The sequence below is a fragment of the Chiloscyllium punctatum genome, chromosome 42, assembly GCF_047496795.1.
Source record: "Chiloscyllium punctatum isolate Juve2018m chromosome 42, sChiPun1.3, whole genome shotgun sequence".
Taxonomy (NCBI): Eukaryota; Metazoa; Chordata; class Chondrichthyes; order Orectolobiformes; family Hemiscylliidae; genus Chiloscyllium; species Chiloscyllium punctatum.
The window spans coordinates 24,968,749-25,040,837 of NC_092780.1; the positions used below are offsets into that span (position 1 = coordinate 24,968,749).

The 72,089-nt window shown below is 45.7% G+C and overlaps 1 long non-coding RNA gene across 2 annotated transcripts; it reads right to left on the reverse strand.

Moving 5' to 3' along the window:
- Positions 1–5,141: 5,141 nt before the first annotated feature.
- On the reverse strand, positions 5,142–39,100 carry LOC140465581 (uncharacterized). Of its 2 annotated transcripts, none has more exons than XR_011955124.1 (3): positions 38,957–39,100; positions 7,314–7,398; positions 5,142–5,540 (listed from the first exon to the last, which is right to left on the reverse strand). It is a non-coding gene; the product is annotated as an uncharacterized lncRNA (long non-coding RNA). The 2 variants fall into 2 exon arrangements; XR_011955123.1 differs by lacking the exon at positions 38,957–39,100 and adding an exon at positions 38,613–38,923.
- Between the last annotated feature and the right edge of the window lie 32,989 nt (positions 39,101–72,089).

Genomic DNA, 72,089 nt, shown 5'->3' on the forward strand with positions numbered 1-72,089 from the left:
CACTGCCTGGGGGCAGTGCAGTGTCCATGGTCTCATGAAATGCTCACTAATGCAGGGAGACATCAATGATCTCCACCCTGCCAGGCGTGTGCCATCATCTTCTGTGACCTCACATTCACTTTATCTCTGCTCATGCACCCACCTCCCACCAGAGCCCAAGCTCCACTACCCACTATTGCATGCAATGTCTTCTCACAATGCCTTCCTCAACACGCACTCTCTCACATGTATATACACACACTCATACGCACAGTCACACACACACATTCACATCTACACTCACACAGTCACACGTACACTCACTCACAAAGAGATGTGCTATATGAGTCACTAGTATGTTTCAGCATCCATGTGTGGATATCTGTGTAATGTACTGCCCTTTGAAGGACCTTACTTTGTTCAAAATTATAGCCCCTCCCAGAATGAGGTGCTTACTTGACCCACTCCATTTGTTTACAGCCATTTTCATCTCCACTGTTCACTTATTCTTTACAGCACGTTGGAAGGCAACATCTTTCTGACATCCTTTTTCTGGTCTCATTCCCCTCAACCTCTTACATTTTGCACCTTTCTCCAGTCCCAACCCAACCTGTCTCAATCTTAATCTGCCCACTTAACCCATCATCTCAGTGCTCCCCCCCTTTCCAGGTTTATCAAGTAAATATGCCAGGTAGTGCACTATTTCCCCAACCCATGAAAGCCAGTATGTTGCTGACAGTCAAAGACCCATTTCCCTCTACACTCTTTCCCCTTAATATATTGAATGCTCTCCTCCTACATGGAAGACCGCATACCAAGGAAGTCAATCCGGGTGTTCCCCAACAGCAAACCCTTGATGAATCAGGACATACAGAACCTGCTAAAAATCAGGTGTGAGGCCTTCAGATCAGGAGACCCACTCAAATATAAGGAATCCAAGTTATACCTTCACAGAGCCATTAAGACAGCCAAGGGCCAATCCAAACTAAAGATCCAAACAGATACCCGGTGACTATGGCAAGGACAGACAGTTGAATCTCAGATGGTGATGAAACAGACTACAGACGGGAGGTGAAAGACCTGGAAAATGGTGCACTGAGAACAACCTAGCTCTCAATGCCGGCAAAATCAAAGAACCCATTATTGACTTTCAGTGGGATGTTACTCATGCCCTCCCTATACATTAACAGTGCAGAGGTGATAGAGTGGAGAGTGGCAAGCTCCTGGGAGTGGTCATCCAAAACAAGCTTTCTTGGACTCTTCATGTGGATGCACTGGTTACAAAAACCCAACAATGTCTCTTCTTCTTCAGGCAGCTGAGGAAATTTGGCATGACGGTGAATACCCTTGTCAACTTTTATAGGTGCACCATCAAGAGCATTCAGTCTGGATGTATCACTACCTGGTATGGCAACTGTACCATTCAAGATTGGAGATAGCTACAGAGAATGGCGAACTCAGCCCATGCAATCACAAAGGCCAATCTCCCATGTATAGAATCCTTCTACCAGGCTCACTGTCAAGGAAAGGCCGCCAGCATTCTCAAAGATCCATCCCACCCTGGCAATGTTTTTCTACAACCTCTACCATCGAGGAGAAGGTACAGAAGCCTGAACACACGCACCAGCCGGTTTCAAAACAGTATCTACCCTACTGTTGTTAGAATACTGAATGAACTCACAGACTCTTAACATTCGCCTGTACTTGTGTTTGTTTTTGTCACTGTTTACCTGTTATTTACTTACCTTTGCTACTTAACTATGTGATCTGTCTGTATTGCTCGCATGACAAAGTTTTTCACTGTGCCTCGGTACATGTGACAATAAATTCAATTCCTCATTCAGCTTTGCAATTCCTGTCCAATGTGTCTTCAAATCTGACAATTGATTTCCAGCCTTCCCGCAGTGGCCCATGACTTTTATTAGATGGAATTCTGGACTGACCATGCCCTGTAACTATGTAATCAATAGTCTAACCTTTCCAGGTGTAGAGGAATTGTCCAGCAGAATCTTCAATTTCCAGGGCAATTCCTTTGGAGTCTGCTGTGGTAGGGATTCTGCAGTGTCCCTATGCTCAGCTCTAATCTACACTGGAATGATGACAGTTTGGCCATTGAAAAATCCAGCATTTAACTATTTTAAACAAGCTAACCACTGGAGTTCCTGATTCTTCGTATTACTCACAAGACAAAGCTCTTCACTTTGCCTCAGTACGTGTGACTAAATTTAGTTGAATTCAATTCAATCTCTGATGAGCACAAGTTATTAAACCATTTTCACTGATATGACACCAAGCTGCTGGACCTTAGTAAATTGTAAAGCCCAGCATCAAGATGAAAGTAGCAAAGCTTTCTATCTGGGGATGAAACATATTAATTGATAACAATGAAATTCTAATTCATCTTCCAGGTCATTTACTCGCACAGTCAAATGAGGAAACATGATTGCTTTGAAATTAATGGATATCATTTTTCTATTGAACCTTGTATTCAAACAAATTCAGATATTTGGATTTCTTGCCTAGTATAGGAATAGATCTATTTGCCAAAAGGGCTACAACAATTCTCCTAAGTCCAAAATTATCTCAATGTTAACCTCTGGAAAAAATATTTTCTCTTTTTCCCAAAACCTAATTTAGTCAATCAGAAAAAAGCTTGTTATTTAACACTAATTTAATATAGTTCAAAGGTCATCATGAATCCTAGTGGACTTGCAACATTTTGATGAAATAATGAGATGCAAGAAGCTCACCTGAATATACATTACCAACTTGAATTGTAACTTGCTTAACAAGTGCACCCTCTGCCAGTTTAACTTGGAGTAGCATTGATACCTGAAATCTTGAAATAATTTGCCACCCACTGCAGAATATACAGAATCTGAATCAACCTTGCCTTACAATGTGGAGAAACACCTTTCACTCTAGCTCTGATATGGATGAGGAGGCATTATGATGAGCCCAGCATTTTTGGTGAGTACTAGACTCTGGGGACATGGACGCCAGGATTCCTAATCGAAACCTTTCATCAGAGCCTTACACCTACCTGACTGGGTTCAGTATATGAGTAGACAGCAGAACAGGACTGGAAGATTGCTCGCAGGTTTTTTGCTAAGCTGGAGAGCACTGAGAAATGGGGGATAGGGGAAGAGAGTTACAGTCAGCACCCATGTGACAGAGACCATACTGAAGTTTGGTGTATAAAGTGGAAATGCTATATTGATACAGCATAGGCATGCGCTGAGATGCAATATAGGTCATATTTTGGGAACTTGTCATAGTGCTTTACACTTTGGCTCTCTGTACTGAGGCTCTGAGACAGTCTTCCATTAATAAATTTGGAATTAAAACAGAATATTGCATGCAGTTCTGGCCGCCACACTACCAGAAGGATTTGGAGAGGATGCAGAGAAGATTTTGCCTGGTCTGGAGGATTTTAGTGATGAGGAGAGGTTGGATAAAATCAGATTGTTTTCACTGAAAAGACAGTGTCTGACCCGATACTGTGCATAATCCGAGACCTTTTCTCAGAGTGGAAACGTCAACTACAAGAGGGCACAGGTTCAAGGTGAGAGGGGACAAGTTTAGAGGAGAATTGCAGGGAAAATGTTTCACACAGAGAGTGGTGGGTGCCTGGAACACACTGCCAGTGAAGGTAGTGGACATAGACACGTTAGCAATGCATAAGGTGTATCTTGCTAGACATGTGAAGGGGAGTCAAACAGAAGGATAGAAAGCAAGAATGGGCAATAAGCAACGTGTCTATATAGGGATTAGGAATCAGCACAGGATTGTTGGGCCAAAGGGCCTGTTCCTGTGCTGTATTGTCCTTGTTTTATGTTCTAATTTAGATCCAATATGCTTTTCTAACACTCTGCGGATCTACAAAAAGAGCAAATTCATTCAATTTTCATTGATATGCAACTTTTATTACTGGGGTTTTGGGAGTTTTTGTCTTGCATTTGCTGGATATAGAAACAGAGGAAATAGGAGCAGGAGTGGGCCTTTCAACCCTTCGAGCCTGCACCACCATTCAATATGATCATGGCTAATTATGCAATCTCAGTATCCCACTCCTGCTTTCTCTCTTGATCCCTTTAGTTGCAATGGCCACATCTAGCTCTGTCTTGAATATATTTAATACACTGGCCCTATCAGTTGCCTGTAGGAGGGAATACCACGTGTTCTCAACTCTCTGAGTGAAGAAATTCTTCTTCATCACAGTCCTGAATGGCCTACCCCTTATTCATAAGACTATAACCCCTAGTTCTAGACTTCCACAACAGTGAGAACATTCTTCCCACATCTAGACTGTCCAGTCCCCTCAGGATTTTATACGTTTCTATGAGAACCCGCCCCGCCCCTATTCTTCTACATTCCAGTGAGACAAGAAAGAACATTGTTTCCTAACACCATGATATCACAAAGTTCACATGTACCATGGAAGAAAGTGAGTGAAGTTCTGCATACAATCTTCTGAATTTCATTGTTTCCCAGAAGCAATACTAAAGTTACAGTGGATTAATTTTGGCTTCAAGAAAAAAGCTGAGCCCAGCAGATGTGGCATGAGATCTGGTTAGGTTTGACACTGTTTCAATGCCAATTCCAAATTAACATTAAAATAAATTCATAGAATACTAAGACAGACTCAGAATCATGGTACTCTCATCCCTGCATTAGAATAAAACAGATTCAAGCTCAACTCCAGGATGCTGCCTGAACTGCTGTGCTCTTCCAGCACCACTAATCCAGAATCCAGATATATGTGCAGAGCACATACATTAACACTTCAGACAAACAAAAAAGGAATGCTGTACTTTGTGGAGGAACTGACTTTCAAATGAAGTCTTAACCTGTGACTCCATCTGCTCAGGTCAGTGTAAAGGATCTCAAGCAGAATTGTACTCATGGTACAACTAAACATTATCCTGCAAACCACACCATTAAGTAAGGATAAGCTGACTATTTGTGTCATTTGTGCCTGAGCACATGCAGTGTGCACATTGGCTGGGAATAACAGTGGCTGCACTTGAAATAAAGTTCATTCGTAAATGGCTTGAGGACACAATGGGAAATTTCTATCTATTGAAGCATGAACTGAGTTCACAACATGTATACAAATGCAAACACACTGTGTTCTCTCTTTGGGTCAGACTCTCAGGTGAAGAAACGTAGTGCCAACTGTGAATATATACTGTAATTATGTGGCTGAGACTAGTTGTTACTGAAATCAAAAAGTCAAACCATGACCAAAAATATTCATTTTGACTTCAGCCTTTGCAGGGGTGTGTCGATCTATCTTGGTGACAGTGGGACCAGGCCTAGAATCACACAAGAATAGCCTTGCCAGATATAGAAATCCATTTAAACAAACGTTTCAATGTTTCTATGAGAATTGACCCTTCTCTAGGGTGATTTATTGGTCAATTTTTCAGCACATTGTGTAGCTCTTCTATCTTTGAATGGTCCCATGCTCTTATCATTCTTCCAGCAGCCCTTCCAGGGTAGGTCAACTGCCTCTGTACAGGTTTCTTACAGGTGGATGGATGAGTGAGAGAGCCATCCTGAAGGAACATAAGAACATGAATTGATCATTCAGCTGTCCAGCCTTCTCTACCATTTAATATGGTCACAGCTCATCAAACACTTCATTGGCTTTACTCACATCAACTCCATAACTTGTACATCATTGACAGATGTTTGATTACCAATCCTCTTATTTTTATCTGCTCTGGGACACTCAAACCAGGGGAAATATCTTACCCGCATCTACCTTGGTCTATCCCTTTAAGTATTTGTAGGTTTCAGCAAGATCACCTCTTGTTCTTTGAAGTTCTAGAGAATAGAGGTCCAGTTTTCACAAATTTTCTGGAAATATTTCTGGTGAATGTTTGTGCACTCTCTCTGTAGCAATAATATGCTTGCTGAGGTAAACAGAGTGACCCTGTACACAGTACTCCAGGTGCAGTTTAACCAAGTTCCAATATAATTGAAGCGAAACCTCACTACTCTTGTACTCTAGTTCTCTTACATAAAGGACAACATTCCATTAGCCTTCCTAATAGCTTACTACACTTGTATGTCAGCCTTCAGTGACATTTGATTTTGATTTTATTGTAATGTGTACTTAAGTACAAAAGTACAGGAGTATAGTGAAAAATGTATAATGTTGCCACACAAGGTGCCATCTTAGGTACAAGTACAAGTACAAGTTCGAAATCCTTGAGGCCAGTTGTTTTTCAGAATTTGGAATTTTTCGGATTTCGGAGTAAATGACATTTTCACAGTGAAATAAAAAAAAGTTACTTAACAGCAGACACACGTGTGAATATTACGAGCAGTGAGACACAATTGACACCTGCCAGTGCTGGGCCTCGCCATCACGTCACATCTGAATGACGAGGGTCAAGTGGGTGTGGAGTTGGGTCACCTGCTCGCACGCTAAAATGACACTCCACACTCAAGAAAACATTTCAGTTTTTGGAATTTCGGATAAAGGATTGTGTACCCATAATTCGTGTGAGATATTGTGTGTTGAAAATGTGTTGCTGGAAAAGCGCAGCAGGTCAGGCAGCATCCAAGGAACAGGAGAATCGATGTTTCGGGCATAAGCCCTTCTTCAGGAAACTGCAGCCAGATATTGTGTGACAGGTTATCTTTATTAACTCACTCACCAGCTTGCTATGTTTTATTGCATTTTCACACCTTATCAGCCTTGCTACAAGCAGTGTTTACCTCTGAATAAGTGTAGCATACAGAACAATACCATCCCCATCGAGTCTCCACGAAACATTATAATATTAATCAGTCCTGACCAACCATCTCCTGGATCTGAATAGATTCCCCAGTTAGAAAGCACCTGTTAAGTACCTTTTAACTGGGACATTATCCCTTTAAGTGACTAACTGACAAAACAGCGCTTCCATAAAATTGCATGAATGAATGATTTAGTAAATTAGTAATTAATTATTAAATAAATCTCACAACCCAGCTGCAGTAATCAGTTTAATATCATTTATTCTTTTATTAAGTACAGATATGATTTCTAACTTATTTAGAGCACATAGGCCTAGTATTTTTACTAACATTTACTAATTTAAAAGACAAAAGAACTACATCTTGATTATGCAAGCAAAGCAGACAGACACCCTTAATTCCATCAGAAGCACTTAGCACATGTTTTAACCCACCTCCTGTGTCCCAAGACAGAAGCCCTTTAAATCTTTGTGTACGATAGATAAAAGAATGTAACACCATAGTAATGGAATTTTAACATATGTAAGAACTGTGTGTAAAGGGGCTCTTGTAAGAACTGTATTTCAGGATTCTATTGTTACCTCGAACATGTGCTGTGATTGCTGAAGAAAAGAGGCCACTTTCGTCATTCACCGACTTCAATCGTTATTTGAACATGATCCCAGACTAGGTACAGAATCATAAGAACAAGGAAGAAAGAAAAAACAAAGTTAAAAATTAAACATTGCAGTAATTATAGTATAGCATAAAACGTACATCATACAGTTAAAAGTTACATATTGCAGACCTTCTTAGGTTTATGCAGAAAATTTTAAAAAGATGAAAATTCAAACTTTACAGTTTTTCTTAAGTGTTTAACTGGTGTGGGATCGCACTCCAAGAAATGACCTCAAGATCACACTGAAGCCGCACCTGATTGAGAGACCACCATGCTGGGCTGAAGGTCCACCAGGCTGGACCGAGAGACCACCAGGCAGGGCCGGGAGTCTTCCAGGCTGGGCTGGGAGACTACCACGCTGGGCTGAGAGATTGCCAGGTCGTGCTGAGAGACTGGATTAGTGGTGCTGGAAGAGCACAGCAGTTCAGGCAGCATCCAACGAGCAGCGAAATCGACGTTTCGGGCAAAAGCCCTTCATCAGGAATAAAGGCAGTGAGCCTGAAGCGTGGAGAGATAAGCTAGAGGAGGGTGGGGGTGGGGAGAGAGTAGCATAGAGTACAATGGGTGAGTGGGGGAGGAGATGAAGGTGATAGGTCAAGGAGGAGAGGGTGGAGTGGATAGGTGGAAAAGAAGATAGGCAGGTCGGACAAGTCAAGGAGACAGTAACTGAGCTGGAAGTTTGAAACTAGGATGAGGTGGGGGAAGGGGAAATGAGGAAGCTGTTGAAGTCCACATTGATGCCCTGGGGTTGAAGTGTTCCGAGGCGGAAGATAAGGCGTTCTTCCGCCAGGCGTCTGGTGGTGAGGGAGCGGCGGTGAAGGAGGCCCAGGACCTCCATGTCCTCGGCAGAGTGGGAGGGGGAGTTGAAATGTTGGGCCACGGAACGGTTTAGTTGATTGGTGCGGGTGTCTTGGAGATGTTCCCTAAAGCGCTCTGCTAGGAGGCGTCCAGTCTCCCCAATGTAGAGGAGACCACATCGGGAGCAACGGATACAATAAATGATATTGGTGGATGTGCAGGTGAAACTTTGATGGATGTGGAAGGCTCCTTTAGGGCCTTGGATAGAGGTGAGGGAGGAGGTGTGGGCACAGGTTTTACAGTTCCTGCGGTGGCAGGGGAAAGTGCCAGAATGGGAGGGTGGGTCATAGGGGGGTGTGGACCTGACCAGGTAGTCATGGAGGGAACGGTCTTTGCGGAAGGCGGAAAGGGGTGGGGAGGGAAATATATCCCTGGTGGTGGGGTCTTTTTGGAGGTGGCGGAAATGTTGGTGGATGATTTGGTTGATGCGAAGGTTTGTAGGGTGGAAGGCGAGTACCAGGGGCGTTCTGTCCTTGTTGCGGTTGGAGGGGTGGGGTCTGAGGGCGGAGGTGCGGGATGTGGACGAGATGCGTTGGAGGGCATCTTTAACCACGTGGGAAGGGAAATTGCGGTCTCTAAAGAAGGAGGCCATCTGGTGTGTCCTATGGTGGAACTGGTCCTCCTGGGAGCAGATACGGCAGAGGCGGAGAAATTGGGAATACCGGATGGCATTTTTGCAAGAGATAGGGTGGGAAGAGGTGTAATCCAGGTAGCTATGGGAGTCAGTGGGTTTGTAAAAAATGTCAGTGTCAAGTCGGTCGTCACTAATGGAGATGGAGAGGTCCAGGAAGGGGAGCGAGGTGTCAGAGATAGTCCAGGTAAATTTAAGGTCAGGGTGGAATGTGTTGGTGAAGTTGATGAATTGCTCAACCTCCTCGCGGGAGCACGAGGTGGCGCCAATGCAGTCATCAATGTAGCGGAGGAAGAGGTGGGGAGTGGTGCCGGTGTAATTACAGAAGATCAACTGTTCTACGTAGCCAACAAAGAGACAGGCATAGCTGGGGCCCATACGTGTGCCCATGGCTATGCCTTTGGTCTGGAGGAAGTGGGAGGATTCAAAGGAGAAATTGTTAAGGGTGAGGACCAGTTCGGCCAAACGAATGAGAGTGTCAGTGGAAGGGTACTGTTGGGGACGTCTGGAGAGGAAAAAACGGAGGGCTTGGAGGCCCTGGTCATGGCGAATGGAGGTGTAGAGGGATTGGATATCCATGGTGAAGATAAGGCGATGGGGGGTGGGCTCATGGTCGAGGGAGCAGTAGGAAGAGGTGTCCTCGAGAGGGCATCAATGTGGACTTCAACAGTTTCCTCATTTCCCCTTCCCCCACCTCATCCTAGTTTCAAACTTCCAGCTCAGTTACTGTCTCCTTGACTTGTCCGACCTGCCTATCTTCTTTTCCACCTATCCACTCCACCCTCTCCTCCTTGACCTATCACCTTCATCTCCTCCCCCACTCACCCATTGTACTCTATGCTACTCTCTCCCCACCCCCACCCTCCTCTAGCTTATCTCTCCACGCTTCAGGCTCATTGCCTTTATTCCTGATGAAGGGCTTTTGCCCGAAACGTCGATTTCGCTGCTCATTGGATGCTGCCTGAACTGCTATGCTCTTCCAGCACCAATAATCCAGTATTTGGTTTTCAGCATCTGCAGTCATTGTTTTTACCTTGTTGATTTTAACCCTACTGCGAATCCTGTTGCAAGGATGCCTGCCTTGAAGAAGTTTTCCTCCTCTCTCTACAAGAATCTCAGGGAGTCCCTCTCCCACTGCAACTCCCAGGTCATTTCCTCTGCTCTTAAGCTCTTCAACCATGTTGTGAAACAAACTCGGTACCACAGCCACATTTGCTTCCTCAGTGCATGCCTCCGTACCAACTCATCCCACACGGACTCCAGACCACCTTTAAACCAGCAGAGTTCGGACCCGAACAGGACAAACAGTACAGACTACAGATTCAAAAACACCAGCAACAGTTCTCCTTCAAGATCCTCCGCTCCACGCTTGCAGCAATGTGCCGTCACCTAACCTCTCTCCAGTCATCCCTGCCTCAGCTGAGGGCCATACTCTCTCAGAATTGCAAAGGACCCACTCTGTACTACATCCTCAGGAGAATTCATCCTCTCAACAAACAGTATTTCAATTCCATCTCAAACATCAAAAACTGTAAGTACAACAAACTTTTATCCACCCACCTCCATAACCAGCGCTCCTCAAACATTCCAGAAGATTCCCCTGGCCTCGGAAACGCCATTAGCCATGCGGCTGACGCAGCTACCACCCCCACGCTGAGTGATGATGTCACTTCCGCCCACATCATGGCCACTCCCACAGCCACTTCCAGCCCTCAAATCATCGCTGATGCCACACGCTCAGTGACTTCCCTTACTGCCATGATCACCACCACTTCCGCCTCCACCAGCGCCACTCACCTGCATTCCGCTGACACGCCCCCCACAGACCCCAGTGTCACTATCCCCACACCCCAGAACCCCGAGGGCAACATTACCCCAGCTCATGCCTCCACCCCCATTCCCCCCACCATCACACCCACTCCAGGTACTGGCTCCGACCCCACTCCCAGCTCCACACCCGCACCAGATCCTAGCTACCGGCCCTGCCGAGTTTTCACCATCCCTCCAGACCTCCCCCTCACTGAGGACGAATGATCAGTCCTCAGCAAAGGACTCACCTTCATCCCCCTCTGTCCACGCATCAATGAATTTAATACACGACGTGACATCGAACAATTCTTCCGTCGCCTCCGCCTCTGAGCTTACTTTCACAATCAGGACTCCCTTTCTACTGCTCCCTCGACCATGACCCCACCCCCCATCACCAAACCATCATCTCCCAGACCATACAGAACCTCATCACCTCAGGAGATCTCCCACCCACAGCTTCCAACCTCATAGTCCGGGAACCCCGCACTGCCCGGTTCTACCTCCTTCCCAAGATCCACAAGCCTGACCACCCTGGCCGACCCACTGTCTCAGCATGCTCCTGCCCCACTGAACTCATCTCTACCTACCTTGACACTGTCGTATCCCCCCCCTAATCCAGGAACTCCCCACATACGTTCGAGACACCACCCACGCCCTCCACCTCCTCCAAGACTTCCGTTTCCCCGGCCCCCAACGCCTTATCTTCACCATGGATCTTCCGTAATTACACCGGCACCAATCCCCACCTCTTCCTCCGCTACATTGATGACTGCATTGGCGCCACCTCGTGCTCCCGCGAGGAGGTTGAGCAATTCATCAACTTCACCAACACATTCCACCCTGACCTTAAATTTACCTGGACTATCTCTGACACCTCGCTCCCCTTCCTGGACCTCTCCATCTCCATTAGTGACGACCGACTTGACACTGACATTTTTTACAAACCCACTGACTCCCATAGCTACCTGGATTACACCTCTTCCCACCCTATCTCTTGCAAAAATGCCATCCGGTATTCCCAATTTCTCCGCCTCTGCCGTATCTGCTCCCAGGAGGACCAGTTCCACCATAGGACACACCAGATGACCTCCTTCTTTAAAGACCGCAATTTCCCTTCCCACGTGGTTAAAGATGCCCTCCAACGCATCTCGTCCACATCCTGCACCTCCGCCCTCAGACCCCACCCCTCCAACCGTAACAAGGACAGAACGCCCCTGGTGCTCACCTTCCACCCTACAAACCTTCGCATCAACCAAATCATCCACCAACATTTCCGCCACCTCCAAAAAGACCCCACCACCAGGGATATATTTCCCTCCCCACCCCTTTCCGCCTTCCGCAAAGACCGTTCCCTCCGTGACTACCTGGTCAGGTCCACACCCCCCTACGACCCACCCTCCCATTCTGGCACTTTCCCCTGCCACCGCAGGAACTGTAAAACCTGTGCCCACACCTCCTCCCTCACCTCTATCCAAGGCCCTAAAGGAGCCTTCCACATCCATCAAAGTTTCACCTGCACATCCACCAATATCATTTATTGTATCCGTTGCTCCCGATGTGGTCTCCTCTACATTGGGGAGACTGGACGCCTCCTAGCAGAGCGCTTTAGGGAACATCTCCGAGACACCCGCACCAATCAACCAAACCGCCCCGTGGCCCAACATTTCAACTCCCCCTCCCACTTTGCCGAGGACGTGGAGGTCCTGGGCCTCCTTCACCGCCGCTCCCTCACCACCAGACGCCTGGAGGAAGAATGCCTCATCTTCCGCCTCGGAATACTTCAACCCCAGGGCATCAATGTGGACTTCAACAGCTTCCTCATTTCCCCTTCCCCCACCTCATCCTAGTTTCAAACTTCCAGCTCAGTTACTGTCTCCTTGACTTGTCCGACCTGCCTATCTTCTTTTCCACCTATCCACTCCACCCTCTCCTCCTTGACCTATCACCTTCATCTCCTCCCCCACTCACCCATTGTACTCTATGCTACTCTCTCCCCACCCCCACCCTCCTCTAGCTTATCTCTCCATGCTTCAGGCTCACTGCCTTTATTCCTGATGAAGGGCTTTTGCCCGAAACGTCGATTTCGCTGCTCGTTGGATGCTGCCTGAACTGTTGTGCTCTTCCAGCACCACTAATCCAGTATTTGGTTTTCAGCATCTGCAGTCATTGTTTTTACCGTGCTGAGAGACTACCAGGCCAGGCCAAGAGTCCACAGCTGGAAGGCTGCCTTCATGAAATATGTCTCTGAATGAAATGACACCTGTGGAAATTTCTAATATGGATGATTACATTTCTGGTATAGGTTTGTTTCAATCTGCAGGTGCATGTAAGAATTTCCTGATGTCTTAATGGGCTCCATCCGGTTCTTAAATTCACATTTGAAATGTAATAGTCAAATGAGCTCCCTTCCTTAGATTTCTTAGTTCAGATTTCGTCCAGGTGTTCACTACTTCTGCCTTCCACAAACCTAACTTCACTGCTCAGCAAAGATGTTGGGTTTCTTATGTTTGAAACACTATAAAATTGACTTCATTGGCAACCTCATGAATAGGGCCTGAGCCAGTTAATCACTGTGCACACCTGTTCATTCAATGGGATACACTACGCATGGTAATGGTTATCTTGATCAGATCATTTCTCACTATTTAGTGTGGGGTGGCGGTGTAGTGGTTACATCACTTGTCTAGTATTCCTGATGAAGGGCTTTTGCCCGAAACGTTGATTTCGCTGCTCGTTGGATGCTGCCTGAACTGCTGTGCTCTTCCAGCACCACTAATCCAGTATTTGATTTTCAGCATCTGCAGTCATTGTTTTTACCTTAGTAATGCAGAACCCCAGGTTAATGTTCTGGGAACATGGGATTGTATCCCACTATGGTAGTTGGTGAAATCTGAATTCAATTTTTAAAAATCTGGAATAAAATGTTAGACCAATGGCGCCCATGTAACTATTCCTGATTGTCGTAAAAAACCATCAGGTTCACTAATGCCCTTTAGGGAAGGAAAACTGCCATCTTTACCAACTGGGTAAAAGCAAATTACTGTGGATGCTGGAATCTGAAACTGAAAGAAAAAATGTTGGAAAATCTCAGCAGGTCTGGCAGCATCTGTAAGGAGAGAAAGGAGCTGAAGTTTTGAGTCTAACTGACCCTTTGTCAAAGCTCCCTTTGACAAAAGGTCAGTTAGACCCGAAACGTCAGCTTTTTTCTCTCCTTACAGACGCTGCCAGACCTGCTGAGATTTTCCAGCATTTTCTCTCTTTGGATGCCACCTTTAGCAAGTCTGGCCTAAATGCAACTCCAGACCTACAGCAACAATGGTTGAATCTTTTTAACTGCTGTTTATGCAACAAGGCCTTGGCAGTAAATGTTGGTTTAGCTTGCCCACAATCAACTTTACGATAGTAAGTTTTCACATTTATATCTGGAATTGTGCCTTCCTAACAGCTACTGAGTTGGCATAGCAGTGGAGTGAGAATTTTAACCAATTTTATTTCTTCCCTTCACAAATGGCTAAGTGGTGTCTAAATATAACTTATACCAAAATGTAAGCTGTAAAAATAAGAATAAAATATGTTCAAGATATCAATATACTCTCATCTAATAATGACACACACCAGGTTATAATCCAACAGTCCACCCCAGTCCAACACCGGTACTTCCATATCATCCAATAATGTCCACCAATCTTCATCGAAAGGCTACACTTCTTTGTTAATTCCTGTGTGCAGTGCTACAGAGAAATAATCAGTAATTTATCAAACACATACATCTGTGTGTAGCACCTGTTGTCTCACCAACTTCCTGTGCCAAAGTTTAATGTTCATGTGTCTTTCAAAGCAAAGATAACAGTCTGTCACATGCATCATTTATTCCAACATGAGTGTGCTGCAGCCGATTTTACATCCATCACAGCATGTACATAACATATGGATTAATTTGTGTTGCAGTAATTACAGGGACCTATCTGGAGATTCACAGTGAGCAGTTGTGTACTTTAGTGGGTCTTGGCTATTAGTGTGAGTCTGGTATAGATATGCGGAGCAAAACGTTAGTCTGTAATCTTTTCTTGTGGAGATGAGTTGGTTGCACTTTCAGTATGTGTTACTTTGTGTGGGTTGAGTTTCCTGCTAGTGTTCTATGGTGCAAACGATAAGCATATTTTCAGTCACAAAGCTTTGCTCTTGATTTTAGTTTTTGTTGTCTCCTGGTGAAAAAGCCTGGGCCACTTGGCCAATTAACTCTATGTGTACTCTCTGAGGGTAATTAGGCTCACTCCACTCCCTGGCTTTCCCCGCCCCCCCCCCCCCCCCCCCCCCACCCTACCACAAAGGCCTGTAATAATTTTCTCTACAGGTATTTAGACAATTCTCTTTGGAAAGCCATTATCTATCTCTGGCACCTTTACAGACATTGAATTCCAGATTATAAGCACTCCCTGGTGTAAAATGGTTTTGCCTCTCATTCTTTTGTCAATTGTTTAAATCTCTCCTTTTGGAACACAGGCCATCAGTCCCCAACTAAAACTTTGGAGGAAGTTGAGTCAACTTCTGATGAAAAATTAAATTTAAAGGAAGTTCAAACTACAATTTCTCTTTGTTGGTGGTTGTAGGGAACATGTGCCAAGCTGACTTAATGCGTACTCTGTTTATTGAGAAAAACTTTTATACAGTGGTCCTCAATAAAAGTGTTATTTTAAAAATGCCCTAAAACATGATTCCTATTAATTTAGTACTGCAACTCATGCCACTAAACACCAGACACTGGTATCCCATTAAATCGATATGTATAATATTAGCTCATAATATTTTCTTTCTTCATATCCTTGAATGCTAACACACACTCAGCTCATAGTATAGGGCAATCAATTAAATTAGAAAAAAGTACAAATCTTCCCATTATGGTCAATTGCAAAGTTGCCATTTACCTTATTAAGTGCTCTGATAATTTTGGCGAAGAGCATTTGATCACTCTGTAGTTTGTATCTCATTAACTAGATTGACACTAGTCATTCCAGCATTGATCAAATACCATATGGTTGCCTGCCCAACCTAAGAGCAGGAATGGCCATCTGCAGCCTTGGCGAGCTCTTCACTTAGCCAAGGGGCAAACATTAACCAAGCTTTCAGAGACCACTTTGCATTGCCAGAAATGAAAACGTGATCATCAAGTGCCTGTAGGTGCATTGAACGAATTGGAACAATCAAAAGAAATCGCTAACCATTTCAGCTACTCCACAAATCACAAAGACTTCAGGAAGTTAAAAGTGAACATTAAATGTGATTGGACTAGAGAGGTTACAGAAAACTGTTATTAGGATGATGTCCAGACTGAAATCTTTTTGTGATGAGGTAAAGTTGGAAATGCTGGGGTTGTTTCCTTTGGAATAGGCGAGATTGAGAGGAAACCTGATTGAGCTGTGTATTATGAAGGGTCTAGATAGACTCAAGAGACAGTCCCTACTCTCCCTGTTTGACTGGCCCATCTTCTTTATCTATGCTATCTATTTATAGGGCAGGAGATTCAGAGGGAATTCAAAAGAAAATGTTTTCATCCAGAGGTAGTGTGGATCTGGGATCCACTGTCTAAGTGAGTGGAGGCAGAAAACCAACATTTAAAAAGTCCTACCAAATGCCTTTGTAGTGTCAGGACCAACAAAGTTATCGACCAAGAGTTGGAAAGTAAGATCAATCTGGATGGCTGCTTGTTGGCTGGCACAAGGGGACTAATGGACTCTTTCCATGCTGTAATGTTCCAAGATTCCAAATGCTGTTTGGATGTCTCTGAGCAGACATTAAGACCTTCACTTCCATCTTCACTAAAGGAGGAAAATAAATGTATACAGCCCTGAAGGAAAACATCTGTAGCCTGCCTCTTCCACTGAGGATTCCCTTTCTACTCAGTGAGCACATATGGCCATCTCTTGTCCATTCCTGAGTGAATAAAACTGATATCGTCCCATTGTGGAGGCTTGCATCCTCCCTGTGAATCATCTCCATCACTCCTTACCCTCTCGACCTGCTGTGCCACCAAACAGAAACTCATCCAATCATGGAGGAGCTGTAATTTAACCCTCCTATCCACTAAAAAAATAACTCATACCTCTTCCAGCCTGACACTAACCCAGAAGCAGGTCAATGTCAGCTCAGCCAAAAGCCTACTCCCTCTACCATTTCCCTCAAATGAGGAAAGAAATGTCTCTCTCCCTACTAATATACCTTTCAACACTGCTGACCAGAACATTGGATCTCACCTAAAGCCACCTAACCATTCAGTTGTTAACCACTTGGATCTCACCTAAAGCCACCTAACCATTCAGTTGTTAACCACACTTAACCCTGCTTTTCTCTTTCTCTCACAATTGATCTTTAACATTACACCCCTCCCCATCCATCCAGCTATCTCACCCTTTTCTAATCTGAATCTGAAACTCAGCTTTAACTTCTCACAAGTAGCACCATTGGGTATTGACCGTTCATTCATGTTTAAAAATTGATCGCCTTGCAAAACTGTGGACTTGCATATGAGAATAGTTTCCATTGGATCATGTGGAATGCTCAATAAATTATGCTTCTAGACCATCAAGAAACAAATTCCATGTACAGGTTATCTTAAAATGCACTAAAAATAGCAAAGGGGAGAAATTTGACCTGCCACTTTGTTTAATGAACCCTACAGACACCACTAGTGAACTGTCAGTGACGCAGATTATAGACCATCAGGGAATTAGATGGAGAACATCAGGAAATCTAAAACAGACTATTGTTGAATACCATGAATGAGAGACAGATGGATGTGAGACCACCAGGAAAAATCGTTTTGTCAAAAATGTGTTAACTTAAAGGGTAAAAGTCCTGTTTTCAAAAAAAATTCTACATGTGCATCTTCTGGAATCTTTGAATAAAACTCAAAAGGAGAACAAATCGTAATTTAAAGGGGCACATGTCTTAGGAGTAACTACTGTTATGGTTAACAGAATCTGCTAAACTGGCAAATTTGCCATATTTCACAAAGTGGTATAATACATATATGTGACACAAAAGAACATGCAGAATAATAAGTGTTTTAAAATATTGAATCGGGTAAAATTTGTACTTGATAAATGCTACCTTTCTTGATGTTTACAGAAGAATGACAGAAAAACAAAGGGCCTGATTAACCATGCTGTTTACTATCTACACAAACGGTTGACTATCCCTTATTTCTGTCTTTGTCTGGGTCTTGTTATCTTACCTTCCTTTGACAACATCTAACTATTGTGTCACATTTTCTCTTCTAGTCAAATATCCACTATAATAAAGTAGATATTTAAAAGAGAGAGCTTACATCAATACCAATATAATGCAGTCATGAAGTAGAATGAGATTTCATTCACTTGTAAATAAAAACAAAAGAAACAATTAATCAAGCAGTTTATGAACATGGTTCTTTAAAGTTCAATTCGTAGTCATATGGTGAAACATAATAGCTCAGTCTATATCTTCTACTTGGGATCTTTATGCCAATGGAAGTGCCACACTGGCAAAGCTGTGCCCTGACTCTGGTTGATAGTCTGGTGTCAGGTTATTTGTATTTTCCAGGTGGAGGTTCCCAGCTAGTGCCTGGAAACAATGTCAAGACTGGCTGGAAAGGGCCTGAGCACCCTGAAAGTAACAAAGCCTGTGGCCTCTATTCTGTCTCCTTAAACTTTCATAAAGATTTAAAAAGGAGCTTAAACTGTTGGACCTGATCGGTTGGAGAACATGGCTGATATCTCCCTATTTAGAAAACATTCTCAAGACATACCTGCATAAGTCAAGGGCTATCATTTATAGCAATGGGAGGTACTCCATAGTTTTTATACAACAGAGACAGAGGGCAGTGTTTTCATATTTGAAGGGAGTACACTGCCATTTAAGGCTGGGAGATGTACAATTAGCAGCTCAAATGTCCACTCTTCTTCAGTGCATTGGTCTGCTGAGAGAAGCTACACAGAGCATTATCTCTCTTTTGCAGATTCAATGATGTCCTACAGGATATTCAAAGATTTCAGGGGAACTTCTTAAGCTATTTGCACTCTAAAAAATTAAGGAATACCAACAATGGAAGGGCAAAAACGTTTGTCAGGATTTCTCTTAACCTTCTGATTATCATGACATACTTCACTGCAAAGCACTCAGACAGGTAAATTAGATTAGATTACTTACAGTGTGGAAACAGGCCCTTCGGCCCAACAAGTCCACACCGCCCTGCCGAAGCGCAACCCACCCATACCCCTACATCTACCCCTTACCTAACACTACGGGCAATTTAGCATGGCCAATTCACCTGACCTGCACATCTTTGGACTGTGGGAGGAAACCGGAGCATCCGGAGGAAACCCACGCAGACACGGGGAGAACGTGCAAACTCCACACAGTCAGTCGCCTGAGGCGGGAATTGAACCCGGGTCTCTGGCGCTGTGAGGCAGCAGTGCAGTGCTGCCTCACAGTGCCACCGTGCCGCCCACAAATTGACAGGTAAATTGGCCATGCTAAATTGCCCATAGTGCTAGGTGCATTAGTCAGAGGGAATGGGGTCAGGGTGGGTTACACTTTGGAGGGTCGGTGTAGCTGGTTGGTCTGAAGGGCCTGTTTCCACCCTGTAGGAAATCTAACCAAAGAAATAATATCCTGATGGAAGTTTTAAGAGCTCTACTTAATCTCAGTGCCTGAAAATGTTAGCACACACTCCCTCCCTACTTTTCCCCTAATGAACAGTAGGACATGCAACGTGGCAGATACTTGGAAGTATGATCATCTGAAGATTTCAAGCATACAATCAGATGGATAACTAGACAATTATTTCAGCAAGAGGAAAAAGTCACAAACTGCAAAAATCCATATTCTCTTTGTACTAAGCAAGGGCTCCTTGCCATTTGATCAACTGTGTACAAACACTGAAAGGAAGTCCAAACCCAACTTATTCATCCTGAAACTGCGCTTCAATTTGGCTAACTCTGGCATCTCCATCTCAATAATGTATTGTTCTATCTTGCTTTTGGATGGCCCTCGTTTTCAATGCACTTATCTATTTTATCATCTTTATTCTGAGATGATTGCTGTTGATTGCATATTGCATCTACATTGAGGACATTCCTTATTTTTTTGTACTCCAGTTATGAAGAGCACAGCATAACACAATGATGGAGCAGTACACTTGATCTGAGCTACACTGCAATGCTCCACTGGAGTGGTGCAGCCATCAAAACCCAGCTTAAGGAGCCCTGCTGGAAGCATGAGTTGAGTTGCTTCTTTGCTCTGCCTCAGTCTGAGGGTATAGTAAATGTGTTATGAGCACAATTTAGAAGGGGTAGCCCCTGTATTTCACTAGCCATCTCTGTATAGGCTGAGGAGCTTGGAAGGACAGACCCTGTGAGTCAGGACAACTCCCAGTATATCTGGTGCAGACCTCCAACATTTGGCATCAATGGTCACATAATTTTAATATTGATGGAATGCAAACATTTTTGCTTATCAAATTCTGCAGGTTGGTGATAAGATGCTCTCAAAGTGATGTTGGTGCAGTTGAAAGTGTGCTGCACCTGGAGAAGTCAGTGATGGTGGAGAATCCCATTGGCCAGGCTGCTTCACTATCCTTGTCAAGGATATGAATAGCTGTGATTTAGAGAAAATGTGTCACTTGAGTCGCTTTTGACAGCTGAGAATTAGCAAATGCCACACAGGTCAAGAGTACGTTGTTGGAAAAGCACAGCAAGTCAGGCAGCATCCAAGGAGCAGGAGTCAACTTTTCGGACAAAAGCCTTTCATCAAGAATGAGGTCACATAGGTGCCTAGTTCCTTAAAATGAGCCAGGACATAAAGATGTAATGCATCTGTGAATTTGAGAACCCTTTAGAATGGGATGGCTATTTAGTCCTTCGAAGCATTAGTCCTGTTTCATCAGGTGACAATTTGGTGACAATAACACGGGGCATCCTTAAATCGGTGCCAGCACTATCTTTCAAAAAAATGATGCAGTATCTCTTAGTTGTTCTCCACGTCCTTGGGAGAAATCTTCTGCTGACTCTCTCTCTCTCTCTCTCTATCTCTCTCTCCCTCCCTTTCTCTCTCTCTCTCTCTCTCTCTCTCTCCCCACCCCACCCCACCCCCTCTCTCTCCCCCCACCCCTTTCTTTCCCTCCCTCTTCCCCCTTTCTCTCTTTCTCTCTCTGGAGGCAATGGGCAGCCACAGGTGATTGCTATTATCGCTGGGCTTGTTGATAACCTTGTAATTGCCATCTCCTGCTCCATTGCCTTCAGAGTTGAAGCATGAACACAAGGATCCAGCTACAGTGATGTTCATGTCAGGTGTGTGAAAAGATAATCGCTGTGGAATATCAGAAAATAATTATTTTACTGAAATAACTCCTGAGCACTCATATCCAACATGATTAAGCCTCATGCTATGTCTTCATACTTTGGCATGGAGATTTCCCACGAAGCTAACAGTGATGTCTGCATTAGGAGCTATGAGATATGTGACATTATTGCAACGTACATTGCAGAATTAGACTTTTCATGCCACTTTGGGGAAATAAGAGTCTGCTAGTAAGCCAATGATGTTAGAACCATCCCTCCACCCCTAACATCACCTATTCCCTGTTACCACCATCTGTGGATCACATATCACATTCATTCTTATTAGTATGCAAGTGCGGAAGCTGTGAAGCATTGTGTTATCTATAGATTGTTTCCTGAAGACTCAGGTGTTGCTTTTCAGTGCATTAATCTGAATGCAATTGCATAGCTGACATGGCAAGGAGGCACTTATTGAGCACAATGTAATGGTCAGGATTGCTTAAGACCGTAATTCTTCATGTGCATTCTTGCACTTAAATAATTCGAGGAGGAGAGTATTCTGCCATCAAGATGATCATGGTTGATCATCCAACTCAGAACCTTCTCTCTGCTTTCTCTCCATACCCTTTGATCGCTTTTGCACAAATGACAGGAAGAACTAGCCATTTGGATACAGAACTGGCTCGACGGTAGAAGACAAAGGGTGGTGGTGGAGGGTTGCTTTACAGAATGAAGGCCTGTGACCAGTGGAGTGTCACAAGGATTGGTGCTGGATCCACTACGTTTCATCATTTACATAAATGATTTGGATGTGAACATAAGAGGTATAGTTAGCAAGTTTGCAGATGACATAAAAATTGGAGGTGTAGTGGACAGCGAAGAAGGTTACCTCGGATTACAACTGGATCTTGATCAGATGGGCCAATGGGCTGAGGAGTAGCAGATGGAATTTAATTTAGATAAATGTGAGGTGCTGCATTTTGGGAAAGCAAATCTTAGCAGGACTTATGCACTTAATGGTAATGTCCGAGAGAATGTTGCTGAACAAAGACTCCTTGGAATACAGGTTCATAGCTCACTGAAAATAGAGTCTCAGGTTGATAGGATAGTGAAGAAGGCATTTGGTATGCTTTCCTTTCTTGGTCAGTATTGAGTATGGGAGTTGGGAGGTCATGTTGTACCTGTACAGGACATCGGCTCGGCCATTTTTGGAATTTTGCGTGCAATTCTGGTCTCCTTCCTATCGGAAGGATGTTGTGAAACTTAAAGGGTTCAGAAAAGATTTGCAAGGATGTTGCCAGCATTGGATGATTTGAGCTATAGGGAGACATTGAATGGGCTGGGGCTGTTTTGTCTGGAGCGTCAGAGGCTAAGGGGTGACCTGCTACCAATCGTCCAAAAGTGGTTCCACTTAATCTGCAGGATTGACCATGGCTTAGCCTCCAAACTGCAAGGACAGAGATCCTTGGACTCTTGTTAGGAACAGGTGTCGAAATGACCATAGTCAACCCTCTGGACTGGAATTGAGTAAACTTCTTGACTGACTGTGGTATAATCTCCTGAATGACTCTAGTCCCCAGTAAACTGTATGTGTCAAGCATGTCTGTTCCTGTACAGGATCCATGAGCTTCAAAATAAAATGAAGGGCTGGAGTAGTGTGAAAGTTAATCCACGAGTGGACACAGTTGTGCAATGCAGCTGCTGGTTTTCTCTTACTGACTTGAGGAGACAAAGGATTGAGGATGCTATTGGCCATGGAGGATGCATGGATTTGCAGTTGGATACAGTTGAGATAAGCAATTGGTGAGCTGGAGCCACCATAGACTTGCATGATGGGAATAAGTACCATCTAGATTCTCAGGGAAGGAGAGGAGAATTGGAACTGGTGGATAAATGAGGTGAGTTTGGGCTTTAACAAAGTGCAGATGCACAAAGTGAGGTTGTTACCACTGAACCATGAGATTCTTAAATTGCCATTTAAGGCTTGAGGAGAAAATCAAAAAATCATTCCCAAAGTCAAGATGTAAAGTTTTCATTGTATTATGTTTTTCCAACATTCTTATCACTGACTATTCCACACCAGAGAGGGAAAAATTTCTGCTCTTTCTGTGGGACTTTTACTTTACATTATTTATTTAGTGAATTGAACTTTAATTTCCTCAGCTACCACTGAATTCTCATCTCTGAGGTTTTAGCTCGAGTATTTGGATTACTAAACCACCACACTCCTGTCCTTTCATCCTTAGCAGCCATCTAAACTAAGCATGAGGCTCCTTGCATGCAGACTTGTTGTAACTAATAAAATGTCAGTTTTAGGATCATGCCCAAACTTGGTCAGCCCAATTCCATCCAGAATCACCAGGTCTACATGTAGTGTAAACAACAGTTCTTAACAAGGCTGCTGCAGCTGCCAACAAAAGCAAAGATTCTTTAGTTGCTGCTTTCATTGTTCTTTGGAACTCTTACCTGAGGTCAAGAGGAGATTCTTGTGGTTTCACCGTGGCCTCTCCAAAGAACCATTGCCAGCCTCCACTTAATCTCTTCCAACTGTATCATTGGCCTCCTGATGCCTAGCTGAAGGTTACTGCTGGTTTTGCAAAGGGTTAATTTTACTGATTTGAATTGAATTCAAGTCTTCAAACTGACATGGCAGGATTTGAACTCATTATTGGGACATCAATCCAGTCCATTAAAGTCATTCACTAAGCAACAATGATTACACTGCATTTTCACCTTCGTTGTTTCTCACCCTAATCTGGTGTTCTGCACTGTCCTCACTGATGTTTATGGATTAATGTTCCCTTCCTTGTGTCATAGTTTCATGACTTTCATCTCTCATATGCAAAAGGACATTGAGTCAAAGTGACTTAACCCATTGATCCGTTGAAGAGTTGCTAGCATCACTGTGGAAAACACATATGTGAAGATGCTATTTCTTGCTGTTCATAAAACAAAATCACTTTGGTCAAGTTAGAGTGTCTTTGGGTTATTTATAAACATTGAATTTAAAGAAACAATGGGCAACACTGTGGCTCAGTGGTTAGAAATGCTGCCTCACAGTGCCAGGAACCCAGGTTTGATTCCAACTTGGATAACCATCTGTGTGGAATTTGCACGTTCTTCCCATGTCTGTGTGGGTTTTCACTGGTTTCCTCTCACAGTTCAAAGATGTGCAGGTTAGGTGGATTGGGCATGCTAAATTGTCTGCGGTGTGCAGGCTAGGTGGATTAGCTATGGTAGTTATGGGGTTAGGTTAGGGGGCTGGGTTTGGTTGGGATGCTCTTTAAGGCAGAAATGGATACTGCAGATGCTGGAGATCAGAGTTAAGATTAGAGTGGTGCTGGAAAAGCACAGCAGGTCAGGCAGCATCTGATGCGAAGGAAAATCGCGTTTCAGGCAAAAGCCCTTCATCAGTGTCAATTTTCCTTCTCCTCGGATGCTGCCTGACCTGCTGTACTTTTCCAGCAACACTCTAATCTTGACTGGAATGCTCTTCAGACTGTTGGTGCAGACTCAATGGGCTAAACTGCCTCTTTCTGCACTGTAGGGATTCTACAATTCAGCAATGTTTCAATACTAAAGTGTTTGAGTGGATGGAATCACTGGAAAAATGAAAAAGAAGAACGCAGAAACGAGGTGCTGTTGGTTCTGTGATTGCTAGCAATTAACCAGCCTCCAGCAAACACATGAGATTAATGGCTGGGAACTGAGGAGCAATCAACTTTGACCTGACTTATGCTGCAGGCAAGTCTGTGGTTTCTCATTGACACCTCTCCTGTTCCTCACCACTGTCTGACCTAAAAAACCTAGCAAAGACAAATCTATTTGAGATCACAGCAGAAAATGATCGATTGTGAGCTGAAGCAAATTTTCAATTTAATACATTGCTTGGTCGTGGAAATGGTCCATTATCCTGTTATTACTTCTCAACTAGTTTGTAAGCCTTTCAAAACTGCTCTTCCCAAAATGTCTCTCAGTTTTCCCCTTTCCTACAAACATTTAAAAGCTACCACACTATTTTTGATTTACACTGTCATCTCCAAATGGACTTTCCAAATTTGGTGATCCTGTGCTGCTCAGACATTCACCCTTCCCAAACTGGAAAATAACTTGATCAGATGGTAAGCTCCCTTTTTAAAGAATTATCAGTGATGAATCTGTTCATAGCTACAGGTTTCTATGAGTAATGAAAACAATAGGGAAAGCTACCATATTCGGAATAAAAAGCAAAGCGAACTAGCCTTCTCACAGCAAGGTCTGCAAAGAAACTGCCTGCCAGAGCTGGCATCCTATACTTGCTCAGGAATGTACTTCAATGTCAAAGAATCACTTGGTAATATTAGAGCATGTCTGGCTTGATATTTATACCATAGCTTTGGTAAGGAATGCAGAGTAAATGGGTTTTCAGAAGACGTTTGATAGAACATTGAACAGTTCAGCACAGGGACAGGCCCTTCGGCCCACAATGTTGTGCCGAACATTACGCCAAATTAAATTAATCCCTTCTGCCTGCCCTTGATCCATATCCCTCCATTTCTTGCATATTCATGCACTTATCTAAAAGTCACTTAAATGTCCCTATCATATTGGCCTCCACCACCACTCCTGGCAGCGTGTTCCAGACCCCTATCACTCTGTGTGAAAAGCTTGTCCTTCACATTTTCTTTGAACTTTCCCCATCTCGTCTTAAAGGCAAGCCCCCTAGTATTAGACATTTCAACTCTGGGTAAACAATTCTGACTGTCAACCCTATCTATGCACCTCATGTCATAGACATCTAGCAAATCTCCCCTCAGTCTCCGCCACTCCAGAGAAAACAACCCGCATTTTTCTAGCCTCTTCTTATAACTCATACCCTTTAGTCCTGGCAGCATCTTCTGCACCCTCGCTAGAGCCTCCACATCCGACCTGTAATGTGGTGACCAGAATTGAATGTAATACTCTAAGTGTGACCTAACTGAAATCTTGTAAAGCTGCAACATGACATGCTGACTCTTGCACTCAGTTCCCCATCCAGTAAAGGCAAGCATACCATATGCTTCCTTTACCATCATATCTACTTGCGTGGTCACTTTCTGGGAGCTATGGACTTGAACCCTCTGCACATTAATGCTGTTCAGGGTCCTGCCATTAACTGTATACTTTTTCTTAGTATTTCATCTCCCCAAATTAAGCACCACGCACTTACCCAGAATAAATTCTATCTGCCATTTCTCTGCCCATTGCTGCAACTGATAAAGTGACCCACAAGAGGTTTGTCTCAAAATCTGGAGGCAGTGGAACTGCATGAAAATGGTTAGAAAGCTTTTTGATGGACAGGAAGCAATGCATTTTGGTTTTATTGAGATTGGGTGAAGTTTGGAAGTGCGGTACTCTATGTGTCGGGGCCAACTTGCCCTTTAGACTGCATGACAGCATGCACACATGGCCATTCCAAGCACAGTGACTGGCATTGGCACACCAATTGCTGCATTGACTTCTGGTTCATGAAGCCACTGCCATACATGGACCTCAGAGTTCTGCGCAGCCAGAAAGAAAATGATAGGGACACTGGCCCAGGCCAGATACAGTTTTTCTCAATGATTTGGATTTGAGCAAAACATCAAAAAAACCTGTGAAGAGTCAAAAGAGAAAGATTCTGGAAAACTCTATGAGGGACTGTAAATGATTTCAGAAGGTCAGCTAAAGTTGCTGTGTGTTTAGAAATGACAAAACAGAATCTTTCTATTTGCTCATTTGATCATTGCTGACCAGGACAGCATTTTGCCTATCCTTGTGAAGATAGTGGTGAGCTGACAATTTGAACCAGTGCTGACCACAGGAGTGTAGATATATCCACTGTTGGGTCAGGAGTTCCAGCACTTTGTCCCAGTGACAGTGATGCTATGGTGGATATAGTTTCAAGTAAGGATGGTTACTGGGAGAGGAACGTGTGGGTGTTCCCATGCATCTACTACTCATGAGTGGTAGTGGTCACATGTTTGGAAGGTGAATGTAGAGATGCGACAGCTGACTTCTTTTGCAAACATAAGCAAGGACTATGAACACACGAATATACCACTAACAGGAGACTTCTGCAATTCAATGTTACACTAGCCACTATCATTTTAATGATGCTGCAAGGGCACTGTGCACTCAGGGACACACATACCCAGCCAAAGGTCTGGACTAGGCTGCATCTCCAGGGTTTTTGCTTGCTGTCATAGCCCCCACTCACTTTGACGTTACCTGGATGCTAACAGAATCCTTCTTTTGCATTGTCTTCCCTTGCCTCTTTTTCCCTTTGCCCCCTCAGCCAGAGATCTCAGGCTTATATGACTGTTGTTTTGGTTTGCCATTTACTGCTGACATAAAGGCAGGAAGTTTGTTATGGATGTCAGGAGGCCTTAGTCAAGATAAGGAGGATAGCCTTTGTTCAGGAGTTCCTGACACAGTAAGTCAAGGGCAGACTCCAATTCCTGCCCAAGGTCACGTTGGGGCAGTCAGAGTCAGCATCCTCTCCTCATAAAGGGAGGAGGAGGCCGACCCTCCATCTTGACTCTTTTTGCCCTATTGTGAGCATGCAGTGAAAGAGAGGAAAGCATTATGGAAGACAAATCAGAGCAGGACTTATACACTTAATGCTAAGGTCCTGGGGAGTGTTGCTGATCAAAGAGACCTTGGAGTGCAGGTTCATAGCTCCTTGAAAGTGGAGTCGCAGGTAGATAGGATAGTGAAGAAGGCGTTTGGTATGCTTTCCTTTATTGGTCAGAGTATTGAGTACAGGAGTTGGGCGGTCATGTTCAGATGTTATAGAACGTTGATTAGGCAACATTTGGAATATTGTGTGCAATTCTGGTTGCCTTCCTATCGGAAAGATGTTGTGAAACTTGAAAGGGTGCAGAAAAGGTTTCTAAGGATGTTGCCAGGTTTGGAGGGTTTGAGCTACAGGGAGAGGTTGAACAGACTGGGCCTGTTTTCCCTGGAGCGTTGGAGGCTGAGGGGTGACCTTATAGAGCTTTATAAAATTATGAGGGGCATGGATAGGATAAATAGATGAAGTCTTTTCCTTAGGGTGGGGGAGACCAGAACGAGACGGCATAGGTTTATGGTGAGAGGGGAAAGATATAAAAGGGACCTAAGGGGTAATGTTTTCATGCAGAGGGTGGTGCGTGTATGGAATGAGCTACCTGAGGAAGTGGTGGAGGCTGGTACAATGACAGCATTTAAAAGGCATCTGGATGGGGACATGAATAGGAAGGGTTTGGGGGGATATGGGCCAAGTGCTGGCAAATAGGACTAGATTGGGTTGGGATATCTGGTCAGCATGGACAAGTTGGACCGAAGAGTCTGTTTCCGTGCTGTACATCTCTCTGACTCTGACTCTGACTCTGACAAAAGGAGGTGGCACAGTGGTTTGGAAGGTGAATGTAGAGATGTGACTGCTGAGTTATTTTGCAAAGATGAACAAAAGGAATATGGACAGATGAATACATCAGTTACAAGACACTTCTGCAATTCAATGCTGCACCAGCAACTATCTTTGTAATGATAGTGCAAGGACATTGTGTGCTCAGGAATATGCACCCAGTGCATGGACTGGACCAGGCTGCATCTATGGGCTCCTCACTTGCAGTCATAGCCCTCACTCACTTTGCTGTTACCTGGATAATCACAGCATTCCTGCTTTCTCTTCCCTTTTTGCCTTCTCCATCTTAGCTGGAGATACCAGGCTTCTATTACTGCTGTCTTATCAAGCCATTTAGCACAGACCCAAAGGCTGTAAAATATAGGCCTCAGATTCACAAACACAGGGCTACCTCTGATGTCTTGGTTTGTTTTGCCAGTGTACAAGACAGCATAAGCAAACATTCAAAAAATGCTTTAAAATGCTTTTGCTTGCTGCAAAATCACTTTTCAACATGTTGCTGGGAGGTCAGGCAGCTCACCTGTTCTGAATATTTTCCTTATTGCAATAGCGGTGTGTCTCACCCTAGGGTCCTGTTGTGTGACTGACAGGACCATGGGTGAAAGGACAAAGGTCAGCAGTATAAGGGCACAAGCATGCCCTCATGAAATTACCCCCTGCAAAATCTTCACAGTAGCTGGCAACAGAGCGCACATTTCAAACAGTTCTGTTTCCTCACTTTCGACCTGCGTGACAGAAAATATAGCAGCCCAGCTGGGATACTAGCTCGTTTGGGATACTGAATAAAAGAATAGAATAAACTTTAACTTGCTCACCTTCCCATGAGTCCAACATTCAGCAAAGCTGCACTGATAAAATAAGACCTCCCTTTTGCTATCTAAAAATGTATTGATCTGATGTATTTTTACACTGATCATGTAAAATGGTTGCTAGCACATCCTGTGATACATCCCACTCATTATTCAGATCCATCAAGATATGTAGCAGGTAATCAAAGTAATGTCACCCATTTGGGTCATTTATACAAATGCCAAGATATTTGAACAACAAAGCAAGTATGAAACCTGACAGCAGAAAATGAAGTTCACCTTAATACATCCTGCTTACCATTTAAACTCACATTATCATGGAGCTTAATATGTAACTAAGGCGAATAAATAGATGAGAAAATCTTGGAACTTCTGACCTCGGAATTAACAAATTGCAGGTCGTCAATTGCAATTAGCTTCTGTGCTACAGACTATTTAACAAAAATGAAAATAATAATGAACAAGGATAATAACAGCAGGGGAAAAATATTCCAAAAATTGCAAGTTAGATGTAAAGAATAACATTTAAAAATGGAGAACAAATGAAATGCAAATAATTGGAGGGTACTATTGTCTATTTTTAAAATGTTGCTTAATAATTTTCAGCTGTGTTCAATATTTTAATCTGAGTAGCACCAAGAAATTAATCTATAAAGAATCAAATTTGAGTCATTTACAGAGTTCGCGGAGTTCAACAAAAGGTTCCAACAAATTCAAGGCTTGATCACCGTCACCCCCAAGTTATATGCATGCAGATATTTAAAGCAGTGTTATTTAAAATATGCTGTAAAAGCCTTATGTACATAATAACACTTCACTGTGTCTGTTGGAATTGCCTCAAATTGGTTTGCATATCATGAATTATTAAAATGCAGTTACTTGTTATGTCAGCAAGTGTAGTAAGGGTATTTTTTCAGATTGCACAATTCCATAAATAGCTTTGAAAAATTAATCAGAAGGTAAAGGTCTAGTTAATGGAGGGATGTAACCCAAGGTACAGGAGAACTCTGTGTACTCTGACTAATACCGTAAGAATTTTTAACATTCACCCAACAAATGTTTAACATCCTGTCAACACCAAAGATTCATTTCAATCCTGACTTCAATGTTCATCTGACAGTTAATTGGCCTTCCGTTCTATGGCTTGGAACTTTTAAAAAAAGATATTCTCAGCAGATGGACGTCGCTGGCAATTTATTGTTCATGGGTTGTACGATGGTATAGATTCCAGACCAGATCAGCTTATACTATTAAGAGAGATACATGCCATTCCAGCATGTAACATTCTGGTCAGATTTGATTTCAACAATTTTGTCTGTGAAATGGAGTCCATGTGGTGCCTTCAGTCAGTTTGCTTTGTGCATACAATGTACTGTAGGATCAGAATCCTGACAGGACCAGATTGGCCAAGGAGTGGCAATGTCACACACATTGACAATCTGCTCCTTTTTTGCACAACAAAGAGTTCCGCACTGCTGACAGGAGATTTCAATCAGAGTGCCTTCAGAAATATGGAGCCGTATTATCATTCTGACAGATCCCTCGTAACAGAGAACAATTGAGAGAAGGCAAGCCATGTTGCTATTTATTTTTGGCAGGAGTCAGTTACCTTTTTCCACAATCATCACAGACAGACATTTTGGCAATTTTGTCCAAAGCGTAAATACATAAGGCAGGAGCAAGATTAGGGTGACAAATCAGTAAGGTGTCAGGGAAGGAGGGGCTAAGGTGTCACGTGGGTAAGGTGTCAGAAGGCAAAGTAGCAAAAAGCACAGATAAGTGAGAGTGTTTAGGGGAGGTCAGAGTGGGTGGGGGATATCATGTCTGGTGTGGGACATTGAGGTCATGTTATGAGCAGGTCAAATCTAGGAACAGAGAGGTCGGGTTGCATCCAGGGACAGGAAGTGCGTGTTTGCTCCTGAAGGGAAAGAAGGTGTGAGATTTCTGGTCCGGAGAGGTTTTTGGTTGATGTCGGGGTTGTGGGTATGGCAGCAGGGTTGGGAGGGATTGAGTCCCAGAGGTTGTCACGTCTGGAGCAGCGTTAGATCCTCCGGCAGGGGAATGGGGTGCTCAGAGTCGAAGGGATGCTGAGGCTGGAGTGGATTTGGGTCAGGTCCGAGGGTGGGGGAAGGGGGTCAGATCCCCAGGATGCAGTGGATGCAGTGTTGTCAGATACCAGGGAGAGAAAGGACGTGGGATCAGAGTCTTGGGTTATTGAGATTATTGGAATTGTAGTTGGATGTGTGGTAAGATGGGGCTTCAGTTTCATAGTTAGTCAGGAATTAAATAGGGATTTAATAAACTAACCTATCCTGAGTAACTGTTTACTTGAATACTGAAATCTCTGATTTTAATGGATACTTTTGGAGGTACCAGATGGTGAGGAACTGCCCAGAGGAACATTCATTTTCCTGGGCAATTCCCTTACAGGTTATTACAATACGGATTCTGCATAGTCCTTATGCAAGACTGATATCTACGCTTCAGTAATGATTGTCTGGCCACAGGAACTCTGGGATCTGTGGATGTGAGTGTATGATATTGTAACCAGTTAAATAGCTTGCATATTAACTTAAAATTGTACATTAACATGTGTCTCAACAAGAATGTAACTGTCTGTGGCATATTTTATGCAGATGAGTACATTTCTTGGAATGATGGTGCTGAGCCTTATCATTCAGGTGCTAAATTTGACACAACTGAGTGACCACTTTAGATGGAGGTGAAGGATAACCCAGATAGGTGTGGCATTGCAGTCACATACACCCAAGATAGGAGAAAATCAGCAGGCTTTCTAACCTAAAACATGTTAGGGATTCAGGTGTAGCCACAACATGAAAACAAACACTAGTACTGCAGGAGTACACCATTCACCTCCTTGAATCAATAAGATCATGGCCAATCTGACCATAACCTCAGAGCTGCATTCCAATCTACCCCAATGACATTTAGAGTCTTAGAGTCATAGAGAGATACAGACATAGAGATTTCCCTGGAGCATCAGAGGGTGAGGGGTGACCTTACAGCGGTTTACAAAATTATGAGGGGCATGGATATGACAAATAGACAGTCTTTTCCCTGGGTTGAAAACTGTGGTGCTGGAAAAACACAGCAGGCCAGGCAGCATCAGAAGAGCAGGAGAATCGATGTTTTGGGCATAAGCCCTTCATCAGCAAGGTGTCAGAAGGCAAAGTAGCAAAAGGCCCAGATAAGTGATGGGAGTGTTTTGGGGAGGTCAGAGAGGATGGGGGATATCATCTCTGGTGTCATTGAGGTCATATTATGAGCAGGTCAAATCTAGGAACAGAGTAGGTCAGGTTGCATCCAGGGATGGGGCCAGAAAAAGGGCTTATGCTCGAAACGTCAATTCCCCTGCTCCTCTGATGCTGCCTGGCCTGCTGTGTTTTTCCAGCACCACATTTCTCAACTCTGGTACTCCAGTATCTGCAGTCCTCACTTTCTCCTAGTCTTTTCCCTGGGGTGGGGGAGTCCAGAAGTAGAGGGTATAGGTTTCGGGTGAGAGGGGAAAGATAGAAAAGGGACTTAAGAGGCAACTTTCTCACGCAGAGGGTGGTACGTGTATGGAATGAGCTGCCAGAGGATGTGGTGGAGGCTGGTACAATTGCAACATTTCAAAGGCATTTGGATGGGTGTATCAATAGGAAGGGTTTGGAGGGATATGGGCTGGATGCTGGCAGGTGGGACTAGATTGGGTTGGGATAGCTGATCGGCATAGACGGGTTGGACCAAAGGATCGGTTCCATGCTGTACATCTCAATGATTCTATAACTCTAAAACATCCTTTTTACGTCAGTCTCCCCATGGGAGACTGATTAGCAAGGTTAGATCTCATGGAATATAGGGAGAACAAGCCATTTGGATACAGAACTGGCTCAAAGGTAGAAGACAGAGGGTGGTGGTGGAGGGTTGTTTTTCAGACTACAGGCCTGTGACCAGTGGAGTGCCACAAGAATCGGTGCTGGGCCCTCTACACTTTGTCATTTACATAAATGATTTGGATGCGAGCATAAGAAGTACAGTTAGTAAGTTTGCAGATGACACCAAAATTGGAGGTGTAGTGGACAGAGAAGAGGGTTACCTCAGATTACAACATGATCTGGACCAGATGGGCCAATGGGCTGAGAAGTGGCAGATGGAGTTTAATTCAGATAAATGCGAGGTGCTGCATTTTGGGGAAGCAAATCTTAGCAGGACTTATACACTTAATGGTAAGGTCCTAGGGAGTGTTGCTGAACAAAGAGACCTTGGAGTGTAGGTTCATAGCTCCTTGAAAGTGGAGTCACAGATAGATAGGATAGTGAAGAAGGTGTTTGGTATGCTTTCCTTCATTGGTCAGAGTATTGAGTACAGGAGTTGGGAGGTCATGTCGCGGCTGTACAGGACATTGGAATATTGTGTGCAATTCTCATCTCCTTCCTATCAGAAAGATGTTGTGAAACTTGAAAGTGTTCAGAAAAGATTTACAAGGATGTTGCCAGGGTTGGAGGATCTGAGCTACAGGGAGAGGCTGAACAGGCTGGGGCTGTTTTCCCTGGAGTGTCGGAGGCTGAGAAGTGACCTTATAGAGGTTTACAAAATTATGAGGGGCATGGATAGGATAAATAGACAAAGTCTTTTCCCTGGGGTCGGGGAGTCCAGAACTAGAGGGCATAGGTTTAGGGTGAGAGGGGAAAGATATAAAAGAGACCTAAGAGGCAACATTTTCACGCAGAGGGTGGTACATGTATGGAATGAGCTGCCAGAGGATGTGGTGGAGGCTAGTACAATTGCAACATTTAAGAGGCATTTAGGTGGGTATATGAATAGGAAGGGTTTGGAGACATATGGGCCAGGTGCTGGCAGGTGGGACGAGATTGGGTTGGGATATCTGGTCGGCATGGACAGGTTGGACCGAAGAGTCTGTTTTCATGCTATACATCTCTATGACTCAATGACTCTATCAACGCTGTCAGAGCCCATCATGATTTTATATCTTTCCATTAAGTAACCCCTGAATTTTCTATACTCCAGCAGATATATTCTCTCCACCCCTTCTACATTAGACAACCTTCTTAATCCAAAGTAGTCATGCTTTGGAGATGCCGGTGTTGGACTGGGGTGTACAAAGTTAAAAATCACACAACACCAGGTTATAGTCCAACAGGTTTAATTGGAAGCACACTAGCTTTCGGAGCGACGCTCCTTCATCAGGTGATAATCACCTTAATCACCTGGTGAAGGAGCGTCACTCCGAAAGCTAGTGTACTTCCAATTAAACGTGTTGGACTATAACCTGGTGTTGTGTGATTTTTAACTTTTTAATCCAGGTACTCAATCAATGCATATTCTCTGAATTGTCTCGGTGCGTTCACATTGTTCCATTAATAAGGTGACCAAAACTGGGCAGAACGCTCCAGATGTGATCTCACCATTTCCTTTCTTAAAAAAAACATTTACTCATGGATATGGATGTCATCAGCTATGCCAGCATTCTTTCCCATCCCTAGCTGCCCTTGTGAAAGTGGTGGTGAGTTGCCTTCTTGAACCACTATAGTCCATAAGACCATAAGACCATAAGACATAGGAGTGGAAGTAAGGCCATTCGGCCCATCGAGTCCACTCCGCCATTCAATCATGGCTGATGCGCATTTCAGCTCCACTTGCCAGCGTTCTCCCCGTAGCCCTTAATTCCTCTAGACAACAAGAACCTATCAATCTCGGCCTTGAAGACATTTAGCGTCCCGGCTTCCACTGCACTCCGTGGCAATGAATTCCACAGGCCCACCACTCTCTGGCTGAAGAAATGTCTCCGCATTTCCGTTCTGAAATGACCCCCTCTAATTCTAAGGCTGTGTCCACGGGTCCTAGTCTCCTCGCCTAACAGAAACAATTTTCTAGCATCCACCTTTTCAAAGCCATGTATTATTTTGTACGTCTCTATTAGATCTCCCCTTAATCTTCTAAACTCCAACGAATACAATCCCAGTATCCTCAGCCGTTCCTCATATGCTAGACCTGTCATTCCAGGGATCATCCGTGTGAATCTCCGCTGGACACGTTCCAGTGCCAGTATGTCCTTCCTGAGGTGTGGGGACCAAAACTGGACACAGTACTCCAAATGGGGCCTAACCAGAGCTTTATAAAGTCTTAGTAGTACATCTCTGCTTTTATATTCCAACCCTCTTGAGATAAGAGACAACATTGCATTCGCTTTCTTAATCACAGACTCAACCTGCATGTTTACCTTTAGAGAATCCTCGACTAGCACTCCCAGATCCCTTTGTGCTTTGGCTTTATTAAGTTTCTCACCATTTAGAAAGTAGTCCATTCCTATATTCTTTTTGCCAAAGTGCAAGACCTCGCACTTGCTCACGTTAAATTCCATCAGCCATTTCCTGGACCACTCTCCCAACCTGTCTAGATCCTTCTGTAGCCTCCCCACTTCCTCAGTACTACCTGCCTGTCTACCTAACTTTGTATCATCGGCAAACTTCGCTAGAATGCCCCCGGTTCCCTCATCCAAATCATTAATATATAATGCGAACAGCTGTGGCCCCAGCACCGAACCCTGCGGGACACCGCTCGTCACCGGCTGCCATTCTGAAAAGGAACCTTTTATCCCAACTCTCTGCCTTCTGTTAGATAGCCAATCCTCAATCCATCCCAGCAGCTCACCTCGAACACCATGGGCCCTCACCTTGCTCAGCAGTCTCCCGTGTGGCACCTTATCAAAGGCCTTTTGAAAGTCCAGATAGACCACATCCACTGGGTTCCCCTGGTCTAACCTACTTGTTACCTCTTCAAAAATTTCCAACAGGTTTGTCAGGCATGACCTCCCTTTACTAAATCCATGTTGACTTGTTCTAATCAGACTCTGCTCTTCCAAGAATTTAGAAACCTCATCCTTAATGATGGATTCTAGAATTTTACCAACAACCGAGGTTAAGCTGATTGGCCTATAATTTTCCATCTTTTGCCTTGATCCTTTCTTGAACAAGGGGGTTACTACAGCCATCTTCCAATCGTCCGGGACCTTTCCTGACTCCAGTGACTCTTGAAAGATCTCAACCAATGCCTCTGCTATTTCCTCAGCAACCTCTCTCAGAACTCTAGGGTGTATCCCATCGGGGCCAGGAGATTTATCAATTTTAAGACTTTTTAACTTTTCTAGCACTATCTCTTTCGTAATGGCAACCATACTCAACTCAGCCCCGTGACACCCTTTAATTTTTGGGATATTACTCCTGTCTTCCACTGTGAAAACTGACGCAAAGTACTTGTTAAGTTCTCCTGCTATTTCCTTATCTCCCATCACTAGGCTCCCTGCATCAGTTTGAAGTGGCCCAATGTCTACTTTTGCCTGTCGTTTGTTTCATATGTACTGAAAGAAACTTTTACTATTATTTCTAATATTACTGGCTAGCCTACCTTCATATTTGATCCTCTCATTTCTTATTACACTCTTTGTTATCCTCTGTTTGCTTTTGTATCCTTCCCAATCTTCTGATTTCCCACTGTTCTTAGCCACTTTATAGGATCTCTCTTTTTCTTTAATACATTTCCTGACTTCCTTTGTCAGCCAAGGTTGTCTAATCCCTCCCCGGTTAATCTTTCTTTTCTTGGGAATGAACCTCTGTACAGTGTCCTCAATTATACCTACAAACTCCTGCCATTTTTGCTCTAGTGTCTTCCCGGTTAGCCTCTGCTTCCAGTCTATTTTAGTCAGTTCCTCTCTCATGCCCTCATAATTACCTTTATTCAACTGTAACACCATTACATCAGATTTCGCCTTCTCCCTTTCAAACTCCAGACTGAACTCTACCATATTATGGTCGCTACTTCCTAAGGGTTCCCTTACTTTAAGATCTTTTATAGAGTCTGGTTCATTGCAAAGCACTAGGTCCAGAATAGCCTGCTCTCTTGTGGGCTCCATGACTAGCTGTTCCAAAAAGCCATCCTGTAAGCATTCCATGAATTCCCTTTCTTTAGATCCACTAGCAACATTATTTACCCAGTCCACCTGCATATTGAAGTCACCCATGATCAATGTAACCTTGCCTTTCTGACATGCCTTCTCTATTTCCCGGTACATGTTGCGTCCCTGGTCCTGACCACTGTTAGGAGGTCTGTACACAACTCCAATTATGGTTTTTTTGCCTTTGTGGTTCCTCAATTCCACCCACACAGACTCCACATCATCCGACGCTATGTCATTCAATACCATAGATTTAATTTTGTTCTTAACTAACAAGGCAACCCCACCCCCTCTGCCCACCTCTCTGTCTTTTCGATAAGTCGAAAAACCATGGAGGTTTAACTGCCAGTCCTGACCCCCCTGTAACCAAGTCTCTGTGATGCCTACTACATCATAATCATTCACTATTATCTGTGCCATTAATTCATCGGCTTTGTTATGAATGCTACGAGCATTCAGGTAAAGTGCCTTAATGCTAACTTCCTTATTAGAGATGTTATAAGTCATATGTCCTAAGTTATCCTTGCTTTTTTCTGCATTCTCAGTCTGCCTCAATTTTAAATCCGCCTGGAAACATGCTATCCTGCTGCTTATCTTTCCATTTACCTCCATACTCCCTGTCGCTTTCACTTTCCCTTCCCCCCAACTCAGAAGTTTAAAGTCCTACTGACCACCCTATTTATCCTCTTCCATGTGCTGAAGGGATGAAATTCCAGGATTTGACCCAACAATACTCAAGGAATGGCAATAAATTTCCAATTCAGAATGAGGAGTGGCTTGGAGGAGAACTGCAAGTTCTCCTCCAAGTTTGTTACTCTTTATTTATACAAGCAAGCTATTTGAGATTCACCAGGTCAGAGATGCGATTAAGAGTGGAAAAAATGTGTGGACCAACTTTACAACTATTACAAAACATTTATTAAAAAGCTTAATAGTTAGGGTGCTGAAGTCAGTTAAAGTTATGACTCGTTGGGTGTAGGCACTGACAAGAACCAAACACAGGACATTGATTGGTGAACCATATGTCACTGTAGCATTCAACGACTTTTCATTGAACACTTAACTGTGAGCAAAGATTAGTCATACACTTAAATGGACCAAATATCTCAAACAAGAGGAAAACGCTTTCCTGTTGCTTCTAAACAAATCCTGGAAACATCTGCATGTACAAAGTAGCAAAAGCACTTTTCCTTTATAGATTTGATATACTTTCAGTATAAGGTTACAAATTGTTCCCTGTGGAGAAGTTAATGAATAAACCAAACTTACAGCTAAATAGTATTAACTCAGTCGTGTACTCTTTAACACTTCAATTGATGTCATGTGTACATTGTTTTTACCCATCAGATAATATCTATAAAATGACATTCCATCAGAAAATTTGAAGTATCGATGACAGAACAATAACAAAAGTACCTTTAACGTGGTTAACCCTCCACTGTGAACAACCAGAACTGACTAGTGTTCTCCCATGACCCACTCACGCTGAGCAGTGAAATGCAAACTTTTAAAGCAGCAGTTTGCCATGACATGTCTTCCTGGAAGCAATCCAACCAAGTCTGCTCTCCATCATGCATCGGTGAAGTAATTCTGTCTAGCAGCTCATTTAAGAGTGTAACAATAGTGATTTGCTTTACATTGCAGGTTTTTGATCTTGTAAATTAAAGACTCTCCATAAACGGAATTACACTGAGTGGTATGATGTATGCTATCACATGCTGTACCATAGACTGTTAAAGTGAAAGTCTGGACAGAATTACCATTGCTATAATGATTTGCTTAACTCAGGCTTTCCATTGTGTGGAAGTGCTGGGTGGAAGTCAGGTGTTTCCTCAAAGAGTGAAAGGCAAAGGAAGGACTTCCCTCATACAGCAAGTACATGGTCACAATGCAGCAGCTCTCAGCACTTGCTGGCAGAGTCGAGTGATTCAGGAGTTACATGCTCTGAGAAAAATTGTGCCCTGAGAGAGAAAAAAAATCAGAGAAGTGGGAAAAAGAGAATGCAATAAACTGTTTAGAAATAACAAAATATCAATATAATTAGAGCAGTGAAGTTCACTAAATGCAGAATATTGAATGATCTGAACCTACATTTATGCAGACATGAATGCAATATGGTAAATATTCATATAAATCATTATTTTAACCTCTTCATTATACAATAAACTAAAATGAGGCTTTACTCATGGTCAAGATATGAAAGCAGTCAGGATAGGAACTTCTGAAACTTTAGTGGCCAAAGCCTACAATAACAATGACTGTTTACACCACAAAACTTTCAGGAAATGTTGACACAGAAGTGTGACCTGAATCTGTAACAGGCAATGCCGCTTATGCACAGGAATGTTCCTCGTAATCAAGATTTTTAATATCTTAGTGCATTTGATAGGCTTCGAGTGAATCTGCATAATTCACAACTAGATGCCCTTTCTCAGTGAGATAGGAAGGCAAGATCAGTGTATTCTTTCCAGATTAACTTTGCTGAGACTAATGCCTGCTGTTCTTTTCTAACCAGAGGAGAAATTTTCTCAGTGGTTCCCCATTGTTCCTGTGATGTAATTAGTATTCTGTGTGCGGAAGGAACAGTTTGTTTATATTTTCACAACATGAAATGATCCGTAAAAATTAAAACACAATTATTCTTCAGTGTTCATGTCACAATACCATGACTGTGTAGCTTTTATGACCTTGCTCTGCATCATTGTATCTTAAAAAGGCAAGACATAATAGTAAAATAAAACACATGCAATTAATCTAAAACCATTTGAAATCCTTAATTTGTTAAACTAAAACTTTATTAACTGTCCCTGGATTATCATGTTTTTTTACCATCACAACACTTTGGTCAGAATGAATCACCTACCTCTAACAGAATGAAGTTAGAGTCTATAAATAAGAAAATACAGACCAGACAAATTCAGTGAAATCAAGAAGTGACCTTGGAGTTCGCAAATGGACCACATGGAACAAACTGCTCTGGGAAAGTCTACAGTGGCATTTTGAGAAATAATGCACCAGCACATGGATTTATAAACTTATGAAAAAATGTCATGATAATACAAAGCTGTTTGTTCTGATTAATAGCAAAATTAATCAATGGGGTGGGCTGGCTGATTTCTGGCGTACCACAGGGTTGTGTTCTGCTGCTTTATTATAATTTTGCAACAGTAGGGGAGAGTTTTATTCAATTTTGGATCAAGCAAGGCAGTTAGAGACTGAAGGTTTTGGAAGCTTAAATACAAGGATTAGCACCACAGGTCAAAGGCTTTTTGGCTAATAGCAACATCAGGAAGTAAACAAATATTTTTTTTGGCAGCTGCAAAGCTTTTTGCAGGGAGAAGGAGCTGAACTTCTGAAAGAAGCAGATACAATGATCAATCATGGCCAAAACCCAGAGTGGCAGAACTGTAAACTTTGGACTCTTTTATGTTAACTGGAGAGGAACTGTATTAGAAAGTTTGTTTTATTAACAGAGCAATTAAGTATATGCTTCATTTTAAGTCATCCCTCAGTTAGAATAAAGTGCCCAGCTTTAGTTTCTTCACACGTTAGGCAATTGTAAATATAGAATTGTGGTAGAGAGGAGTTCCCAGAGGATGAAAACCAAGTTTAAAACATTTTAGCAATGGTTTCAAAGACTGAGGTCTCTACTTTGGAGGATCATCGATGCAAGAAAGATATTGTCTGGGCATGGCATTTCATGGCAGTGTGTGAGCTCCTGCACACGATGAGAGACAACAAAACCACAGATTCTGTAATCCAAGATAGACAAGCAGGAGGCTGGAAGAACACAGCAAGCCAGGCAGCATCAGCAGGTGGGGAACTCAATGGTTCGGGTGTAACCCTTCTTCAGGAATGGGGATGGGTGTAGGGGGAGCTGCAGGAGGGGGTGGGGTGGGCAAGGTGGGGAGGTGGGGATAGGTAAAGACAGGTAGAGGGTACGACCTGGTTGGTCGATGGGAGGAATCAATCCAGTTGGTGGCTAAAAGGAAAGGTTGATGAGAGGAATGGAAGGGAGTTGGGGGATGGGAAGGGAGGTTATTTGAAATTAGTGAACTCAAAGTTGAGTCCTCCAGGCTGTAGACTGCCCAGGCAGAAGTTGAGGTGTTGTTCCTCTAGAGGCGGTGAAGGATGGTCATCTCAGAAAGGGAGTGGGAAGGGGAATTAAAATGCCAGTGTATGAGCTCCTGGGAGGTCGGGTTGGTCCCTGCTGGCTCAGCTGAGATGCTCGGTGAAACGTTCCCTAAGTTTATGGTTGGTCTCCCTGACGTAGAGTAGACCACATCGGGAGCACTTGATACAGTAAACTGGGTTGGAGAACAGGCAGGTGAACCTCTCTCTCACCCGGAAGGACTGCTTGGGGCCCTAGATAGAGGTGAGGGGGGTAGTGTGCCAGGAGGTTTTGCAGCTTTTCCGGTTGCAGGGGAAGGTACCAGGGTGTTCGGGGGGGGGGGGGGGGGGTTGGTGGGGAAAGTGGTACAAACTAAGGACTGTCAAAGGGAACGATCTTTGCGGAAAGCAGAGAGGGATGGGGCAGGGAAGATGTTCTTGGTGGTGGAATCTAATTGGAGTTGGCAGATATGTTTAAGGATGATACGTTGGATGCAGAGACTGGTGGGGTGGTAGGTAAAGACCCTGTCTTTCTTGCAGTTAGAGGGGATGGGGGTTAGAGCAGTGGAACAGGAAATGGAGGTGGTGAGGTGGAGGACTGTCTGGGTGATGGGGGGGAAAGCACGTTGTTCAAAATAGGTGGACATCTGGGATACTTGGGAGTGGAATGTCTCCTCATCTGAGCAGATGCAGTGGAGGTGGAGGAATTGGGAGAAAGCGATGGAGTTCTTGCAGGATATTGGGTGGGAGGAGGTGAAGTCCATGTAGTTGTGAGAGTTTATGGATTTGTAGTAAACATCCGTCTAGAGACTATCACCTGAGGTGGAAATAGAGAGGTCATGAAAGGAGAGGAAGGCGTCCAAGATAGACCAAATGAATTCGAGTTCGGGGTGGAAGTTGTGGGTTAAATCAATGAAGTATACTGCACCAATGCAGTCATCGATGTAACGGTGGAAGAGTCAGGGCCCCATGCCTGTGTAGGTACAGAGGAGGGACTGTTTGACATGGCCAACAAAGCGGCAGGAGTAGCTGGGGCTCATCCGAGTGCTGATGGCTACCCCTTGGATTTGGAGGAAAAGGGAGGAATTAAAGGAAATGTTATTTAAGGTGAGGACTAGTTCGGCAAGGCAGGGGAGGGTATTGGTGGAAGGGGACTGGATGGGTTTGTTGGAGAGGAGGAAGCTGAGGGCCTGAAGGCCATCCTTGTGGGGTATGGACATGTATAAGGATTGCATGTCCATAATGAAGATAAATCACTAGGGGCCGGGGAATTAGAAGGTACTAAGAGGTGGAGGGCACGGTTAGTGTCATTGATGTGGGTGGGAAGTGCCTGAACCAGAGGGGAGCAGATAGAGTCAAAACAGGACAAGGTAAGTTCAGTGGAGCAAGAGCATGCGAAGACGGGGTAGTTGGGCTTGTGAATCTTGGAGAGCAGATAGAACTGTGCAGTGTGGAGCTAGGGGTCAATGAGATTGGAGGCAGTGGAGGGGAAGCAATGAGGGCACAGACAGTGCGAGTGATTTTGGCCTGATGGGTCAAGGTGGAGTCATGGTCAAGGGGGAGGTAGGGTATGGTGTCAGAGAGTTGATGTTTGGCCTTGGCAATATAGAGGTCCATTCTCCAGCCTATCATGCCCCACCTATGTAAGTGGGTTTGAAGGTCAAATAAGGTTGGTGCAGAGAGAGTGGAACACTGCACATTTGGAAGGGATGAAATTGGAGTGGATGGGGGGGGTGTGGAGAAATTGAGGCGGCTGACGTCACGCTGGCAGTCAGCAATGAAGAGGTCAATGCTGGCGGGGAGGGGGCGGGGTGTCACCAAGTGGATGGGGAAGGTTGGAGGCAGGAGAAGGTGCCCTCGGAGAGAGGCTGGGAACTTTTTTGAAGATCAAAGCATGGAGGTGGAGGTGGCAGAAGAACAGCTCCACATCGTGGCGGGTATGGAATTCGTTGAGGTGGGGGCGGAGGGGCACAAACTTAAGCCCTTTTCTAAGGACATACCTGTTCATGATGAAGCTGCTGACCCCATGATCATTAAATGTCAGCAACAACAGAGCCTAATTGATCTAGTTTGGTACAGGAATGGTTGAATTGGAAGATCTCTTGCGTTTAACAGGACACAGTTTATTGCATGCTAGTTCCAGGTTACATTGATCTAATAAACATTTTACAAAGACTTTGCGAAGGGTCAGATGTTCAGTATCTCTCCCTTGAAATCCTTAGTCATTCTGCCACAAATCCATCATCACATTGGGTAGTCCATATGACATTCCTCAGTGTTAACCTTTTCAGACCAATATACAACAGGTTACTTGATTCAGGGTAATAAATGAAGGGATTAGATTCTGTTTGTGCATGAGCACAACAACGTTAGGGGACAACAGGTGATTAATTTCCCAGACAATAGTGGTAAAGGCTGAGGTTCATGAGGTAAATACCTTTATTGAATTCTTCCAAATGAGGTGATTTGGAGATGCTGGTGTTGGACTCGGGTGTACAAAGTAAAAAAATCACACAACACCAGGTTATAGTCCAACAGGTTTAATTGGCAGCACATTAGCTTTCGGAGTGCCGCTTCTTCATCAGGTGCTCCAAAAGCTAGTGTGCTTCTAATTAAACCCGTTGAACTATAACCTGGTATTGTGTGATTTTTTTACTTCCAAATGAGAGATATTCTTCTACAAGAGATTGTTACCTGGTAGGTAAACTGAGCAGGTTTGGATGGTGTTCTGGTAAAACGTTGAAATTTTCCAGATTTGTCCCAGTCTCTCCAAATCTCTTTCACCAGGAAATGACCAGCTTTGGCCAGAGACCAGCAATTACAGAACAGTAGGCAAAATGTGACACAGAGATTTACAATTATAAAATACACAGTGAAATGAAATTTTTGCCAAAGTTAGCTTGAGTCAAAAGTCATACCACAGGCAGTAAAATTAAACTGGACAAGAAGTATAATTGCAACATTTAAAAGGCATCTGGATGGAAGTATGAATAGGAAGGATACAGACCAACTGCTGGCAAATGGGACTAGAGCAGTTTAGGATATCTGGTCAGCATGGATGAGTTGGACCGATGGATCTGTTTTCATGTTGTACATCTCTACATCTGTAAGTGTGGGTTATCTGTAAGGTGGTTAATAAATTCGAGATAACATCCAGCGATGTGGATCGAGTCAGATTGCCACATTGCTCAAAAACTCTCCCAACTCAAAACCACTCTGTATTCTCTTAGGAGCTTCTGTTCTGAGCTTTTCCAGAAAAGTGTTGCACAGCATACTGCAGGGGACTCTGAAGTGGCATAGAGATGGGGGATGCAGGACATGTCCACTCCCTACAGCACTAGATGTTTGAGGCAATATCCAGTTTGAATGAGACCAAATGACTGGGTGGATGAGTTGTTGAATGAGTGAATGAGAAGAGTGATGGGAGAATTTGGATGTGGTGGATAGATGAGTGAGATGGGTGACTATATCTCAATTATTCAGTGAAGTTTCAATCCATGTTCTTTACATGCTGCATGTAGTTTAGTTCTTGGGAGCACTTGACAAATGTAGAACAAACATAGCACTTATGGAGAAATGGATTGAATGGAGTATTACATCAACAAGACATGCAAGTGTGGGAATTCATATGAAAATGTTGCAGAACCCTTTCTAGCTTTTCTGCCGTAGAACCAAAGACTTAATTCAAAAATTGACTTATTCATCCTGGATAGCCAAGCAGACCATTTGATAATTGTTTTTCAAAGAATTCCTTCCAATAAAACACATGACTAAATGGGTGGAATTTGCTTCATAATTCATAAAATTAAAAATTTAACAATCATACTGCCATTGTAATACAGTATGATTTTAAAATATAGAATTTGGACAGGAATGTACAATTTATTGTGGATGCACTGCAATATGAAATATGTACAACACATATTACACATTCACATTTACTAAAATCAAATTCATTTCCTGCAATGAGGTCACAGTATGCCTTGAGAGAGATCTTCAAGAAAATTAATCTGAAAGAAATTTAACAGCCAGTGATGTAGCAAGACAGCTTTTTAAAACTACAAAACTGGGTGCTTGTTGAAAGAATGAGGCCCTTTGCATTCTGCCTACCTTCTGAAATTTTAAGCCACCTTAATGTTCTTAAAAATGTATGGAGTCTGAACTGCCATGTGATGTGTGGAGGCTTTGCCTCCAGCAGGGTATTTGTACGCAGGGTATTTGTACCTGAGCTTCTGTTAGCTCTCAGAATGTAACAACTAGTTATGGCTAAAGTGGTATTGAAAGAGTCAACAGATGTTTATTCACAATAGATAATAGATGCAGGAGTAGGCCATTCAGCCCTTCGAGCCTGCACCGCCATTCAATATGATCATGGCTGATCATTCCCAATCAGTATCCTGTTCCAGCCTTATCTCCATAACCCTTGACTCCACTATCTTTAAGAGCTCTATCCAATTCTTTCTTAAATGAATCCAGAGACTGGGCCTCCACTGCCCTCTGGGGCAGAGCATTCCACACAGCCACCACTCTCTGGGTGAAGTAGTTTCTCCTCATCTCTGTCCTAAATGGTCTACCCCGTATTTTTAAGTTGTGTCCTCTGGTTCGGCACTCCCCCATCAGCGGAAATATGTTTCTTCCTGCCAGAGTGTCCAATCCTTTCATAATCCTATACGTTTCAATCAGATCCCCTCTCAGTCTTCTAAACTCAGGGGTATACAAGCCCAGTCGCTTCAGTCTTTCAGTGTAAGGCAATCCTGCCAATCCAGGAATTGACCTCGTGAACCTACGCTGCACTCCCTCAATAGCCAGAATGTCTTTCCTCAAATTTGGAGACCAGAACTGTACAGAGTACTCCAGGTGTGGTCTCACCAGGGCCCTGTACAGCTGCAGAAGCACCTCTTTGCTTCTATACTCAATCCCTCTTGTTATGAAGGCCAGCATGCTATTAGCCTTCTTCACGACCTGCTGTACCTGCATGCTTGCCTTCATTGATTGGTGGACAAGAACACCCAGATCTCTCTGAACAGCCCCTTTACCTAATTTGATACCATTGAAGTAGTAATCTGCCTTCCTGTTCTTGCCACCAAAGTGGATAACCAGACATTTATCCACATTAAACTGCATCTGCCATGCATCTGCCCACTCACCTAACTTGTCCAGGTCACACTGTAATCTCCTAACATCCTCATCACATTTCACCCTACCACCCAGCTTTGTATCATCAGCAAATTTGCTAATGTTATTGCTGATACCATCTTCTATATCATTTACATATATTGTAAAAAGCTGTGGTCCCAGCACGGATCCCTGCGGTACCCCACTGGTCACTGCCTGCCATTCCGAAATGGAGCCGTTAATCACTACCCTTTGTTTTCTATTAGCCAACCAATTCTCTATCCAATCTAGTACTTTGCCCCCAATACCATGCACCCGAATTTTACTCACTAACCTCTTGTGTGGGACTTTATCAAAAGCTTTCTGAAAGTCCAGGTACACTACATCCACTGGATCCCCCTCGTCCATCTTCCGAGTTACATCCTCAAAAAATTCAAGAAGATTAGTCAAGCATGATTTCCCCTTCATAAATCCATGCTGACTCTGTCTTATCCTGTTACTATTATCCAGATGTGCCGTAATTTCATCCTTTATAATAGACTCCAGCATCTTTCCCACCACTGAGGTCAGACTAACTGGTCTATAATTTCCTGCTTTCTCCCGCCCACCCTTCTTAAAAAGTGGCACAACATTAGCCGCCCTCCAATCCTCAGGAACCGACCCCGATTCTATTGAACTCTGGAAAATAATCACCAGCGCATCCACGATTTCCCGAGCCACCTCCTTCAGTACCCTGGGATGCAGGCTATCAGGTCCCGGAGACTTATCAACCTTCAGACCTAACAGTCTCTCCAACACCAAATCCTGGCAAATATAAATTCCCTTAAGTTCAGGTCCTTCAGCCACTGTTACCTCAGGGAGATTGCTTGTGTCTTCCCCAGTGAACACAGATCTGAAGTACCCATTTAATTCCTCTGCCATTTCTTTGTTCCCAGTAATATATTCCCCTGTTTCTGTCTTCAAGGGCCCAATTTTTGTCCTAACCATTTTTTTGCCTTGGACATACCTAAAAAAGCTTTTACTATCCTCCTTTATATTCTTGGCCAGTTTACCTTCGTACCTCATTTTTTCTCTGCGTATTTCCTTCTTACTAATCCTCTGTTGTTCTTTAAAAGCTTCCCAGTCCTCAGTTTTCCCACTTATCTTCGCTAAGTTATACTTTTTCTCTTTTAACTTTATATGTTTCTTTACTTCCCTCGTCAGCCACGGCCGCCCATGTCTCCTCCTGGGATCTTTCTTCCTTTTAGGAATGAACTGATCCTGCAACTTCTGCATTATACACAGAAATATCCGTCATATTACATCTGATCATGGAGACAAAATTGCAAACACAGCATTTCAGTATCTGGGCTTATGTTAAGCTATTCTGTTACAAAGAGTAACATGCTTTCGCCAAAGTGTCATGCTTGAAATGGCCCAGTGAAAATTGAGTCTGGGACCTTTATACCCTCAGATTATATGTCATGAGACAATGTGGATATCTTGAGTATGTCTCTTTAAGGGATACTGACATGTTAACTGTGAGCTACAGGACAAGCATCTATCCAAAATCAATAAGAGAAACTGTTCACTCTGACAGAAACTTTGACCAACTGGTTCCTATTGTACTGGAATCATTCTGTGAGACTGGAAGTTGATATCGCACTCAAGTGCAAGAAGCGAGGAGTTTTCAGGACCAAGGAAGTTCCAAGTTGCATTAAGTTGTCTTTTGAGGATCACTCCTCTATATCATTCAAACCATTTTAAAAAACTTCTTATTCAGAACACCCAGAATTCCAACATTAATCAAATGCAATGATTTCAACATTCAGTTCTTATTCTAACATTATCTGAAGCATCTGAACAGGCTGGGGTTGTTTTCCCTGGAGCGTCGGAGGCTGAGGGGTGACCTTATAGAGGTTTACAAAATTATGAGGGGCATGGAGAGGGTAAATAGACAAAGTCTTTTTCCTGGGGTGGGGGAGTCCAGAAGGAAAGGGCATAGGTTTAGGGTGAGAGGGGAAAGATGTAAAAGAGACCTAAGGGGCAACTTTTTCACGCAGAGGGCGGTACGTGTATGGAATGAGCTGCCAGAGGAAGTGGTGGAGGCTGGTATAACTGCAACATTTAAGAGGCACTTGGATGGGTATATGAATAGGAAGGGTTTGGAGGAATATGGGCCAAGTGCTGGCAGGTGGGACTAGATTGGGTTGGAATATCTGGTTGGCCTGGACGAGTTGGACCAAAGGATCTGTTTCCATGCTGTACATCTCTATGACTCTATGACTCTAATTGTCAAGTAAAATCTATGATCCAATGTAAGTATTAGATTAGGAATGCTTATGCATTGAACCCATCCTTTGTCTGTAAGCAAACATATGAGTACTGTTTGAATTTTCATTCTGTCTGAGTGTTTTCTCTTTTCTCCTCAAATTGAAACAAAATTACCTGCAGTATTTAACTTAGGAATAGCCAGAAGGTAAGACATGTCAATTCCTGTTTGATATTGATACTATGAAATTATCCTTAACAAAGGGATTAGCACAAGTGATATTAAGACTTTTTTTAAAAAACTGGCAAAATATAATGCTCCTCTCCTGTGTTATTGATTTAGGTGTTTCTTGTTTTTCTAAACTTGTGTTTGAACTGTTGCAGCCAATATGTATCAAAAGACATGAACATTTAATCCAACATGTAGCTTCTGTGACAGTCACCTCATTTAGTCCAGTTTCACAGCTATTTTTAAAATAACATTTCTCATATGGGATTTTTATCTCATAAAAAAGTACTTCTGGGAATATAAAATCAAGCCTAGGCAAAAAAGAGCCAAGAACAATATGGTACATCAGGAAATCAGAACGATGGTAAATACTGCAAAGTCTTTTTGATCAGGAAATTGTCACAAACACAAGAGGAAAACAGTATAGTTAACAAATTCTGAGTACTTGATCGGTCTTGTTAGTACGGGGTTAAGGTCAAAGAAATCCAAAGTTATCCTTGCCCAAGTAATGAGGATGAGAATGGTGACAAGGCCTTCCGGAATGGTTATCTTACCAACAGGTTTGGAAGCCATGAGGAAGAAAGACCAAAAAGAGGGAAACAACGAAGTTGAGACTCATTAGTAATTTTCTTAACTTCTTAGTCAAGCATTATATTCTGAACTAACCCAACCAATTATCACTGAGACAATTGTAGCAGAATCATCAAACTGATGGAAAGTGTCATTGAAAATGCTGTCATCTGGCACTTATTCAGTGATAGCCTGCTCAGGTCTGCAGGGGTTCTGAAGGTTATTACCCCTGACCCAACCTTCTTCAGCTGCCTCATCAACGGACCTGCCGTCCATCATAATGTTAGAAATGAGAATGTGTCCACTGATGATTACATAATAGTCAAAATTTTTTGAATAAATCCTTACAAATTGAAGCAATCCATGTGCAAATGCAACAACAGCGAGACATCATACAAGCTTCGGCTGACAGATGCTGAGTAACATTTGTCGGACATAGTGCCAGGCACTGATTACCACAAACAAGAGAAAATCTGACCGTCACTCTGTGACATTCATTGGCACTGCTACTGAATTGAATTAGGTTTATAGCCACGTGTTCACATGAGTACAGTGAAAAATTTACAGGTCACAACTTATGGTACCATTTTAGGTATGATGGTACCAAAGTACACATTCGTAGATACAAAGCAGAAAAGTAAGGAAAACAAAGTTAAACGTTAAACATGAAAGTCTTTATCACTAAAAAGAGAAAAAACAAAGAAACACAGTTAACAGTTTAATATCATTGTTCAAACGTACCTGGCCATGCTGGTCTTGCACTCCTCACGAGCAATTGATCTCCCCTGCTTCGGGCCTGACCTTACACCTCCCATTGCCTTAGACTGCCTGTCCCACACTCACCTCTCACTGCCTCAGACTGCCTGTCCGTATCTCACCTTCCTCTGCCTCAGACTGCCTGCTCCTGCTCTCACCTCCCACTGCCTCAGACTGCCTGCTCCCATTCTCACCTCCCACTGCCTCAGACTGCCAGCTCCCACTCTCGTCTCTCAGTGCTTCAGAGTGCCTGCTCCCAATCTCTCCTCCCACTGTCTCAGGCTGGCTGCTCTCACTCTCACCTCCCACTACCTCAGAATGCCTGTTGCACTCTCACCTCCCATTGCCTCAGACTGCCTGTCCTGCTCTCACCTCCCACTGCCTCAGAATGCCTGTCCCACTCTCAACTCCTGCTGCCTCAGACTCCTGGTCTCAATCCCAACTCCCACTCCTTCAGATTGACTGTCACACTCTCACCTCCCACTGCTTTAGACTGCCTGTTCACACTCTCACCTCCCACTGCCTCAGACTGCCTGCTCTCACTCTCACCTCCCACTGTCTCAGGCCGCCTGCTCCCACTCTCACCTCCCACTGCCCCAGACTGCCTGCTCCCAGTGTCACCTCCCACTGCCTCAGAATGCCTGCTCTCACTCACATCTCCCATTGTCTCAGACTGCCTGCTCCCACTCTTGTCTCTCACTGCCTCAGACTGCCTTTCTCACTCTCACCTCCCACTGCCTCAGACTGGCTGTCCCACTCTCACCTCCCACTGCCTCAGACTGCCTGCTCTCATTCTCACCTCCCACTCCTTCAGACTGCCTGTTCCCACTCTCACCTCCTGCTGCCTCAAACTGCCTGCTCTCATTCTCACCTCCCACTTTCTCGGACTGCCAGTTCCCATTCTCACCTCTCACTGCCTCAGACAGCCTGCTCCCACTCTCATCGCCCAATGCCTCAGACTGCCTGCTCCCACTCTCACCTCCCACTGCCTCAGATTGCCTGCTCCAACTCTCGTCTCGTAGTGCTTCAGACTGCCTGCTCCCAATCTCACCTCCCACAGCCTCAGACTGCCTGTCCCACTCTCACCTCCCACTGCCTCGGACTGCCTGCTCCTGCTCTCACCTCCCACTGCCACAGACGCCTGTCCCACTGTCACCTCCCACTGCCTCAGACTGCGTGTTCCCACTCGCACCTCCTGCTGCCTCAAACTGCCTGCTCCTGCTCTCACCCCCCCACTGCCTCAGACTGCCTGTCCCACTCTCACCTCCCAATTCCTCAGACTGCCAGCTCCCATTCTCACGTCCCACTCCCTCAGGCTGCCTGTCCCACTCTCACCTCCCACTCCCTCAGACTGCCTGTCCCTCTCTCACCTCCCACTGCCTCAGACTGCCTGCTCCTGCTCTCACCACCCAATTCCTCAGACTGCCTGCTCCCCTTCTCACCTCTCACTGCCTCAGACTGCCTGCTCCCACTCTCATCGCCCAATGCCTCAGACTGCCAGCTCCCACTCTCGTCTCTCAGTGCTTCAGAGTGCCTGCTCCCAATCTGTCCTCCCACTGTCTCAGGCTGGCTGCTCTCACTCTCACCTCCCACTACCTCAGAATGCCTGTCGCACAAACACCTCACACTGCCCCAGGCTGCCTGCTTTCACTCACACCTCCCACTGCCTCAGACTGCCTGTCCCGCTCTCACCTCCCACTGCCTCAGAATTCCTGTCCCACTCTCAACTCCTGCTGCCTCAGACATCCTGCTCTCACTCCCACCTCCCACTCCTTCAGACTGACTGTCACACTCTCACCTCCCACTGCTTTAGACTGCCTGCTCCTGCTCTCACCTCCCACTGCCTCAGACTGCCTGCTCCTGCTCTCACCTCCCACTGCCTCAGACTGCCTGTCACACTCTCACCTCCCACTGCCTCAGACTGCCTGCTCCCAATCTTGCCTCCCACTGTCTCAGGCCGCCTGCTCCCAATCTCACCTCCCACAGCCTCAGACTGCCTGCTCCCACTCTCACCTCCCACTGTCTCAGACTGCATGCTCCCACTGTCACCTCCCATTGCCTCAGACTGCCTACTCCCACTGTCACCTCCCACTGCCTCAGACTGCCTGCTCCCACTCTCACCTCCCAATTCCTCAGACTGCCTGCTCCCAATCTCGCCTCCCACTGTCTCAGACTGCGTGTTCCCACTCGCACCTCCTGCTGCCTCAAACTGCCTGCTCCTACTCTCACCCCCCCCCACTGCCTCAGACTGCCTGTCCCACTCTCACCTCTGACTGCCTCAGACTGCCTGTCCCCCTCTCACCTCCCACTGCCTCAGACTGCCTGCTCCCACTCTCACCTCCCAATTCCTCAGACTGCCTGCTCCCAATCTCACCTCCCACTGCCTCAGACTGCGTGTTCCCACTCGCACCTCCTGCTGCCTCAAACTGCCTGCTCCTGCTCTCACCCCCCCCACTGCCTCAGACATCCTGCTCTCACTCCCACCTCCGACTGCCTCAGACTGCCTGTCACACTCTCACCTCCCAATTCCTCAGACTGCCTGCTCCCAATCTCACCTCCCACTGCCTCAGACTGCCTGCTCCCAATCTCGCCTCCCACTGACTCAGGCCGCCTGCTCCCAATCTCACCTCCCACAGCCTCAGACTGCCTGTCCCACACTCACATCGACTGCCTCACACTGCCTGCTCCCACTCTCACCTCCCACTGCCCCAGACTGCCTGCTCCCACTCTCACCTCCCACTGTCTCAGACTGCATGCTCCCACTGTCACCTCCCACTGCCTCAGACTGCCTACTCCCACTGTCACCTCCCACTGCCTCAGACTGCCTGCTCCCACTCTCACCTCCCAATGTCACAGACTGCCTGCTCCCGCTGTCTCCTCCCGCTGCCCCAGGCTGCCTGCTCTCACTCTCACCTCCCACTGCCTCAGACTGGCTGTCCCACTCTCACCTCCTGCTGCCTCGACTGCCTGCTGCTGCTCTCACCTCCCGCTGCCTCGAACTGCCTGCTCTCATTCTCACCTCCCACTTTCTCGGACTGCCTGCTCTCACTCTCACCTCCCAATTCCTCAGACTGCCTGCTCCCACTCTCACCTCCCACTGCCTCAGGCTGCCTGTCACACTCTCACCTCCCACTGCCTCAGATTGCCTGCTCCAACTCTCGTCTCGTAGTGCTTCAGACTGCCTGCTCCCAATCTCACCTCCCACAGCCTCAGACTGCCTGTCCCACTCTCACCTCCCACTGCCTCAGGCTGACTGTCCCACTCTCACCTCCCACTGCCTCGGACTGCCTGCTCTCACTCTCACCTCCCAATTCCTCGGACTGCCTGCTCCTGCTCTCACCTCCCACTGCCACAGACGCCTGTCCCACTGTCACCTCCCACTGCCTCAGACTGCGTGTTCCCACTTGCACCTCCTGCTGCCTCAAACTGCCTGCTCCTGCTCTCACCCCCCCACTGCCTCAGACTGCCTGTCCCACTCTCACCTCCCAATTCCTCAGACTGCCAGCTCCCATTCTCACGTCCCACTCCCTCAGGCTGCCTGTCCCACTCTCATCTCCCACTCCCTCAGACTGCCTGCTCCCAATCTTGCCTCCCACTGTCTCAGGCCGCCTGCTCCCAATCTCACCTCCCACAGCCTCAGACTGCCTGTCCCACACTCACATCGACTGCCTCACACTGCCTGCTCCCACTCTCACCTCCCACTGCCCCAGACTGCCTGCTCCCACTCTCACCTCCCACTGTCTCAGACTGCATGCTCCCACTGTCACCTCCCACTGCCTCAGACTGCCTACTCCCACTGTCACCTCCCACTGCCTCAGACTGCCTACTCCCACTGTCACCTCCCACTGCCTCAGACTGCCTGCTCCCAATCTCACCTCCCACTGCCTCAGACTGCGTGTTCCCACTCGCACCTCCTGCTGCCTCAGACTGCCTGTCCCACTCTCACCTCCGACTGCCTCAGACTGCCTGTCCCACTCTCACCTCCGACTGCCTCAGACTGCCTGCTCCCAATCTCACCTCCCACAGCCTCAGACTGCCTGTCCCACACTCACATCGACTGCCTCACACTGCCTGCTCCCACTCTCACCTCCCACTGCCCCAGACTGCCTGCTCCCACTCTCACCTCCCACTGTCTCAGACTGCATGCTCCCACTGTCACCTCCCACTGCCTCAGACTGCCTACTCCCACTGTCACCTCCCACTGCCTCAGACTGCCTACTCCCACTGTCACCTCCCACTGCCTCAGACTGCCTGCTCCCAATCTCACCTCCCACTGCCTCAGACTGCGTGTTCCCACTCGCACCTCCTGCTGCCTCAGGCTGCCTGTCCCACTCTCATCTCCCACTCCCTCAGACTGCCTGCTCCCAATCTTGCCTCCCACTGTCTCAGGCCGCCTGCTCCCAATCTCACCTCCCACAGCCTCAGACTGCCTGTCCCACACTCACATCGACTGCCTCACACTGCCTGCTCCCACTCTCACCTCCCACTGCCCCAGACTGCCTGCTCCCACTCTCACCTCCCACTGTCTCAGACTGCATGCTCCCACTGTCACCTCCCACTGCCTCAGACTGCCTACTCCCACTGTCACCTCCCACTGCCTCAGACTGCCTACTCCCACTGTCACCTCCCACTGCCTCAGACTGCCTGCTCCCAATCTCACCTCCCACTGCCTCAGACTGCGTGTTCCCACTCGCACCTCCTGCTGCCTCAGACTGCCTGTCCCACTCTCACCTCCGACTGCCTCAGACTGCCTGTCCCACTCTCACCTCCGACTGCCTCAGACTGCCTGTCACACTCTCACCTCCCAATTCCTCAGACTGCCTGCTGCCAATCTCGCCTCCCACTGTCTCAGGCCGCCTGCTCCCAATCTCACCTCCCACTGCCTCAGACTGCCTGTCACACTCTCACCTCCCACTGCCTCAGACTGCCTGTCACACTCTCACCTCCCACAGCCTCAGACTGCCTGTCCCACACTCACATCGACTGCCTCACACTGCCTGCTCCCACTCTCACCTCCCACTGCCCCAGACTGCCTGCTCCCACTCTCACCTCCCACTGTCTCAAACTGCATGCTCCCACTGTCACCTCCCACTGCCTGCTCCCACTCTCACCTCCCAATGTCACAGACTGCCTGCTCCCGCTGTCTCCTCCCACTGCCTCAGACTGCCTGTCACACTCTCACCTCCCACTGCCTCAGACTGCCTGTCACACTCTCACCTCCCACAGCCTCAGACTGCCTGTCCCACACTCACATCGACTGCCTCACACTGCCTGCTCCCACTCTCACCTCCCACTGCCCCAGACTGCCTGCTCCCACTCTCACCTCCCACTGTCTCAAACTGCATGCTCCCACTGTCACCTCCCACTGCCTGCTCTCACTCTCACCTCCCACTGCCTCAGACTGGCTGTCCCACTCTCACCTCCTGCTGCCTCGACTGCCTGCTCCTGCTCTCACCTCCCACTGCCTCGACTGCCTGCTCCTGCTCTCACCTCCCGCTGCCTCGAACTGCCTGCTCTCATTCTCACCTCCCACTTTCTCGGACTGCCTGCTCTCACTCTCACCTCCCAATTCCTCGGACTGCCTGCTCCTGCTCTCACCTCCCACTGCCACAGACGCCTGTCCCACTGTCACCTCCCACTGCCTCAGACTGCGTGTTCCCACTCGCACCTCCTGCTGCCTCAAACTGCCTGCTCCTACTCTCACCCCCCCCCACTGCCTCAGACTGCCAGCTCCCATTCTCACGTCCCACTCCCTCAGGCTGCCTGTCCCACTCTCACCTCCCACTCCCTCAGACTGCCTGTCCCTCTCTCACCTCCCACTGCCTCAGACTGCCTGCTCCTGCTCTCACCACCCAATTCCTCAGACTGCCAGCTCCCATTCTCACGTCCCACTCCCTCAGGCTGCCTGTCCCACTCTCACCTCCCAATCCCTCAGGCTGCCCGTCCCACTCTCACCTCCCACTGCCTCAGACTGCCTTCTCCAACTCTCGTCTCTCACTGCCGCAGACTGCCTGCTCTTACTCTGACCTCCCAATGCCTCAGACTGCCTGCTCCCAATCTCACCTCCCAGGGCATCAGGCTGCCTGTCCCACTCTCACCTCCCACTTTCTCGGACTGCCTGCTCTCACTCTCACCTCCCACTGCCTCAGACTGCGTGTTCCCACTCGCACCTCCTGCTGCCTCAAACTGCCTGCTCCTGCTCTCACCCCCCCCACTGCCTCAGACTGCCTGTCCCACTCTCACCTCCGACTGCCTCAGACTGCCTGCTCTCACTCTCACCTCCCACTGCCTCAGACTGCGTGTTCCCACTCGCACCTCCTGCTGCCTCAGACTGCCTGCTCCTGCTCTCGTCTCCCTTTGCCTCAGACTGCCTGCTCCCACTCTCACCTCCCACTGCCTCAGACTGCCTGCTCCTGCTCTCACCTCCCACTGCCTCAGACTACCTACTCCCATTCTCACCTTCCTATGTCTCAGACTGCCTGCTCCCACTCTCATTTCCCACTGCATCAGACTGCCAGTTCCCACTCTCGTCTCTCAGTGCTTCAGAGTGCCTGCTCCCAATCTCACCTCCCACAGCCTCAGGCTGCCTGCTCTCACTCTCGCCTCCCACTGCCTCAGAATGCCTGGTCCCACTGTCACCTCCCACTGCCTCAGACTGCCTGCTCTCACGCTCACCTCCCATTGCCTCAGACTGCCTCCTCCCACTCTCACCTCCCACTGCCTCAGACTGCCTGCGCCCACTGTCACCTCACACTGCCTCACACTGCCTGCTCCTGCTCTCACATCCCACTGCCTCAGACTGTCTGCTCCCACTCTCACCTGCCACTGCCTCAGACTGCCTGCTCCCACTCTCACCTCCCACTGCCTCGGATTGCCCGCTCCCACTCTCGTCTCTCACTGCCTCAGTCTGCCTGCCCCGAATCTCACCTCCCACTGCCTCAGACTGCCTGCTCCCAATCTCACCTCCCACAGCCTCAGGCTGCCTGGCCCATACTCACAGCCGACTGCCTCAGACTGCCTGCTCCCACTCTCATCTCATACTGCATCATGCTTGCTGTCCCACTCTCACCTCACACTCTCCCAGACTGCCTGCTCCCGCTGTCCCCTCCCACTGCCCCAGGCTGCCTGCTCTGACTCTCACCTCCCACTGCCTCAAAATGCCTGCTCTCACTCACACCTCCCATTGCCTCAGACTGCCTGCTCCCACTCTCACCTCCCACTATCTCAGACTGCCTGCTCCCGCTGTCACCTCCCACTGCCCCAGGCTGCCTGCTCTGACTCTCACCTCCCACTGCCTCAGACTGGCTGTCCCACTCTCACCTCCTGCTGCCTCAGACTGCCTGCTCCTGCTCTCACCTTCCACTTCCTCGAACTGCCTGCTCTCATTCTCACCTCCCACTCCTTCAGACTGACTGCCCCACTCTCACCTCCCACTGCCTGAGACTGCCTGCTCCCCCTCTCACCTCCCACTGCCTCAGACTGCCTGCTCTGACTCTCACCTTCCACTGCCTCAGGCGGCCTGTCCAACTGTCACCTCCCACTGCCTCAGACTGCCTGCTCTGACTCTCACCTTCCACTGCCTCAGGCGGCCTGTCCACCTGTCACCTCCCACTGCCTCAGACTGCCTGCGCCCACTCTCACCTCCGGCTTGCTCTCCCACTCTCACCTCACACTATCTCAGACTGCCTGCTCTCAATCTCACCTCCCATTGTCTCAGACTGCCTGCTCCTGCTCTCACTTCCCACTGCCTCGAACTGCCTGCTCCCACTCTCACCTCCCACTCCTTCAGACTGACTGTCCCACTCTCACCTCCCACTGCCTCAGGCTGCCTGTCCCACTCTCACCTCCCACTGCCTTAGATTGCCTGCTCCCACTTTCACCTCCCACTGCCTCAGACCGCCTGTGCCATTGTCACCTCCTACTGCTTCAGACTGCCTGCTCCCACTCTCGTCTCTCACTGCCTCAGACTGCCTGCTCCTACTGTGACCTCCCACTGCCTCAGACTCCCTACTCCCACTGTCACCTCCCACTGCCTCAGACTGCCTGCTCCCATTCTCACCTCCCACTTTCTCAGACATCCTGATCCCACTCTCACCTCCCATTGCCTCAGGCTGCCTGTTCCACTCTCACCTCCCACTGCCTCAGACTGCCTGCTCCCATTCTCACCTCCCACTTTCTCAGACATCCTGATCCCACTCTCACCTCCTGCTGCCTCAGACTGCCTGTTCCACTCTCACCTCCCACTGCCTCAGACTGCCCGCTCCTACTCTCACCTCCCACTGCCTCAGACTGCCTGTTCCACTCTCACCTCCCACTGCCTCAGACTGCCCGCTCCTACTCTCACCTCCCACTGCCTCGGACTGCCTGCTCTCACTCTCACCTCCCATTGCCTCAGGCTGCCTGCTCCTGATCTCTCCTCCCACTGCCTCAGACTTCCTGCTCTCACTCTCACCTCCCACTCCCTCAGACTGCCTGTCCTATTCTCACCTCCCACTGCCTCAGGCTGCCTGCTCCTGATCTCTCCTCCCACTGCCTCAGACTTCCTGCTCTCACTCTCACCTCCCACTCCCTCAGACTGCCTGCTCCCATTCTCACCTCCCACTCTCTCAGACTTCCTGTTCCTGCTCTCATCTCCTACTGCCTCAGAATTCCTGCTCCCACTCTCACCTCCTGCTGCCTCAGACTGCCTGTTCCCACTCTCGTCTCTCACTGCCTCAGACTGACTGTCCCACTCTCACCTCACACTGTCTCAGACTGCCTGCTCCCACTCTCACCTCCCACTCCCTCAGGCTGCCTGTCCCACGCTCACCTCCCATTTCCTCAGGCTGCCTGCTCCTGATTTCTCCTCCCACTGCCTCAGACTGCCTGCTCTCACTCTCACCTCCCACTCCCTCAGACTGCCTGTCCTATTCTCACCTCTCACTGCCTCAGACTGCCTGCTCCCACTCTCGTTTCTCACTGCCTCAGATTACCTGCTCTCACTCTCACCTCCCACTGTCTCAGACTGCCTGTCCCATGCTCACCTCACACTGCCTCAGGTTTGCTGTCCCACTCTCATCTCACACTCTCCCAGACTGCCTGTTCCCACTCTCACCTCCCACTGCTTCAGACTGCCTGTTCCCACTCTCACCTCCCACTGCTTCAGACTGCCTGCTCCCACCCTCACCTCCCGCTGCCTCAGTCTGCCTTCCAAGGCAAAAGGTCAAGTTTGTGACCTGCCTGGATGGTTGAAAATCCAACAAAATTGAAGTACCATTGAGAACAAAACAGTCCCTCTGACTGAGACTCCGTCCATCACCTCCAAGATTCACTTCCACCACCACTGATGCGCAGTGTAGCAGTGTGTAGCATATACAAGATGCACGACAATAACTCACAAGCCACCTTCGAAAGCAACATCCAAACATGTGATCTTCACCATCTAGAAGGACAAGAGTAGCAGATGCATGGGAAAATGGCTACCTGCAAGTTTGCCTCCAAAGCATACCATTCTGACTTGGTACATATCACTATTCATTCACTGTTATTAGCTCAATACTCTGGAACTCACTTCCTAAGGGCGCTGTAGTTTCCCTAAACACCAAGGACATAACCACTTCAAGTACACACCACATTTGGGGATTTGGAGGCACTCACAGTGCTGACAGAAAGGGATTTTGACCCAGCAATAATGAAGGAATGGTGATTTTGTTCCATGTTAACAGGGCCTGTAGCCATCAAGAGTTTAATTAATGATTGAACTGTGTTTGGGTAAGCTGGAAAACCAGGCCAAAACTGCCTCCCAGGGCCGAGATAACACTCCCATGATGGTCCAAGACCACCCCGCCACACCGAGACCAGGGCTCCACACCAGAACTAGAGCTTCATGCTGGAACTAGAGCCCCACACTGGGACTAGAGCTCCACACTGGGACTAGAGCCCCACACTGGGACTAGAGCTCCACACTGGGACTAGAGCCCCAAACTGGGACGAGAGCCCCAAACTGGGACGAGAGCCCCACACTAGGACTAGAGCTCCACACTGTGACAAGAGCTCCACACTGGGACGAGAGCTCCACACTGGGACTGGAGCTTCTCACTGAGCCAATGGAAGACCTGGAAACAGCCTCTGAAGTAAGGATGAGGCCTCTGCACTGGGACTAGATCTTCATGCCATGGTGCTGGAGTACCAAGAAGCCACCAAAGAAAACCTCCATGAAAGGACAAGAACCAGAATCAACTGAACTGTTTTTGCCTTTTTTTTAATCAAAAGCCACCATCTGAATTCGAAGAAAAATGGGATAAAGTAAAACTCCAATTTGCAAAATCCCACTCAGATCAGTTGCATCTCCTTTGTGATCTCATCTCATGCCAGCTTACTATACCTTTAGATCCTGTTAAGTAAAGAGTCCAATCACTTGTACTATGAATGTTCAGAATAGTTGACTTCATTGTGATATGGTTAGCTATTACTTTGTGACTCAAATGATGAATTAAACATCTGACAGCATTATCAAAACCATGTAAATTAAGACTTGATCATACATGTTTGAGCACATTGCACGTCAAATGCAGAGGCACTGCTTCTAAAATTACATTATCTTCAAGTTAGTGAATACGTTTTTGTGTATGCTACTATTGGGCAACTACCTCCTTGATGACAACATGCTTAAATTGACTTAACATGTAATGTGCTTGTTTCATATCATTGCAAGTACTGTATTTCCTTTTACCAAGGAATTACAATGAAAGACTGTTTGGCACAGAACATCTACACTTTCACTTCCAGAAACTGGGTTGGAATACAGCACTAAGCTGGTGGGCAAGTGTTAGCTCACACTGCCATGAGAAGGATTGCAAGTGAAATGAGTTTAAGCAATAACAAAGCATTTTCTTGTGGCTGTGGAGCACAGAACAAAACAGTCCTCGATCTGATACAAAATGAGCAACATCATTCAAAAGCCATTGGAATAGGTTTTGAGAGAAGTGTAAGAAGTCCACATCACTGTGAAAAATGGAATGAACTCTATATTCCTGCCTTTGTTACACCACAACTTTCAATTTGCATACTGAGCAACAATTGTAATGTCTCCACGTCAACAACATTGCGTGGTTTGAATCTATCAATCGAAGCCGTGACAATGTGGTAAAATGTATTGCATGTAGAGACCTCAATACACATTAAACACTGACATTTATTATTCAGTGCTAGACCATGCATTTACATTTGCATTAACAATTTCCATTAGCATTGTCCCTTTGATTCAATGAAGTGTTTAATAGGGGGGTTTATAAAGCAAATTTTGGCGCAGATCCTCATAGGAGAGATTAAGACAGCTGACCAACAGTTTAGTCAAAGATGTAGTTTAATAGGAATGCCTTAAAGTTTGGAAGAGAAGACAGAGGAACAAAGAAGAATAGAGGGAATATCTAACCTTTGGCCCTTGGTTGCTGAGAGACATCGCCTCACATGGTGAAGCAATTTAAAGTGGGGAGGCCAGACTTAGAGAAGCACAAATATTTGAGCGTTGTAGGGTTGGAAATTACTGATGTTGAGAAAACCAAAACTGTAACATTTGGAAACAAGGGCGAAGATTTTAAAATAGAAGTGTGGCTTCACTGAGAAGCAACGCAGGTCAGGAGAAAGTGAGGACTGCAGATGCTGGAGATCAGAGTCGCAAAGTGTGGTGTTGGAAAAGCATAGCCAGTCAGGCAGCATCCAAGAAGCAGAAGAGTCAACGTTTCGAGCATAAGCTCTTCTTCAAAGAGATCTGCTAGGATGAGGTGATCAGTGACTGCGACTTGATGCAAGTTAGGACATGGGTAACAGCTTTATTGATGAGCTCAAGTTTATGTAGAACACGGGAGGCAGCCAGGAGCATCTAGTGAAATTTAAAGGTAACAAATACATAGATAAACGTTTCAGCAGTGAATGAGTTGAGTTTGAATCAGATTTGGATGATGTTACAGGGATAGAAATATCAAGGTGTAGGTGATGGTGTAGGTATGTCATCAGAAGGAAGAGTGTTTTGTAAGAAATTAGATGAAGGAAAGTAAAACTTAAGCCTCTGTGAACAAGCAAAGGTTGAGGAAGCTCTGGATATACTGTACTCACCACTAACACCCTGGAGACGGAACACCCCGAGGCCCTGTTTATTGTCACTGGCAACTTCAATCAAGCCAAGCTAAGGAAGGTTTTGCCCAAGTACCACCAAAACATTATCTGCCCCACCACGGGCCCGAACATTTTAGACCACTGCTACACCACTGTGAAAGGTGCATACCGCTCCATCCTCAGCCCTCATTTTGAGAACTCTGACCACAATGACATGTTTCTTCTCCTGGCTAACAGGCAAAAGCTCAAGCAGGAGACCCCCTCGAGGATACAGGTCTAGTGCTGGTCGGAGGAGGCAAAGAATCAACTCCGGTGCAATCTGGAATTGGCTGATTGGGCCATTTTCAAACGGTCCGCAGATACCTTGGACGAGTATGCCATCACCGTCACAGACTTTATCAGCAAGTGTGTGGAGGACTGCACTGAAGAAGTCAATCCAGGTGTTCCCCAACAGGAAACCCTGGATGAATCAGGATATACAGAACCTGCTAAAAACTAGGCGTGAGGCCTTCAGATCAGGAGACCCACTCAAATATAAGGAATCCAAGTATGACCTTGGCAGAGCCATTAAGACAGCCAAGGACCAATACCGATCGAAACTAAACACCCAGACAGATACCTGGCAACTATGGCAAGGATTGAATGACATCACAGGTTCTAAAGAGAGACAGTACAAGATAGCAGACAATGACATATCCCTCCCAGATCATCTCAATGCCTTCTATGCTTGCTTTGAGCAGAATTTTGGCAGAGAGCTAACACCTATTCCGACAAGTCCTGATGAACCAATCCCAACAGTAACTGCATCAGAGGTCAGATCAGTTTTCTAACCATCATCTCCCAGACCATACAGAACCTCATCACCTCAGGAGACCTCCCACCCACAGCTTCCAACCTCATAGTCTGGGAACCCCGCACTGCCCGGTTCTACCTCCTTCCCAAGATCCACAAGCCTGACCACCCTGGCCGACCCATTGTCTCAGCATGCTCCTGCCCCACTGAACTCATCTCTACCTACCTCGACACTGTCCTATCCCCCCTAGTCCAGGAACTCCCCACATACGTTCGAGACACCACCCACGCCCTCCACCTCCTTCAAGACTTCTGTTTCCCTGGCCCCCAACGCCTTATCTTCACCATGGATATCCAATCGCTCTACACCTCCATCCACCATGACCAGGGCCTCCAAGCCCTCCATTTTTTCCTCTCCAGACGTCCCCAACAGTACCCTTCCACCGACATTCTTATTCGTTTGGCCGAACTGGTCCTCACCCTTAACAATTTCTCCTTTGAAACCTCCCACTTCCTCCAGACCAAAGGGGTAGCCATGGGCACACGTATGGGCCCCAGCTATGCCTGTCTCTTTGTTGGCTACGTAGAGCAGTTGATCTTCCGTAATTACACCTGCACCACTCCCCACCTCTTCCTCCGCTACATTGATGACTGCATTGGCGCCACCTCGTGCTCCCGCGAGGAGGTTGAGCAATTCATCAACTGCACCAACACATTCCACCCTGACCTTAAATTTACCTGGACTATCTCTGACACCTCCCTCCCCTTCCTGGACCTCTCCATCTCCATTAATGATGACCGACTTGACACTGACATTTTTTACAAACCCACCGACTCCCACAGCTACCTGGATTACACCTCTTCCCACCCTACCTCTTGCAAAAATGCCATCCCGTATTCCCAATTCCTCCGCCTCCGCCGGATCTGCTCCCAGGAGGACCAGTTCCACCACAGAACAGACCAGATGGCCTCCTTCTTTAGAGACCGCAATTTCCCTTCCCACGTGGTTAAAGATGCTCTCCAACGCATCTCGTCTACATCCCGCACCTCCGCCCTCAGACTCCACCCCTCCAACCGTAACAAGGACAGAACGCCCCTGGTGCTCACCTTCCACCCTACCAACCTTCGCATAAACCAAATCATCCGCCGACATTTCCGCCACCTCCAAACAGACCCCACTACCAGGGATATATTTCCCTCTTCAACCCTTTCCGCCTTCCGCAAAGACCGTTCCCTCCGCGACTACCTGGTCAGGTCCACGCCCCCAAACAACCCACCCTCCAGTCCTGGCACTTTCCCCTGCCACCGTAGGAACTGTAAAACCTGTGCCCACACCTCCTCCCTCTCCTCTATCCAAGGCCCTAAAGGAGCCTTCCACATCCATCAAAGTTTTACTTGCACATCCACTAATATCATTTATTGTATCCATTGCTCCCGATGCGGTCTCCTCTACATTGGGGAGACTGGGCGCCTCCTAGCAGAGCGCTTTAGGGAACATCTCCGCGACACCTGCACCAATCAACCACACTGCCCCGTGGCCCAACATTTCAACTCCCCCTCCCACTCTGCTGAGGACATGGAGGTCCTGGGCCTCCTTCACTGCCGCTCCCTCACCACCAGACGCCTGGAGGAAGAACACCTCATCTTCCGCCTTGGAACACTTCAACCCCAGGGCATCAATGTGGACTTCAACAGTTTCCTCATTTCCCCTTCCCCCACCTCACCCTAGTTCTAAACTTCCAGCTCAGCACTGTCCCCTTGACTTGTCCGGACTTGTCCTACCTGCCTATCTTCTTTTCCACCTATCCACTCCACCTTCTCCTCCTTGACCTATCACCTTCATCCCCTCCCCCACTCACCCATTGTACTCCATGCTACTTTCTCCCCACCCCCACCCTCCTCTAGCTTATCTCTCCACGCTTCAGGCTCACTGCCTTTATTCCTGATGAAGGGCTTTTGCCCGAAACATCGATTTCGAAGCTACTTGGATGCTGCCTGAACTGCTGTGCTCTTCCAGCACCACTAATCCAGAATCTGGTTTCCATCATCTGCAGTCATTGTTTTTACATAGTTTTTTCCTTCCTGTGAGTCCAAGGAAAGCAATGGGACCAGATGGAGTACCAGGCCGTGCATTCAGAGCATATGCAGATCAACTGGCAGAGGTCCTCTTGGAAGTCTTCAATTTCTCCCTACAGCAGGCCACTGTCCCTGCCTGTTTCAAGAGGGCCAACATCATCCCTGTGCCTAAGAAGGCTCATGCAGCATGTCTCAATGACTACCACCCAGTGGCCCTAACTTCAGTGGTCGTGAAGTACTTTGAAAAGCTGGTCATGGCATTAGTCAACTCCAGCCTCCCCACTACTCTTGACACACTCTAATTTGCCTATTGGACCAACAGATCCATATCAGAAACCACATCACTTGCCTTTCACTCCTCCCTAGAACATCTTGATACCAAGAATCCTACTCATTGACTACAGTTCAGCCTTCAACATGATTATCCCCTCGAGACTGATTACTAAACTTAGTGATCTCGGATCAAGCCCCACTCTCTGCAACTGGATCCTCAGTTTCCTGACCCACTGGCCACAGTGCAGCCTGGGGACAATATTTCATCCTAACACTCAACACTGGAGTCCCCCAGGGATGCATATTTAGACCCCTACTGTACTGCATCGCCAAATACAGACTAATGCCATTTACAAGTTCGCTGATGACACCACTACAATCGATCAAATCTAAGTTGGCGACGAAACAGACTACAGGCGGGAGGTGGAAGACTTGGGAAAATGGTGCACTGAGAACAACCTAGCCCTCAATGCCAGCAAAACTAAGGAACTCATTATTGACTTTCAGCAGGACTTTACTCATGCCCCACCCCCCCCATTAACAGCACAGAGGTGGAACGAGTGGAGAATGTCAAGCTCCTGGGAGTGGTCATCCACAACCAGCTTTCTTGGACTTTTCATGTGGATGCACTGGTTACAAAGGCCCAACAACATCTCTTCTTCCTCAGGCAGCTGAGGAAATTTGGCGTGACGGTGAATACCCTGTCAACTTTTATAGGTGAGATTAGAGTGGTGATGGAAAAACACAGCAGGTCAGGCAGCATCTGGGGAGTAGGAAAATCGACATTTCGGACAAAAACCCTTCATCAGGTTTTTGTCTGAAACATTGATTTTCCTGGTCCTCTGATGCTGCCTGACCTGCTGTGCTTTTCCAGCACCACTCTCATCTTGACTCTAATCTCCAGCATCTGCAGTACTCACTTCTGCCTAACTTTTATATGTGCGCCATCGAGAGCATTCTGTCTGGATGTATCACTACCTGGTTTGGTAACTGTACCATTCAAGATTAGAGATAATTACAGAGTGTGGTGAACTCGGCCTAGACAACCGCAAAGGCCAACCTCCCATCTAGAGCATCCATCTCCCAGGCCCACTGTCAAGGAAAGGCCGCCAGCATTCTCAAAGACCCATCCCATCCTGGTAATGTTTTTCTACAACCTCTACCATCGGGGAGAAGGTACAGAAGCCTGAACACATGCACCAGCCCATTTCAAAACAGTTTCTACCCTACTGTTGTTAGAATACTTAATAGACTTACAAACTCTTCTTAACACTCGCCTGCAATTGTGTTTTTGTTTTTGCTGCTGTTTACCCATCATTTACTTATCTATGCCATTTAACTCTGTGGTCTGTCTGTATTGTTCGCAAGACAAAGCTTTTCACTGTACCTCAGTACACATGACAATAACTTCAATTCAATTCAATTCAAGGCACAGCTTTCTTTGAACTGTGCCAGACAGGTATGCATTTTTGTCTTTACAGTACGACAGGCGGGAGGTGGAAGACCTGGGAAAATGTAGAAGTAGAGTTGAAAATTAATTACCTTGCATCCACTTATCCCATCTGAACTTTGCAAGTTTAATATTGGACAATAAAAAAATGGAAAAGAACTCAACTCACCCACGCTGCCTTTAATATTAAAGTGAACAGATGTTTGGTGCTAACGCATAAGCTGTTTGCAGTGATATACTGGCTTGAACTCTAACTCAGTATTCAGTTCATAGACCTGTGCTTAGTTAATTTTGCTTGCATTGTTGTTCATGACTTTGGTGCAGAGTGTCAGGGGAATTACTGATTCTCCATATCCAATTTGTAAAAATGGCTGCTGAATCTCAGATATTCATTCCCAAGATTGTGGGCTATATTAAAAGTGAAGGCTGGATTCAGTGTGGAGGATATCAGGTGCAGGGACGAGCTAAGTGGAAGGCCTACTACACCACAGTACAGTGTGTTTCCTGAAATATCAAAGTAAAGGGACTCCACTCCTCACACACTCATTGTGCCACGGCCTTTCATTCTTTCTACGGCAAACTATGGCCCTATATCCAATCGTATGGATCCCAGACTCTCCATGCCAATGTGTGCCCTGTATCTATTCCCTATGGTCCCTCATGTTCTTCATGCCAATTGATGCCCCTCTAATATTCTATGGCCATTTATAATTCCTATGCCAATCTAGGGCAAAGTGATTTCAATTCAGGCATCCACTGCCACCACTTACCACCCTTTGCCCTTACATCTACTATAGCAATTCACCTAATATTTGTCATGAGAAGACCCCACAGACATGAGTTCAGATAAAGTTATATAAAACAAAATTATAAATTTGGATTTCAGAACTCACTACAGTGAAACAGTCACACTCATTTATAAAAAAAATCCATTTATTACATTTGCATTTCTTGACCTTCATAATCGGAGCTGAAAATGTGTTGCTGGAACCTTGACCTTCATAATGTCTTATAAGAACAAACATTTCATTCACAATCATTTGATTAAAAGCATTTGAATTCATTTATATTCCCACTTCAAAAACCAGTTGAAATTGTCAACTGAAATATGGCATGCAGTAGTGGTTCTGAAATCAACAATGATGGAGTAATTCAGTGATGGAAGTCACCAGGGCTTGTGTCAACAGACAGAGTGAAATGGGAAGTAAATATTTTTATAACACTATAGACATTTTTTCAAAAATGAGAAGGGAAGAACTGAGAAATGCTATAGCAACTTGATACCTCCCTTTGACAGTTGCTTTTGACAGACGCTATTGAGAGCTTGAAATTTAATGAATTTGTGCATCTTTTGCACAATTTAATTCCTACTTGTTAAGCATTCTAAAAGCTCTTTTCCTCCAATGAAAATACACTCAAGGTCACCTGACAGCCCTTAAAGGTGCCCTAGCATTATATTCCTGAGCAGTACTTTATGTCTCCAATAGGTTACCTCAGTGTTCCTGTTGGAGTGAAGGACAAGGTTGATAGGAGAAGGGAATACTGGATTTCTGGGGAAAATGAAGGTTTGGTCAAGAAAAAAGGTGTAATGTGTCAGTTTTGGACAGCTGAGATCAAGTGAATTCTTTGATGAATAGAGAGAGAACAGGGGCATAGTTAAGAGGTAATCAGAAGAGCAAAAAGGGGATTATGAGATAGACATGGCAGATAAAGTTAAGGAGAATTTAAAGAGATTCTAGAAATACATCAAGGGCAAAAGAGCAACTAGGGAGAGAACAGAGTCCCTTAAGATCAATGAGGCCATCTATGTGTAGGACCAGAGGAGATGGGTGAGTTACTAATTGAATATTTTGTCTTAGTATTTACTATGGAAAAAGATATGGAAGCCATTGAACTTGGGGAAATAAATAGTGATGTTTTGAAAATAGTGAATATTACAGAAGAGGAAATATTGGATTCTTAAAATGCATAAAGGTAGATACATCCCTGAGACCTGATTAGGTTATTTGTATCATTGATAACCAGAGGTGAGGTGATAGAAGTCTGGAGGTTGGCTAATGTATCATTATTTAAGAAAGGTGGTAAGGAAAAGCCAGGGAACTATAGACCAGTGAGCCTGATGTCAGTGGTGGGCAAGTTGTGGGGGGGATTTCTGAGAGACAAGATTTACATATATTTGGAAAGACAGGCACTGATTAGGGAGAATCAACATGGTTTGTGTGTCTCACTAACTTGATAGAGTTTTTTGAAGAAGAGATAAAGATGATTGATGAAGGCAGGGCAGTAGACATTGTCTATATGGACTTTAGCAAGGCATTTGACAAGGTTGCACATGATGGACTGGTTAGCAAGGTTAAATCACATAGATCCAGGTGGAGCTAGCTGATGGGATACAAAATTGGCTTGAAGGTAGAAGACAGAGTGTGGTGGTGGAGAGTTATTTTTTGGACTGAAGGCCTGTGATCAGTGTGAGCCACAAAGATCAGGGCTAAGGCCACTATTTCTCATCATTTTTATAAATGATTTGGATGTCAATGTCAATGTATGGTTAGTAAGTTTGCAGATGACACCAAAATTGGTGGTGTAGTGGACAGTGAAGAAGATTGACAGAGTACAATGGGACCTTAATCAGATGTTTGAGAAGTGGCAGATAGAGTTTAATTAGATAAATTTGAGGTGTTACATTTTGATAAGAAAAGCTAGGGCAGGACTTACACAGTTAATGGTTCTGCCCTAGGGAGGTTTGTCGAACAGACAGACTTACGGCTTCAGGTACATAGTTCCTTGAAAGTGGCATCACAGGTAGCCAGGGTGGTGGGAAGAAGGTGTTTGGCACGCTTGCCTTCATTGGTCAGAACATTGAGTCATGTTGTGGCTATCCAGGACATTGGTGAAGCCACTTTTGGATCTAGAACTGCATACAGTTCTGGATGTCCTGTTATAGAAAGGATATGATTAAGTTGAAAAGGGTACAAAAAAGATTTACAAGGATGTTACTGGGACTGGGAGGTTTCTGTTTTACAGAGCAGCTGTAAGGGCTGGGACCTTTTCTCACTGGAGCTTAGGAAGTTGAGGGGTGACCTTATAGAGGCTCATAAAATCGTGAGGGGCATAGATAAGCAAGAATAGCACTTTTTGCACAGAGGCTGGTGCATATATGGAATGAACTGCCAGAGGAAGCAGGTACAGTTTGAACATTAAAAAAAAACATTTGAACAGGTACATGAACAGCAAAGGTTCAGAGGGATATAGGCCAAACATAGACAAATGGCACTAGTTCAGTTTGGAAAAACTGGTTGGCAAGGATGAATTGGACTGAAGGATCTGTTTCTGTGCTATATGACTGTACTATTCTATAACTGTAAATGGAAAAAGTTCATGCTTGCTTTTACCGGCCTGCTCTGCACACATACTGTCTCATACTCCTGGCCTATGAAATTCCATTTGAGTGAAGGCAGCTGATAACGTAAATGGCGAACTAGCTCCATGAACTGCGCATGCTGGAATCCCAGCTTGATATCACTCCTGCCCCATGAAAATGCAAGTGTTATGTTCAGACCGGGTTATATTCTCTTAAACAACCTCTTTCTAAAATGTAGGGATTCTGAAAAATAATTTATTGAAAAGATTCTGCATTAATCTTGAATAGGTTTTCCAATTGAAGAAGAGAGTTATTTTGTAAATGCATTTTTGAATTTGAATTTTGTCCAGACACAAATTTCCCTCAATTCCTTTACTAGTGTCTTCAAATTCTCACAGCCTTTTTTGAAAACCATTGCTTTTAGCTTCATGTACATCGCCTGAAAAATCAGTATTCTGTTCAAAATGTTCCTTGGATATTGTGTCCATTTTCAATTGCTGAACACAAGAGAGACATTCAAGTCCTGGTGACAGTGCAGAAAAGAGGCAGGATGCTGATTCCAATCATTGAGAATTGTTCCAATTGTTCCAAAGTAATTGTTGAATTATGAAAAGAAACTGGAGAAATACACACTTTTCAGTTTGAAAAGGTGATGATGAGAGACAGCCTTAGCCTGGAGATGTGCAAAACTGACTAGCAATTTGGAAAATTGCCCACTTAAGTCCTGTCTACAGAAAGCAGGATAAATTCATCCCAACCAACAAAATATCTTCTGAACTCCTTATAGCCTTGGTCCAAACATGGACAATAGAGCTGAATTCCAAATGTGAGACTGCCAGTGACAGAAAGCCTGGACTCTACCCTGCTCTTGGCCCAAGCCCCAGGCTCCAGATCTGAGCACAGCAGCCCTGCCCTTTACCTAAGCACAGAGAGTCCCCTGGAGGCCCTGGTTATTGGCCATTGATGTACCACCATGTCTTTGATCCTGATGACTAACCTTGACATCAACACAGCACTTGACCAAGTATGACATTTAGGATTCCTGGCAAAAGTGGAGTCAATGGGTATCAGGTTAGGGGTGGACATGGATCTCTCCTGTGATAGCAATCATACTATACACAAAGGAAGATGGTTATCATTATTGAAGGTCAATCATCTCAGTCCCTGGACAGCAGGGCAGGAGCTCCTTATGCCCCAGGCCCAACCACCTTCAGCTACTACATCAATTTCCATCATATGGTCAGTGATGTTCACTGATGATTGCACAATTTGCACCACCATTAGAAACTGTTCAGGTACTGAAGCAGCCCATGTGTACCTTGCAGCAAGGCCTGGACAACATCTAGGAATGGCCAATCCGTAACAAGCAACCATTTAATAAAACAAAGAACTGCAGATGCTGAAAATTTGAAATGAAAACAGAAATTACTGGAGAAACTCAGCAGGTCTGCAGCATCTGTGGACAGAAAGTAAAGTCAACATTTTGAGTCCAGTGATCCTTTCTCAGAACACCTCAGAACACAAATACAATTCAAAATAAGTATTGACTTGAAGAAACAAGGACAGCTAGATGACCAGACACATTAAAATTTAGATGTACCTGTAGTTGGAAGAAAACATGGGTGACACCCATTGTGTGCAATGGAAATTTGGCTAATCCAAGGTTAAACAATTTAGGATTGCTGGGGGACACAACATTGGTATGTCAAGATACCACACTGCAGCAAAAAAGAAGCTAACAGAACTTGAAACCTCATTACCAAATCATAGCACACAAGTTTCAGGATGCCATTCTGAAATTAAACAGTGCACTTGCCT